This window comes from Rousettus aegyptiacus, unplaced genomic scaffold (assembly GCF_014176215.1).
Source record: "Rousettus aegyptiacus isolate mRouAeg1 unplaced genomic scaffold, mRouAeg1.p scaffold_m13_p_2, whole genome shotgun sequence".
NCBI lineage: Eukaryota > Metazoa > Chordata > Mammalia > Chiroptera > Pteropodidae > Rousettus > Rousettus aegyptiacus.
This window is the reverse complement of record NW_023416295.1, coordinates 97,698,788-97,770,876: the sequence shown is the minus strand read 5'-3', so window position 1 is coordinate 97,770,876 and position 72,089 is coordinate 97,698,788. Positions and strand designations below refer to the sequence as shown.

Below are 72,089 nucleotides of genomic sequence, written 5' to 3'. Positions count from 1 at the left end.
GCTCTCCGGGCACGCCTCTCCCCTTCACACGTTCATATTCACGGCCCGCTCAAGGAGCACCAGTACCCTCATACCACACCCCCTCCTCCCCCGCAATCGGCTTCTCTCCTGTCGGTTCACAGAGTTGACCTGCGCACTGCTTTTCATCGGTACGAAAACACCACCACCACGCAGCACAAAGCACTGTACCTCCACGCATCCAAAATTTTAATGAAAAAAATCACATCATGTTTACAAAGACTCATTTGCCAGCTTCTCCAAACTCCACTGGGAGGGGAAAAGAAAAGTAGAGGAAGCATTTTTGAGATGTCTCGAGAGCTTCCAATTTAAATTGTACTCCAGTGTAAGTCCCCAGAGAACCCCATACCTCCCTTTGCGAACCCGGGAGGGTAAGGCTGCAAGTCTCCTAGAGCTGCAAAGTAGTAGGAAGTCTCCCATTGCCTTTCCCACCAAAAGTTTTCCACAGGAGTCCTGGGAACTTAGGCAGCAGCCCTAGTGAAGAAAGAACCAGCAGATGGTGGCATCTCAGAGGTATCATAATCTAAGGAAGTGTAGCCTGAAATTCATTTGCTCCCAGCCTCCCTGGGAAGGCATGGGGGAATATCTGCTTATTGTGCAGACATGAAAAGAGAAGGGAGTGGAAAGGGTATGCAAGAGTGTTGATAAAAAATAATAGCTATGTTTGCTGAGCACCTATTTTGTACCAGCCACAATCCAGGTGCCTTACCTGTACTCTCTCCCTCAGTCCTCACAACCCTATGAGAAAGACTGGACATGGCTCTAGGTCATGTTACAAGAAGACCCACCTGGCTGTATTTGGGTACCAACCAAAGTTTGTTGTTAAAGATCCTTTCCCTAACTCCTGGAGGGAGGTGATAAGAATGGTTTTTCATCCATTTCTGCCAGAGGCCATGTAGTCTTTTGTCGCTAGATCAGATAGGTTTAGGGTCTTGTTGGGGAGAGTTGGTCTGATCTTTTCAAATTGTCACTTCCAGGTAAGGTTGACACTTGCATCTCTGTGCCTCAGTTTCACCCCTTAGGGGTGTCTATAGCCACTCCAACTACAAGATGTTTTTGTGTCATTTCTTCCGTATATTAGATCATTAGTAAGGCTTCATTGATGATAATGATGGGAAAGATACGTAAACATACTCTCAAACCACAAGATACACGTAAGAGTTCCTAGCATGCAGAGAGTGTTTTAAAACCATAGTGTCCCGTTCTCAGAGGAGTGGAGGAGTAGGGAGCTAAGGCAACTGGATATGCAGGGAAGAGGTCAGGTGGTCCTGCGTAAGGGAGAGACTGGCATCTCACTGCATCTTCATTCTCTAGCCTTGTCTGTTACCAGGCCTGCCAGGCAATAGTCTCTGATTCCCTTCTGTGTTTGCACTGTTAGTTTCCACTCCCTCCTCTCACCTTGCATGTTTCAATGAAGGGGGTGGGGGAGGGGAGGGGAGCGCGCTAGTTCCAAGTCACCCAGTTGATAGTTTTCCTATTTATAGGCTATGTAATTAAGCAATTTAGACTTCATGAAAGTAAGTTGCTCCATTCAAAAATGATTTTTAAAGGCAAGAAAAGGAAACCAACAACAAATACAGCATAGAAGACACTCTTTTACCATTGTCCAATTATCAGTAATTATTTTCTGGGTTGTAAATGGGTTACTTATGATTCTTTTTGACTCTGTTTTCAAAATTTATAATAATATATACATTTGCATGTTTGTTTTCATTGTTGCCATTTTTATCGACAAGTTTATCAACTAGACCAGTAACTCTTCAAAACAAATTTTGGGGAAGTATGAGAATGAACCCACATTCTGCCAGAAGGGCGTGCAGTCTAATACGGTGGTGAGAACCACTATGTGAGTACCCCTTGGGTTCAACCTGCCAGGCAGAGCTGATGTTCCATGGTTACCTTCACATCAGGCATAAGGTTGTGCCCAAGAGAGGTTTCACAGTGCATAGGAGGTTCCCCTAGAGGGAAAAGCCATTAGCAAATTCATGAATCAGAATTCTGTTTTTAGTTCTTTTGTTAAAGAGACTCGCTTCTTAATTTTAGAAAAGCCCTGTGCCTAGGTCATTCCTTCTAGCATATATTAAGGGTGAGTAAAATCACACCTTCAGAAGTGCCAATTGCAGGTGAAGGAAGACAAGAGGCACAACCCCATCTATAGATGGCAACATTTCCCCAGCACTCACTGAGCACTGATTGCCTGACAGCACAGATTTTTCTTGTTGTATCTAAATTCAGATATTTGCAATGTTGGTAGGGGGTTATTCACTCATTTAACAAGCATTAATTGAAAAGCTACTGGATGCCATCATGGTGCCAGGTGCTAGGGATTTAGTAATGATCTAAATAAAATACTCGCTCTTATGAGTTTACATTTTCATGCAATAAATACATTATATTCTAGGCAGAAAATTTTAACAACAAACAATAAATAAGATATTCACGTATTGAAGTAAATGCTTTGGAGAAAATGGGTTGCAATGTCAGAAATGACCCTTTGAAAAGGGTAGTGTGGAAAGTTCTCTCAGAAAAGATATTTCAACTGAGAATTCAAAGATGAATGAGCCAGCCATGCTAAAAGCAAGGGAAGAGAATTCTGGGCAGACAAGCGCCAAATTCCTGAGCCAGAAAGGTCTTGAGCATTCAAGGATGATAAAGAAGCCCATAGAGTGGGTATGGACAATGGTGAGGGATGTACAAGTGAGGCTCAAGAAGAAGCAAGGGGTACATTCTTGCTGGGTGAGGTGCTCAAGTTGTACTTTAAGGTAATAGAAGTGAAGTCAATGATGGTTCTCAAGCAGAGGAGAGACATGGTATCACTTACATAGAGGCTGTCAGGAGAATGAATTACAAAGGGGCAAAAGAAGAAATAGAAAGACGAGGAAATTGCAGTAGTGTGGGGAAGAGATGATGGTGACTTGGACTAGGGTAAAGGTAGGGTGAGTAGAGGTAAAGTGGGGAGGAGGCCTGGTGGGGTGGAGAGGTGTTTAGGAGACAGAATTAGCAGAAACTGGTGATGAATAAGGCATTAGAAATAACCAGTGAATGCCAGGTTTTGTTTTGAGCAACTAGGTAGATTGGTTGTGCCATTTATTGAGAAAGGGAAGAAAAAGGGTTAAATAAGTTGGGATCAATCAAGACCTTGATCTTAGACATATTAAACTGAAGAAGCAAATTAGATATGCAAATGAAGACATCACGAAGATGATTGCTTATTCAGGTCTGGAATATGACAGAGAAATTTATGATTTATGAATTAAAGATATTTAGAAATATTTAGACCTATACCACTAAAGTCTTCTAGGGAGACAGAACATGAACCTTGAATAGAAACATAAGCAAGACCAAGTCCCTCACAAGACTCAACAATTTACAGCTCAAGTTCAGGAGGAATGGGAGCTGGCAAAGGAAACCAAGGGGTTGTCATGAGGTAGGAGGAAAACCAAGAGAAGGGGGTGTCGGAAATCGAGGACGGGGACCAGACCCAGGACTCCCATCCCCCCAGGCTCATGTGCTGACCTTACAGCTTAACACAAACTGCATTAAATCAGGAGTACAATGGTGGCAAGAAAAAGTTGCCAGTCAGGAGGAATTGTCTAAAAGTGGGTGTATGCACCAACCAAGATGAGCATATATAATGTGCTTTTATATATTCTTCTCTCTTCCCTGGACAATAAATGTGCTTATTCCAGGTATATAAATGGTAGTTTTACTCTATTATTCAGGCTTCTTTTATTACATTTCTTACTTTGCTCTGTGCACACTTGTCACTACTCCAGCAGTGAGATCCTTTTAGTTCTCCTGTAGAGAGAGAGGATGGTGGTCATAAACTTAGCCTCATTTGTCTGAATAATTTCTGGAAATCATTCTTTTCACTGTCCATATGGAAAGAAACAGTGGTAAGTGGCCAACTCCCTCAGTTCCTACTGAGTAAACACTTGTGCACAAGTATACACACACCCTCTCTAAGAAGAATCACCCCTCTCTTTAGCTTTCCACTGTAGAAAGCAAACCACACAGTGACAGTTGCAGACAGGGGTGATGAGTCAGACACTGCCCCTCATCTTACTGTCTCACCCATTAGGCAAGGCTCACTGCCCTAGTCCTTCTGTTCTTCAGGATGGTCAAAGTTCCTGTGGAAGTTCCTCTGACGAAAAGACAGTGTCTCTCATGCCCCAGCCCCGCTCTTCCTGGGTCATTTTTACTCCTTCTCTTAATCTTTTCTTTTCTTCTCTGCTAGGGAAGAAAGCTTTGAATCCTGGGGAAAATAAGAGAATAATGAGTAATTCTATACTTTGCACATAATTTTTTCTGTTTTCCTTTTGTTCCCCTACATCTACACACACACACACACACACACACGCACGCACGCACACACCCACACATTTGGTCATCTAAGAATTACATTAAAAATAAATCAATATCTTGAACACCTAGGGTTAATTTCCTGCCGATAGTATCCACTGGTTCTGCAAACTAATTGCCCTCCACTGCCCACACTTGATAGGATAACTCTTACACCTGAAGTCCTTTCTATTTAGTCTTTGGAAGCACCATTACCATTTTCTTCCGTCTAGGCATTTCCTGTTACCAAAGTGGACAAAGAGAAGGACAAATGCAAATATATATCCTGTTGATAAGCATCATTTATAATTAGCTGCTTAACCAAAGTTTTTGATGATGATGATGATGATGATGATGATGATGATGATGATATCAACTACAAAGTGGTAATGGTGATGATATTGCTCCAGGATTCATTGGAGAAAAATCTAACAACTTACACCTGAGTGAAGCTATATATTGAGAAAATAATGCATTAGATATCTGTGCCGTGCAAATCAACAGCTCTAGGAAATGACCAATCATGCCAAGAAACTCCTTCACCTTTCAGGGAGGATCCCAATGAGCTTCTTAGTATCACAAATTTGCAGTCTGCTTCTTTATCTCATTCCCCTACTGTAGTAGTCATCAGTGCTGTTTTCTAAATGTCTCCAGCTCCCTAATTTTCTGGACCATGAGCATTGTACTCTCTAGATTCACTTGTGTTTGGGCCAAGCCCAACGAATTGTAAGCAGAAGTGACATGGGTCACTTCTTGACCAAAACATATAATTACGAATGCTAATGCCTCCGGAGTTTTCTTTACCCTGGCCATCGTGGCCACCATCACTCAAGATGCTGGTGGCTGTTCATCAGAGTGCATAACTTGAAAGAGGTTCAAAAACAAATTGTTAGTATTGTATGGTGGCTACTATTGTCTGTCTCTGACAATGTTACACTAGATATTAATGAGCTCAGAAAATAATTGGCCAGTTAGTTAGCAAGCAGAGATGAAATGGACAAGAGAAAGTCCAAAAATATGGGGATTTTCAGTGTTGACAAAGGAAATTTGCTTCTTATCCCCAATAAGAAACAAACAAAACTTAAACAACCTCTGTACCAAAAAGGCTGATCAGGATTCAGGCTTGCTTCATGGAACAAATTAGCAGATGGTAGTCATACCCACTTCTAATACCTCTGAATGGAATAAGATGTTTTAAAGTGAAACTTAAAGTTGTACAATTATAGCTTCCAGAAAAAAATTATTTAATTTTTAAAGTGGCTTAGGGGAGAAAACATTAAAGGTTTAACCTCCCACAATAAAACTAATTGACTCAAATTATCTACTGTTGGGTTCATCTCAAGAAGGACCATGGTATGGTTATTGTCTGTTGGCACATACGAATACTTCCTGGATAGATAGGAAAAAGCCAAAGAGGATATAAGACAGTCATATTGCAAAAGGAACCATGACCTGAACTAAATCCTTCATGAATGTTCAAGACTTGAAAGAACCGTTAGGCCCCTAAATTTTATGGTCAAGAGGCACATCAAGAAAGCTGCTCAGTCCTCGAGGAGAATGTCATTTGCAATGCCCATCTCAGGCACGATAACGGAACACAGTGGAGGAAAAGGAAAATTCCGGAGGGAGAAGCCAGGGGGCAGAGAACAGTGGACTGGGAGTCCCTCCCAAGCAGTCACATGAGGGCCTAATTCTGTTTGGTGGGTTTTTAGAATCACTACTAACCAGTAATTGTTGCACTTCCTCTATTTTTCCCAATTTTGGATGGAATATTTATTAAAGTTTTCCTATCCCAAATCAACCATTGCTTGTTGTGTTGTGGAAGAAGGAAATATAAATTGTCATTTTGGTTTCCTTCATCTCTGAATTAAGAGGGGCCACACTCATAACTAATGTAGAAACCAGAATACATTACTCCCTAACATAAAGACTGCTTCACACCTAAAAATCCTAGAATTTCAACTTCATACCAGGACTAGATAGGACTTTTGTGTTGTCTCCCTTAGGAAGTGAGTAAGTGTATTTTGTCGGTGGGAGCCAAACATTTTGCAGTCGATGGTAGTCATTGTTGTTATTTTTCAAATATTTCCAGCTTTCCACCTTCTGGGCACATGTCCTTCCTGGTACACAATTGGTTGAGTAGGATCATGTGACTAGTTCCAGCTGATCACTTGTGACATCTGGCCTGCAATACTCAAATACCAGAGCTCTTTTCCTCTGCTGTAATGATCCACAGCACTTGAGAGGTAGCTCTTCTACCAGACTATGACCCAGATTGAAAGACATAAAGCAGAGCTCCACGAACATTAGTCATGGATATGTGCAGTTAAGTCCTTATTCAAGGTCTGAAACAATGTATAACAAGAACAATTTACCTCGGACTGATTGATATAAACAAAAGTTAATTTCCTACTGCACCTCATCAGCTTTATAATGAAACAATGTTATTCAGGGAGCTGCGATAGTCTGAGCAATAAACAATCCTTTAATATAACCCATTGAGATTTATGGGATGTTTGTTACTACAGCATAACCTAGTATCTCCTGACCAATATACCTACTCGCTTTCCTGCTTAGAAGATATACACAACACAGAAGTCATTTTCCATGGCCACGAGAAGAAAATTAAACATGGATCGTGAAATTCATTTGAAAAGCTTAACTTTGGCCAATTTTTTTGTTCTTATTTTTGCTTACTTCTCCCTCTGCTATATCATTTTGTAAAGATTTTCTCATGTGTTTATGTTGAATTAGTCCGAATCATTGTTCTTCCTTGTCCATTTTCTGACCCAGCTCTGTACCAGTAAGGTAACAAAAACCTGTTGTCCAATTCTGGTGTCCTAGCTGATACATCCAACTCTCGTAGCTACATCTTCATGATAAAACGTAAGTACCTTTTGTTTATTAACTTCTGAGAAATATTAACTAAATATGGTAATAGCTAATTATAAGCACTTAATGAATGCTTACTGTTTCCAATTACTTTTCTAAGAGTTGTGAGGTAATAGTTTTCCCTAACCTCTTTATAAAAATGAGTAAACTGAAATACAGAGAAGTTAAATAACTTCTGATATTGCAGAACTAATGCATACTAGGGCAGGCTTCAAATGTAAGAAGCCCTGATATCAGAACTAGTGTTGTAGGCACTCTGTTCCTCATTCCCAAACTGTGTTCTACACAATTCTTATTTTACATCATGTTAATAGACATTTACACACACACACTCACACCCTCCTCAATTAAATGAGTTTGGGAATCTGATATTCTGACTCAGAGGTTTACAATAGACATTAAAATAAAGGCTTTTAAACAAAGCTCTGATGCATTATATAACCCAATGTTTCCCCATAGATTTAACTATGGAATTCTATTTTTCACCAAACCTTGAATTTTGAAAGATTTGTGTTCCATAGAACGTAACTTGAGAAAATTAAATCATAAAAGCCACGCATTAGAAGTGATGGTGAACATCACCACATCACCTTACTCAACTGCATTATTTTGCTGGTGCCAGTATAGGGCTTTAGAATGAGTAATGAATTTTCCATGGTCTAGTCTATAGTGATTGGAATCTAGCTCACTTACTTCCTGTTCAGCATGATTTCTCTACCTCAGGGTTTATAAATAGCAAACTCTTCTAGGTGAGTGACAGATCAGAAAGAAGCACAATTTCCTACAGATTCCAGTTGTTATGAGGACAAGGATCCTGTCTGTTATATCTGGCCTAGCACAATAGCCTTCACATAACAGGAGCTCATCATGTTAGTTAATGAGCAACAATGAAAAACGGGAAGAGGATAGAGTAACCAGGAAGAAGAGATGAAGAGAGTACATGGCCTATGTAGAGAGAGTCGGTTACTAATTTGGTAATATAAGGAATACTGCAAGATCCAAAAAAATATCTCTCTTCACCTACAAAAATACCATCTTATTAAAGATACTGATAGAGTTAAAACAAATCCTGTATACCTGCATATGTGAACCTGAATGAGAGAGAGAGAAAGAGAGACAGAGAGATAGAGAGATAGAAACAGAGAGAGACAGAAAGACAGAGACAGAGAGAGAGAGAGACAGAGACAGAGACAGAGAGACAGAGACAGAGAGACAGAGGCAGAGAGAGAGACAGAGACAAGAGAGAGAGAGCGTGCAAGCAGGAGGAAGAGGTTGAGTAGTGGAAGGAAGGAGAGCTGGACAGGACACAGAAAACCACATCTAAGTGAAGATTGCCCAAAATAAGAGGCATGAAGTGAAGGGGGTGCCAAAGTCAGTCCAGTGACGGAAGAACAAAAAGAGCCATGACTTTCAGAGTGTGTTCTAAAAGAAGAAGAAAACATTTTCCTGACTCTTCTGTCACTGGAATGATGTGGAAGTTCTTTAAATATGATCACTAAGAGATAGATCTGGAACCTTTGACACAGTTTTAAAAATTGTAGTTTCAAAGTTTAGATCTATTGTTGATTTTGTTAAGTGTAGAATTCACAGAGTACTAAGTTCTTTCAGTTCTGAAAACAAAGTAAAGGACTTTATGGTTAAGAATCGTAAAGCCCAGGATATGGTTTGTAAAGGAGAGCTTTAACACAAACAAAAAATTGAATCGCTTTGCATCAAAAGTAAAATGATTTTTATTTTTCCCCAGGGACAGGAATTTGGGGAAGCCTAAAGTTGGAAAGGCCATCTGTTGAGTAGGACAAGCCCTCCAAATCAGGTGGGGCAAGGTCTCAAAGACGTTCTCTGTAAGGCACGGTGTCGGTTGGGATGCAGAGATTGGAACAGGGGTGTCTGATATCCACGTTTAGGCTGTTTTCTCTTCCAAACTTGAGTTCCCTTCCCAGCTTTGGGAAATGAAGGGGTTGTTCTGGAGGAAAGGAGGGGGATGTAAGAGAAGATCTCAACAGAAAGAAGAGACTTCACTAGAATTACTCACTCCCCTCCCCACCTTTAATGCAAATAAATGGGACAGTAAGGGGAAGCTGGGACAGCTGGTTGCCTGTTTCTATCCAAAGCACTTAGTCACCCTCTACCCAAGCACACTCCAGGCAGAGAGCCACTGTCCCTTGCCCAGTGAGCCTAAATCGGCCCTCTGACATACTGCTTCTCTTCCCGAGGAGCAAAGGGTGTGATTTTAATGTTCTGGTTCTGATGTAATGAAATAGCTGGACCTAAATAATGCAAAGCTTCTGGTCTACTGATGGTAACTTCTCTCTTTTTTTAACTACAGATTCGAATTCACTCCAAGTAACAAATTATATTTTATGGCCTTTTATAAAATATTCATTTCTCCTCTCAGTGCTCTCAGTAGTTCAGGAAGCCCGGAATGGTCTGGTGCAAGGAGGACATCTTTTCTTCCCATTTATAGAGGCCGGCCAGGCTCTGACTGCAGAGGGGCAACAATGCTGGGCTGGGCTAAGGGGCAGAGTTCTGGCATTCTGCTCCCCATAGCTGGACTTTCAGGCACCTGGAGACTGGGGATCAGGTGTGATGTAAGAAATTCTGCTGCACTTCTTCAGAGTCCTCACTCTTCATCCATTTCTTCTGAACAGGTCATGCCTTGCCAAGCACCCTTCCTTCCTATACTTGTTTCCCCTCTGCCCTTTCTTTTCTGAAATGTTTGTGTTGTTTCTACCAAGGCCTAGATCCAGGACAACAGCGAGGGGCCAGAGACCAGTGTGTAGAGAGGGTGGTTGGAGGGGGTGCAGGGGAGAAGAGGGTGAAGTGATCACTGCTATGGACAGAGGGGAGGTTCTCAAATGTACTCGCATTTCTTCTCCACTTAAGCTTCCCATCCAAGCAACCAAAGAACACGTGATCCTAATAACATTAATAAAAACTTTACTTTTTTGTGCTCCTTTTCAGTTTATAAAGGATGGTCACGTCCAGAGCCTTGAACACTAAAGTTAGAGTCAGGGAGCCAGACTTTCCGGCCTGGCACGCTCACTGTTCAGCCCGTGTCGCTGCACTTCCCTGGGCCACAGTGTCCTCTCTTGCACAGAGAAAAGTTTATAGGCAAGAACTCTGGGATCTTAGGCAAATTATAGTCCTAGTTTTATAACTCTCAGATTCTGGATACCGTTTCAAAGAGTCTCTGGGCGTCTTCAAGGAAGAAGGGAGAGGGTAGGAAAATCCAATTGGCATAAAGAACTACATTTTTCCCCCAAGAGCAACAGTGGCAGCGACTTCATGATGGGGGAGCCTTCCACTTCTGGTCTTACACTGCAACCTCAGATGTCACCCACCTGAATGAGGAGTGGGCTCTGTGCACCTCTCCCAACAGGCCTGGGACTGAATTTTTGGAGGCTGTGCTGAGGACATGTGATACCAGCTACAGCATGCACAGCCTCAGAGGCAGAGAAACAGAGAGAAAGACAGAGACAGAGACAGGGAGACAGAGAGGGGGAGACAGAGGATGCAAACGCACTCATCACCCAGGTAGCATTTCCCCTCTGTTCAAAAGCATCCCTGTACCATTCTCTACTGGAAAGTGCTCATCTAAGGATATGAAGAATGGCAGAAGCCGAAAGATCTCACACTAACAGCCAAAACATGGGAAGGTAAAGATTACAGTAGAGGGTATTTCCAAATGATTTGTCATCTAAAAATCTCGAAGTACCCTGTGTCTTCTATTTACACCCAGAATTTATTAATCTGAAAAGCCCAATTTAATTATTGCAAGCATTTTATATTTTTCTAAGCAATAGTACATGTAAGATATATGTGAGCCCTAAACTCCTCAAGGTGTATTAACTACAAAATAAATAAAATTCTCCACTCATTTCAGGGTGAATTGAATAGTATTTATAGATGCATGAGTAGAGAACAAAAAAAGGTTCCTTGAGAGGGCTGTCTCCATACACTCACTATTTCTTGTTGTCGTTGCCTGCTGTCTTTTGCCCATGCATATCGGAGACTTGAAAGGAATTCATTTATTTATTCAACAAATAATTACTGGGCATCTTTTGTGTACCTGGTACTGTGTTAGGTGTTAGATATATAATGTTGAACAAAACAGTCATGGCCCCTGAACCCAAAGACCGTCTATTTAATAAGGGGCAAAGAATACACACACACACACACACACACACACACACACACACACACACACACATGCACACACACATACATTCATACAGACACACCTGGGCATTGTCTTTCACTATCTCAACACCAGAAATGAATGTTACAGGGAAAGAGTATGCGTGCCCTTAGGGAGAAAGTTTAGCTAATCCCAAAGTCAGCAGACCTCCGAATGCCAGATCTGGCTGATGTAAGCCATGCTCTAGCCATGCTCTGCAGCTCAGAGGAACCAGACATAAGGTTCCAATTTGAATTTCATTTCCATGAAAAAAAAAAAAACTTCCACCCCATTCCTCTGGTTCCCAAAGCCAGGAAGGGGCCCTGCTCTGGGAAAGTGCCCTGCATCCTCACACAACACAAACATAAGCAAACATTACAAACCAAGGCCTTCCCCACCCACCCTGGAAAGCTGGTTTATCGCCATTCTACTCACTCCAACCCTCCTGTAGATGATTCTCTACCCACAATCAGAAGCATTTAAAAATGTGAATCCACATGGATCATTTTCTTGCTCCAATCATTTCCCATCACAAAGTCTGAACTCCCAACCTCGATCCTCATGATCCTGTGTGCCTACCTCTGGGACTTGTTCCTAACAATCCCCCACTCCGTTTTCAGCTTCTACTACACCACTCTTCTCACAGCTCCTGGATTCCGAAAGCTCTCCGTGGCTTCGGGCCTTGCACTCATTTATTAGGGCATACCACCCTAATAAATCTGCAAAGCTCACCCTCTCACTTCTCTCTTGTCTCCACTTACATGTCGTCTCTTGGAGAGGCCCTCTATCTAAACAGCATGCCCCACCTATCCTGGCTGCTGCTCTATTCTTCTTCATAGGACGTATCACCACCCAACATAATATACATTTGTTTTTTTGTAAGAGTTTTTATTGACCTGTAATTCACAAATCATGCAACTCTTCCATTTAAAGTACACAATTCAATGATTTTTAGTATATGCAGAGTTATGTGACCATCGCCACAATCAATTTTAGAATATTTTCATTATCTCCAAAAGAAACCCTATTAGCTATCACCTCTAAAGCCTCTCACAGAGCCCCCCTCCATTTTCCACCAGCCCCTGGCAACCACTAACCTACTTTCTGTCTCTATGGATTTGCCTATTCTGGACATTTCACATAAACGGAATCATATAATATGTGGTCTTTTATGACTTGTTTCTTTCACTTAGCATATTTTGAAGGTTCATTTATGTTGTGGCATAGCATGTATCAGGATTCATTCCTTTTTGTGGCCAAATAATGTTTCGTCACAAGGACATATCACACTTTGTTTATTCTTTCATCAATTGATGAAAAATTGTTTTCTTCTATCTTTTAGCTATGATGAATAATGCTGCTATGAGCATATGTGAACATTTTCTCATGTCTTTTGGGTACATACCTATAAATTTCTCTAGCTCCTGGGCTAATCCCTAAACTTTCATCCTCCCACTCACCCAAGACCAGGTCCTCTTCATTTTCATGCTCTCACTCTGAAGAAGAAGCCTGCAGCCTTTTCCCCCCAAGCAGAGCAAGAATAGCTTGTGGCTGAATAAAAGCTCTGAGTTCTGAGCCACATTCATTATTTCACTATAACTTGTCATCTTTTTTCTTTCAAATGACCCTTATTTATCACTCTCTGCAGCCTGCCTCTAAGCCCTCTCTTCTAATGACCCGTTCTTGGACATCTTCAGTGAGGGACTTGCTTTCTAAGCCACCATTAGAGCCCCCTCTTAGCCAGCCCCCAGCCTTCAGATCACAGAGTTCATTACCGAGCCTACTGCAGCTCTCAACAACTGGACACCTAATGGAGATGTATCTGTCCCCTGGGATAGCTCTAAAAGCAGCATACATCAGTTAATAGTTTCTTCCTGATGTTTTTTTCCAAGGTAGGGCTTGAATTGATGAAAGGGAAAAGAAATAATCTTCTTATTATGTCTTTAAAAAAAACAACAACAATCTCATTCTAATAAAATTATTATCCCAGAAATATGCAGGAAGGAAAGGTAGAATTTCTTTCATTCTTAATTCAGATCCCATCATTGGGTAGGGGGAGAGGGACAGGCAACTCAAAGTGGATTGACAAGACATAAGGGCCCTAACATGTGGGGTAAACAAAGTCTTACTTCATTACAAAACATTTACATTTGTATTCTCTCTACTCAATGTTCAATTGATTTGCATATTCAGTTGCATATGCTTGAATTAGTCTGGACACTTCTTTTAAGCCAAATTCCACTTAATTCTCCTTTGGATGACCTATGTTGCCTTCTTTATCCCTCTAAATTATCTTGTCTGATTTAATCCGCCCCTTCCCCATTATCACTCTTGATTCAGCTGCCATTGTAACCCTCAATGAGGGGAATTTGTGCATGTGAGTTAGGGATGGTGGTGGGGAGAGGGGTACAATTAGCTGGAAGAGAGGCAACAAAGGAAGATGGAGAAGTCCAGGGGCACTGGTAGCAGAGCTAGAAAGCAGCTATCCCTCTGTCAGACTAAGAGCTCTTTTCTAAGAGTGCCGGGGCTAATGGATTATTTTATATTGAAATATTTACCAATACTAATGAACTATTTCTTACTGCATATTGTATCCCAATACACTCTAAAAGAAAGCATGCAGGAGAATTGCTCTCACAACCCACAATTTACATTTCCTTCCTGAATTATTTGTTGCTCTAAGGCACTCTTTGCAATGTAAAAACCACATTCAAAACTTACCACGTACAAGACACTGCTGTCAGCACTACTACTTACTTATCTAATTTAATTCTAGAAACAATTTTGTCTGTACAGTCAGATGGTTGGAAGGACTGACCAGGTATTTTGTAAACCACTTCCTTTTGGTCTTGGACACACAGCTGGACTGTTTTCCCAGCTTCCTTTGCAATTAATTTGGTGCAGCCATGTGACTGAGTTTTGCCCAATGGACACAGTGCCCAATGGAATGTGGGTGAAAGGGATGTGGGTCATTTCCTGTCCTGCCCATAAAACTACACAAACCTTAACAATCCCTCTCCTATCCTCAACTTTTGGACCTATAGGGAGGACTCTGAGGACTGTGGGGTTGAGGAAGCCACAAGGCAGAGGGATCCTGAGTGTCTGAGTCACAAGTTGGAGGAGAGCTATTCAGAAGAGCCATTGGACCAGGAACACCTGTGTTGGACAGTTGCATAAATAAGACATAAACTTTTGTTGTGTTAAACTACTAAAATTTTAGTTACAGAAGTTAACCTACCTTGACTAATATATCCTCCATTCTATAGATTATGAAATTGAGACTCAACAAATTTATATGAGTTTCTCAGTTTCAAATGGCTATCAAATGGTAGGGCTAGGATTAACAGACAGATTTTTCTGACTAAAACCAGTGCTTTAGCCACTATGCCACAGCTGCTTATAATTGCTTCTTCTACTTTCTTCAAAGTAGCAGCAAATCCGCTGAGCCAAAAAATTATTTTTATACAAATGAATTTATAGTTCATGGATGTTGTCCTAATTAGGATCTTAATTAAGATGACACTGGAAAAAAATGAGACTGAAAGCTGGGGAGGTCACCGAGGCCAGGTCTTGGATAAAATAAGGAAAGAGATGCTGCCAAGTCACCCTTGAGAAACTGAAAACAGCCTTAGTCAACAGGAGGCAACAGGGTTAGCCTAGAGAGGTCAGCAACAAGAGTAGAAAATAGCTACTCTATGTACATGCTAGAAAAAGGTAGACTATATATTCTTCTACACTCTTGGAAATCCAAGTTGTAGTCCTCATGCAGCCATTTACCAGTTGAGTGACCGTAAACTGGTAAATTAATCTCTGAGACCCTCAGTTTCCTCATCTGTAAAGTGTGGACGATAACACCTATTTTGTCAGAGTGTTAGGTGGATGACAAATAGTATTGGCACAGTTCCCAATGCCCAAAAATTAGTAGATGCTCAATAAATGGCACCTTAGTGAGCATCCTCCTAGTGGGAGTACTTCTCTATACTCAGCTGGGAAGCACTGACCCTATCATTACGGAACAGCTTCGGCCCTTTGGGCTCCCTCCCACCACACCCTGTGAGAACAGATCTCTTTTTTCTGACATGCCTCCTTCTGCCACCTTCTTTCTCAGAACAGCAGCTCCCTGTGCTGGGCTGGTAATGCTCTGCTCCACCCAAAACCTGTGCCTGAAAGAGACTCACCAGCACCATTGTACTACAGAGTTATTTTCCAAAGCCCGTACTAGAAACTTCTTTATTTTGGCAGATGACTCTCAAACCTCATAGATGACAGACTAGTAAAAGATGCTAGCTTTCTGTATAAAACATTAAATTAAAAAAATTAAGCTACAACTTAAAAATATGAGAAGGAAGTCAAAAGAAATTTATAATATGACTTCAAAATGGTAAGATCATGCATATTGTTTGCTTGTTTGCTTATTATTTATTCATTCTTCTCTTTATGTGCTTCGGAAATTTTTATAGTGAAAGTCGAATGTAGGTATTACTTGTTCATTTCCTTTTCTACACATTCCTTAGGGAGGTAGCATTGTGGAAGGCATTTTTGTGGGCCGCTGTGTTCCTTATAGGCCCAACACTATCTCTCTCCCAGGGCTTGCCCTCACCTCTTCCTTGCCCTTTCATTCCATCCAAACAAATTTATTTTTGACTCTCTTTGCTCCTAGTTCTATATCTCTGTTCACTTGTAGCCATGTCAATGGGACAGTCTCAAGGCCTCTGGAGCGGGGGAGGATGGAAGGGTGGCGCATCTCCTCGCTCACCTCCTCAAGCCCGACTTTTGTCAGGAGGCCTTCTAAGCTTGAGATGTGAACTGAGAAACTTATCCACATCCCTGACCACTCCCATCCCCGATTCCCAGTGGTCCTTCTTCCCTTTCTGCATCATCCAAGTTGATTCGACTGTGTCAGATGAGTAGAAATAAAAGATAGGACTGAAGGTGGGAAAGGTGAAATATAGATGAAAACCATACAACTGGAAAGGCTGTTTCCGTAACTTGGTATATTTAGGCCATGCATCCAACAGTTATGAAGTCTTAAAAGGCAACAGCAGAAAAGGCTTCAAATGGTCCTTTTTCTCTTTTCTATGACCCCTGTAGGAGGAAGCAAGAGAAGGTGTCTAGAAGAGAGGAAACAGTGTGTCCCTTCTATGAGGACACACACTCCCCAAAGAAAAACACTGTATTATAAGGTTCCCTGCAGACCAAATAGGATAGGCCCCGTCTCAAGGGAAGCTGAGCTGTGTCCCTAGAGCCACCCCCTGCGGGGAGCTTATTTACTTGGAATTTTTTATTCTCTGACTCATGGATTTAACTAATTCTCTGTCTGTCTGTCTGTTTTTCTCCCTGTGTGTGTGTGTGTGTCTGTCTGTCTGTCTGTCTGTCTGTCTCTCTGTCTTTGCATACACCATGTTTTTAAAAGTGGAAACGGTGGCTTTAGAACTGACTTGCAACCCCAGTCTACAGGCCCATTTAGAATCACGAATAGCAGCAGTATGGTGACAGGCTGAAGGTGTTTGTTATTTATTAAAAAAAAACATAAGAGAATCCCTGATTCACTTCAAAGTTTTCTTTTTTAAAAATGGGTTATTTGTCTCTCTTTTTGCTGTTATTTCAGGGAAAAGAACTGCCAAATGGAGTTTTTCCATATTTGACTTGAAAGGGGGCAGGGCAGGGGTAGAAGTTGATCCTTGTTATAACATTGGTGCCAACAGTTGGCCTGGAATAAGTGTTCACAGCCAGGTTTTCAAATTCCAGTAACTAGGAGCACAAAATGAAAAGACTCTTACAAATGTCTCTTTCTGAGGCCTCTGGCCAAGAAGAGCAGGAACCTTTAATCTCGTCTGGAGCCAAAAGGACCTAAGGATGTGTGGAGACAGACAAGAGTTCTGGCAAAGAACTCAGCTGGGTGCACTTATTAAAAGCATGTCTGAGATGAAGTCTGTCCACTACTGGATTTGCCAGACTGCTCCAGCCTAGGGCCAGGGCGAACCTGATTTCAGAACAGTTGCCTGTTTATTCTACCATATTGCATTCAAGGAGTGACTGGCCAGCTGGTCTATTTGCCCAAAGAAGCCCAACCTAACCACAGCCATCCTCCCCCAGGTCCTTGGCTGCTCTCTTAAGAACCTTCCTTCTTTGCCTTCTGTGTGGAACTGCTCCTGGACTGCTTTTATTTTCCCAAAGCCCTCTGTACATAAATAGGATGTTTGGAAAAGCACAAGATGGCCAGGGGTCTGCCATTGATTCCCACTTGGAAAGATTTCTGGGCAACATCAAAGGAACTGCTCCTGCCCAGGCTCTGGATATGGATATTGCCCAGAACTGTTGGGTCTCTCTCTCTCTCTCTCTCTCTCTCTCTCTCTCCCTCAGAACTTGGCTACAGGGAGTTTATACTAGTAGGAACAAAGTAGAAGAGATGCCTTCACTTTCTACGAGTGTTTCCCATTAGGGTCTAACGAAATATTTTCTGCTCCCAAAGGCTTTAAGGGAGAAAGCTGAGTTGCGTCTCATAAGTAGGGACCTTACTCTGTTAACAGAGCTCTTCTCAAGATCCTAATGGTTGAGGTAGGGCCCCAAGGAATAATCCTCTATAGAAATCAGCCTGTCCATGATTAAAGGTCCATTGGGCTAAAAGGTTTACGAGTAAGATCCCCTATTGCTCCCTCCTGACTGAACGGAGTGATGCACAAGAGCAGGTTAGCCCAATGATCAACAGCAACCAGTGCCTACTCCACTGGAGCTGAATTAATCCTAGATGCAAAGGTCCTAATATCTTGGGAAAGAGAGAAAAAAACCAGCAGGCACCATGAGGAAAACAGAGCCCTCCTTCCGGAAGCAGAGTAAGAGCAGTGGCAGCCTCTTCTCCTGGCTTTTTTTCATAGCCATTCCCTTCTGACCCATCCCAAGCTTAGCTATCACCATTTCCAACCTGAGCCACTACCTGCCATCACCAGAGTTCCCTGAGAGCCACCCAGCAGCACTGGGGTTTCCTGCAGCAGCTACTGGAGGCAAGAATGGGTCAGGCTCACCCCACCCCCTCCATCACACTACAAGATCTACAGTACCACTGACCGTGTCCCAAGGATGTGGGTTCCACTGCTGGCACCTCTGGTACCCATACAGACATACTAATCTCGCAGTATCTTCCATCGTCCAAACTAGCTCTATAGTTGCCACCCCTGTCACCCCCAAGCCAATGCTCCCTTAAGTCTATCTCCCCTGTTCCCTAAGCCATGCTGGGCAACTCAAGAGCACAGTGTTCCAGCCCAGAGAAGCAAAGCAAGGCCTGGCAGGTAGCTAGTCCCTTGACCAGCAGCCTTGAGCAGGACCCAGCATCCAGTTCTGACTGGGAAAGAGAAGTCATCATCGGTGTCAAAACCCAAGCCTTAGAAAGCAAAGGCTCAAAGTGCCTAGAGCTTCTGTACCACCAAATGTGACACACCTCCCCTGCACCCTCTACTAACCTGTGAGTAAAGATTCCAGCACCAGTGTAAGGGTTCCGTGATGGGGCTAGAGCAGGACTTCTGGAAGAAAAGTGTTCCGCAAGTTACGGTGCTAGAGCTTTGTGCTACTCATGGACTTATTTTGTTGCCATTGTTATGGTAACCCATATTCCTAGATTTTTCCCTTTCCCCCATGGATCAAAGGACTTTGGGAAATTTCATTTTATTCCACTCCTCCTCAGTTAGCTTCATCTACAGCAGAACTCTCCTGCCCTGGAGAGAAACTTATGGAGATTAAAAGTCACTGGGAACTAATCGTTGAAGATTGTTACACTCTTGAGAACCACTACGCCCAGAGGAGCCCACAGACATTATGTCCGGGCTGCTGTCCTCCCAGCCATGGCTCTCACGGCCACCCACAGTACATGTACACGCAGGCATGAGAAGACAAGACTACCGGGAAACTACCTTTTAACAAGGGTATTTAAAAACACATAGGAGGAGAAGAAGGAGGAAAACATTCTTTAAAACGATGGCAAAATGATCAATAAATGAATAAATTTCAAAAATGAAAATGTGGCAAATTTGCAACAACATAGATGGACCTGGAAGACTGTATGCATGCTAAGTGAAATAAACCAGACATATATGATCTCGTTTATATGTGGAATCTAAAAATAGTCAAACTATAGAGGCAGAGAGTAGAATGGTGGTTGTCAGGGGTCAGGGAGGGGAAAACAAAGAGATGATGGTCTAAGGGTACAAAGTTTTAGTTATGCAAGATGATTAAGTTCTGGGGATCTACTATATACTGTCGTGCCCATAGCTAAAACTATTGTATTGTATACCTAAGATTATTCTAAGAGAATAAATCTTACCACACACATACACACACAAATAAACAATAATAAAGGGGGCAAGAGGAGACCTCGGAAGGTAATAGGCTTGTCAATGGCCTTTATGGTGCAGATGGTTTCATGGGTGTATACTTATCCTCAAACTCTCAGATTGTATACGTTAAATATGCTCAGATTTTCCATATCAAACGTACTTCAATAAAGCTGTTTAAAAAACACTTGGCAAAAAATATAGAAAAAGGACAAAAATTTTATAAAGGAAATCTGTTTGGTTGTTCATTGGAGAACGCAGCGCAATAAATTGAGGGAGACCACCTAATAGATTTCATCAATGTTAATATAGTTATATTCTTTACTCATTATTATGGATATCTAAAATTTTGTTTAATAAATAAGTACTAAGTTTAGTAATGTTCACAAAAGCTATAGTCTATAGCAAATATTCAAATACTAGAAAACACTAGCAACATTACTATGTAATATTCAAATAAGGTAGCATTCAGTTCTCCTGGTAAGAAGTTAACTAGGTTAGCAGCACTAGTCAGAATCATATGTTGAAATTGCCAATTTTGGGACATATTTTTCTTTCAAAACTTGTTATTTCTCGAAACAATATTCATAACATATGTATCGAGTACATTACACATAAAAACTTGTTAACATGTATCTTTTATGTGCAACAATTATTCACTAGGAGAGGCAGGTAGGTCATAAACACACAGTTACGAGAACTGATTCTTTTTTTTTCCTCTGCATGCTCCCGTTCTGCTTTCCAAAAATATCTCCCTCAACCTGGGATTCTGAGTATCAGTGCCTGCTCTCAAGGTCCATTGGACTTCAATGAATTCCTTCAAACCAGTACCATCTCTATGTTACCCGTAAAACTTTAATTCTTGCAGGACAATTTTAGAGCTCTTTTCCATTTTCCTGATTTTTCAATGAATTTTTTAGAATTTGGAATTTGGAAAAACACAGAACTTTCCAGAGCAATGCTGGGAAAGAAACTTCAAATGGAAATACTAGATGTGCTGCAGGTCCAGTGAAGAAGGCCCAACACCAGGCTCCCTGGAAAGGGAAGTAGGGAGCTTGATGAAGCGGGAGTAGCTGGGACTTGGAGACTGCAGCCGGTCAGAGGACAACTTACCTGCGGGAACAGAAAAGCATAAGCCCATCCTCTTCAATTTAGCCTTGGCTAGAAAAAGTGTTAGAAGCAGAAGCCACCAAACTCATTTAGTAGTTAATGAAGTACCTCGAAAGGATAGAAGATTGACAAGGTGCTTGTAAAAGACCAAGTCCTGACCTAGCCATTATGACTTCTTAAAAAGAGAAGGAAATTAAAACTATACCTATTTCTTATCTTATTGTAATAAAGTTGAGTTTCCGCTCAAGTCTTTTTGTTAAGGAGGTCAATCAGCTTTCTGACAATATTGAGTAATTTGGTTTTTATCATTCCGAAGATAATCTTGAGACAAGTTTTATCCTTGAAACTACATTTGTCAAAATGTCTGAGGCAGGAAATCATGCTTCTTAAAATTAAAACTTAACAATTTAAAGTCATGAGAAGTTGATTTTATCCACCAATTCTTGTGATAATGACTCATTGTAACATTACTACTCTAACTCTATTTTATTTAATCTCTATAAAAAGACTTTAAAACTTCCTTAAAATTAGGAAATTAGCTAAAAGCACATTTTCTATTGTAAAAATGGATTACAAGTAAAATAAAGGGACCCTATAAGACATTAACTTTAAAATGGCTGAATCTCTATTTGTTATGATATAGCCTTTGGCTCTTTATCCCTTAGGTTTTGCACAAACGAGGAGGTTGCTCACCCTAAAGAAAGTATTATGTTACTCAAGCCTAGTGTGGAGGATGCTTGGGGCCTGGAGAAAAGGGACAACCAGGTCATGATGGCATGACTGCAGTCTCCAGGCCCATCTCCCTTTGGAAAAGGGCCAGAATGCTAAAGAAGCAGCAGCTGCAATGAGGAGAGGAGCAAATCCAAGCTGTATCTCTGTGGTTTCTGTGGGAACTTGAGGGGACCAAGTACAGCTGCTTTATACCTTTAGCTTTGAACAGATGGCATGAAAACTACTTTTCATGACTGCCACTTTAGGGTTGAGAGGAGCATTTTGTAATAGTGAAATGTGTTTCCTTCATGGTGCCTGTAGGCATGGGTTCTCCCCATGTCCCCATAAGGGGTCAATCAGGAACAGCCATCAAGAAACCCAGAGGCAATGTGGCATGGGAAGAGGAATGGACATTGTGAGACACCCTGGGACTATCATTGTCTTAGCAGAGGAAGGAAACTGCAGGACCGTGGTTCCATGGTTCCCTTCTTACTCATGGGGCAAACACAGAATTACTTCCCTGTCAGGGTTTCATGATGCCTTGTAATCCAAGGTCATCAATCTGTCATATTTCTGTTGTTTATAAAGTAACTTAAACTTATAGAAGAGGTCCAAGATTCCCAAAAATCAGAGAGAGAGGAAACAGTGAAAAATTAACTTGGGTACCAAGGAAACAGTCTCATGACTAAAGACAGTCACTGAGATGACCTTCATAATGTCCTGACCAATGAAGGCAGGATTTCATGTAGAATTTTGGTTTCTACATGAAGCAAATCAAGACTATCCTTGTCTTAACTAAGAGGCTGCCCCACACATCAGAGCAGCTGGAGGAAGCTGAACACCTCCAAGAAAGTGGGGGGACCTGGGATTCTTCCTGTCATCCTAACTGTGGGTATGACAGAATTACAGATTTGCTTTAGAGAATAAGGAACACCAGCTCTCAGGCTACAGGACACCTAGATGCCCCAAGCCTGAGGCAAATGCCCCCAGGATAGCCTGGGTGTGGTGTGGGGCTCAGTTGTCCCCATCTTTCATCCCATCTATAAATAAAGCTGTTGGTTTAACTCAAAAAGAAAAAAAAAGGAACAACAAAGTTAGATTAAGCAGCATTGCTTATGGTTCCAGTTTAGCAGGAAGAAATATTTAATGTATATATAGACAGTCATTTTTTGTATGTGTGTTTTAAATCTTTTTATTTTGAAATAATTTTGGACTTACAGAAAAGTTGCAAACAGTACAAAGAATTCTTGTATACCTTTTACCTTTCATCAAGATTCGCTTTACTATATTTGTTTTATTACTGTCTGCTCCATCTGTTTGTCCATCTATCCACCCACTGCTCTATCTACCTATCTATCATCTATCTATCATCTATCTATCTGTCTCTATCTATCTATCTATCTATCTATCTATCTATCTATCTACCTACCTATCTATATCATCTATCATCTATCATCTATCTAATCTATACACACATATATATATAAAATCCTAGAGATAATGCTCCTCACCCTCCAATCCATCATCCAGTGACAATTTTATAAAATCAAGAACATTCTCTTACATAGCCAAAGTACCATAATTAAAATCAGGAAAATAACATTAAAAAAGTACTATTGTCTAATAAACAGGTCTCATTTAAATTTCATCAGTTGCCCACTGCTGTCCTTTATAACCAAAGGAAAAATAATTTTCTCTCAGGCCCAGATTCCAATCCAGGATCACACATTACAATTACTTGTGATGTCTCTTTAGTCTCCTTTATTCTGAGCCAGTTAGTCAGTCTTTCATTCTCTCTTATGACTTTGACATTTTTGAAGACACAACTATTTATTTTGAAGAATGTCTCTCAATTTGGGCTTAATTAATGTTTCCTCATGATTATAGGTCTAGGTTCTGTATTTTGGTCATGAATGCCATAGAAATAATGTGGTATTCTTCTGGGTGCGTGATATCAGGAGATGTATGCTCTCCGTTTGTTCAGTAACTAGCAATATTAACATTGATCACTTAGTTAAGATGGTGTCCACCCGATTTCTCCACCATGAATTACTATTTTCTCTTTGTGGTTAATAAATATCTTTTGGGGATTTACTCTGATACTGTGCATGTATCTTGCTTCTCATCACCCATTAATGATTCTTGCCTGAAACAATTTTAACCATGCAGGTTGCCAAATAATTTTCTAATTCCAAAATTCTTCCTACAACATTTAGTTGGCATTCTACCATAAAGAAGAGCTTTTTTTTCTCCCTGTTCATCCATCCATCCATCCATGCATGTATTAATTTGTATAAACTCATGGATTCTTATTTTAGTCTATGGCTTACAATCTACTTATTAAACTCATTATTTATTTTAATGCTGAAATTGTCCAAGATTTGGCCAATGTGAACCCCCTAAACCTGGCTACTGTAGATTGTGATGTGTCCCCATCATTCTTTGAGCAGTTTCTCATTTTCTAACATAGGAAAATGTCCCAGCCACCCAACCCTAAAATCAGCTGTTTCTCCAGGGAGCCCTAATTCTTTTTACTGAAAAATATTTGAAAACCAAGATCCAGATGCTGGATGCCGAGAGTGCCTAGAGTGAGTGTGCATTCACTTAAACTAGAAAAAAAATAGGTACACTTGTTTTTGTCTGTATTCCATTTTGGTCTTCCCTCTATCTTTGTTGGTTTTATGTATTTACATTTGAGCATATGAAATACAACATGGTTCTAAAAGTCTAAATTATAAGGAAAAATGTATATTTTTAAGACATGTCTCCCTCGCCACACACACACACACACACACACACACACACACACACACACATCCCTTCTGTCCTGTTCCCATCTCAAGTCCTTTTCACCTTTTCCCAACCACCACCACCCATCAGTAACAAATCTCATTCATTTCTGGTTTACACTCATGTTTCATTTTGCAGAAATAAACAGATACCATGTACATTTTCCCCTTATTTCTTTCCTAAAAGGTACATATTATAGATGCCATTTTCCTTTTTCACACTGGATATCATTCCATATCAGTTCAAAGATATGTTCCTAATTCTTTTTTTATAGCTGCACAGTACTCTGTTGTGGTGATGTCTTCAACCACTCTCTCATGTTTGAGCATATACTTTGTTTCCAGCATTTTACAATTACAATCAATGCTATAAGCAATTAATCTATATGTAAGCATTTTCTTATTTTTTGGAGGTATAAATTCCTCAAGGTAGAATTACTAGAACAAATGAAAATGCACATATAATCTTTTTAAATATTGCCAAGTACCTCTCCAAAAAGATTGTACCAATTTTCATCGATACCATCAAAATAAGATTGCCTGTTTCCCACAATCTTGCCAACATAATGTGCTGTCATACTTTTTAATTTTCGCCAATGTAAATAAAAAATGATCTCAGTACAGTTTTAATTTGCATTTCTCTAACTATGAGTGAGCTTAAACATCTTTTCATATGTTTAAAAATATTGTGACTTTTGTCCATTTTTCTATTGGATACATCCTTTAAAAAAATAAAAACTTTGCTTGAATTGCATTTTTCTTTCAATATGCTAGGCCAAAGCTAAAAGTTATACATTTGCTCAACATATATCCTGTTCCTTAATTTTTTCATGATAAAATTTTATCTTTGGTAATGATTTGGTTCTTGATATAGATGGTGTGTGCTATGAAATTTTATCAAGCTGTACCTTGTGACTTGTGCACCTCTAAAATCTTATTTTAAAAACTCATAGCCAATTTAATTCTGTGTTAACAGGGTCTTGCTTGCCAAATGCATAATGGAAGCTTAGTGGTTTCCAGATCCATACCCAAGTAGACCTGATGTGAGACTAGGAGGAAAATGTGATCCTCTGAAGAAGGAGCCCTGTGAGCTCATACTTGAAAGGTGAGCCCACAACACAACATACACACAGGGTCATTCTCCCTCCCCTCCCAAGTGGTGCCCACTCCCAATCCCCAAGAGCTGCCCTAGACATGTCTTCCCACTTCACCAGCTAGGGGAAGGATTTACCCAGTAGACAGCAGTAAGAACCCCTGGTTTTGAGTTTTTCCTACAACCCCTTCTCTATGTCCCAATAAGGGATGCTCCTCTATCTCAATACTCATTTTCTCCATAATTTGCAGGGATAGTAGAAGGAAATGGGTAATCAAGTCTATTAAATGTTATAAGCTACTTAGAGAAAGATTCAGATGGCCTGGACTTTTCTACCATTCTCTCTGCACTGTGCAGAGCTGAGTAGTTGAGGTGTGTTCTCTCCTACCCTCAGCCTGAAGCCTATTTGATATGGGAGAGATTGTATAATCTAAATAAAACCGTTATGGAGGGGTGAAGGGAGAATTTTTAAGATTACTTGTCTGTTTATTGTATCTTTCAGGAGAGCCAAAAAAAAAAAAAGAGAGCAGGAGCATGTCTTCAGAGAATCGGAGCCACCTGAATAGCTGTCATGCTGCTGGCCTGATGATCACCTGGCCTCTCCAGTGGAGCAGCCTTAAGGCAATGGGGAATCTCTGAGCAGAGAGGCCTCAGGAGCAGATGTGAGGCAGATGCTGACAGTAGTCATCAGGAATGAACACTAAACAACATTGGCCTAAATCAAAGATAAACTTCTCTCCTCCTGGTTCTCTCCCCCGCATGAATCCCAGATGATGAAGGTTATTTCAAGGAATTTCTAGGAATAGCATTTGATATACATCGTGACCTTCCAAGGAAAGCTGGGGGCGAGGCATTGTAGTTTCCTCACCCCTCCCCAGCCAGGATACCCTGACACATGCAGAGACCACACACACACACACACACACACACACACACACACACACACACACTTTCTCTCACTTTCTCCCACTCTGAGTAGCATTCCAGTGGCAATAACCGGTGACCCAAATCCAGGCTCCCTGAGGATCACAGGATGTTAGTTGGACCCCCAGTTTTGGACAATATGCTCAATTGTCCATACTTGTGTCATACAGTTCTGAAGCACAGGCATAAAGAGACCAGAAGTGTCCTCCTTTATCTCCAGACATCGTTTGGTGTCTCTATTAATGACAGCTCTTCCCTGGATGGGAAGAGAGACAGAATCGAGGTATTGCAATGCCTTAGTAGTGTGTCGCCATCCCTGCTCCTATTCCCCTTGCTGTGCTCAGAGACATGCTTGAGGGATCCCTCAATCTTCTGCAAGTCATCCAGAGGACAAGTGAAGCAAAATTTAGAGTTAGGTCACCCAGTGCTTTCTCTAATAGCCCTGTGACAAACTAACCATAGATCTGGGAGTGAGACATGCAGTGCTGGGTTCCAATGTTATCATCTGCCTTTCCTGAGATTGCGGTATTGGGTCGGCATAACTGGCAAGACATGGCACAAACTGGTGAGCCATGGCCCCTCTGTTCGACCTTCCTTTTCATGTCTTCATCTCTGAGTCCATGAAACCCACGGGGATTCTCCCTTTCTCCTCAGTGAGGCTCTGTGATGGGACTGGAACAAAAGCTATGTTTAGGAATCTCAAACTATTTTCTCCACCACTCTGGGGGGCAGTCCTTACTCCTCCTATTGTGGGGGCTTCACCAGGGAACATTATGGGCTTTAGAGCTAAAGAGTTTGGGTTAAATCTCTACTCCGCCAAATACAAACAGCAGTCTTTGACAAATTAACTTAATCCACCTAAGTCTCTACTTCTTCGTCCATAAAGTGGGTTAGAATCAACATTAGGGTTAATATTTATTGAGCATCTGGTGTCTGACATTAAAGATGTGCAATAAATGTTAGTTCATCTCTGCTTCTCCCCATTCTAATGGGGGAAAAGAAAAGAGGAATCATCCTTTTCTTTGTTCCTGTGTGTCAATCCCCCTGAGCTTCAATGGCTCAACAGTTGACAAGCACATCATTGTCCTGGTCCTGTCCTCTTCTCCCAGCCTTCCCAACTCCCTACACCCCTTTACCCTTTTTTGCAGGAATAACTCCCATAATTTTAGTGTGAGGGTGAATTTGTTTCCCTCTCCTATTATCCTCAGAGTTAACAGCCTCCATTTGTCTAGTGAGAAACCCTGACCTCGCTTTCCACCTTGGGTTACCTACCCCCAAGTATTTTAACACCAAGCAGGCTGCTGGCTCTATGTCCAAATCCCTCTCCCTCTTTAAACACTGCCTCCCTACCTCTTATGTCTTCTAACCACGAACTGCCCCCACAATCCTGCTCCCACAAATTCTCCTGCTCTGGCCACACCAGACTCCCTCTGCCCACCTCCGCCAACTCCCCTGGATGCATTCACCCAGGGTCATCATTCAGGGTGGCTCTTCCAGTTCTTGAACTCCTTATGTCACTCCCACATCTTCTTTTTCTTGGCCCCAGCTTCCAGACCACACAGAGCTCCTGGAGAGGGGCCACCACCTGAGTGGGCCTGGCCCACAAATGTGCCTACAGCGGTCTGGCCTCAGCACTTGGCTTACTCCTTAGGGTTATTCCTCCTCAGGATTATTCCTCCTCAGCATACTCTATCCCTTGATGTTCACTTTCACTAAATGACTTCAGTTTTCACTTTGTCAAGAATATCACACTTCCAATCAATCTAGCCCCTTACCTGGATGTCATGAGCAATCCTTGGGATGCTGCTCATAGATTCTCTCAAAGGAGTTGCCCTGCTTACTGCCAGCAGCCCCATGTGTTCTGAGCCCAGCCATCTTTGGTATATATAAAGAGAAACACTCCTGCTGTCTAACATCTTTCTTTTATCTCTCCCTCTTGGTAGCTTCCTTTTCTACTGACTTTAAATATATCCAAATGTTTCAATATTAGAAGCAGAAAAAAAAAGACTCTTAACTCTATTTTCCTTTTGCCAACATTTTGTGTGTTTCTCCCTTTCAGAGTCAAACTTCTTAAGCAGCGAGGCAATAACAAACAGTAGGTAAGATTCTGTGTTTGAATCCTGGACATTTACTATGCTGTGTGAACTTGGGAATATTATTTGACTTCTCTGTGCTTTAGTTACTTCATAGATGAAGTAAAGCTAATGATAATACTTCTCTTATAAAATTTATGTGAAAACTAAATTACATCAATTTTAACCCAGTGCCTGGTACATAATACATACTCAATTAAACTTGGCTATCATAATTAATTGTGAACTTTAAGATAGGGTTAGTGGGGTTTTTTTCTATTTTCTCATCACTTCCAAGTGACATGTGCTTTTCCAGCATTCCTTACATCCTCTTCAGCCTCTTTTACATTGTGTTCATCTGGATTTTATAAATTTTTGCTTTGGTTTTTATTCTCAGGGTGTTGCCTGTCAGTTTTTAAAGGATTTTTCTTTTTGTTTCCTTTTCACTTTTTAAAAAAGAAATATGTGCTTATTTTTTAACTTTGAAAATCTATTTTTAAATTAGAAGCACTCATAATGGGATAACATTGTCTATATCGTTTTTATATCCTGCTCTTTAAATTTAACATTACATCATGTATGTTTTCTGATTTCATTAATTTTTTGAAAACACTTTTGAGAACAATTTTAATGGCTACATAATAGTTCAAGGGATGAACAGAAATCTTACCTATGGTTGGACATTTAAGTTTTCCTAATATTTTGTTATAATAAATGTTAAGGTATTTTCTATATGAATATTGACCTACATTTTATATTATTCAATGTCAGGGTTCTTTCTATAGGGAAATAAATTGTTTCTTAGAACTAGGCCCCAACTACTCGGGAGAGTACTGCCTTAGAGGTCTCTTCCTCTTCCTGAGTTCTGACTACAAGTAGTGTCTTCCCTTCTCACCAACTCGCATGGAGATTCTCTGTGTCCTGAGCTGTCATTCCACCTTGAAGACTTCTGAATGATGATGACCTTCACTCAAATTCTCCCTAATTTCAGCTCTGTCTCTCCTCTCAACTCTGCTCCTCATCTCAAAGTCCAGATATCTCAACCACACCTCATCTCTTCAAACTGGGTCTCTTCTCAGTCACTGGCACTATCTATCTTGTGATCTTTGAAGGTCATAACCACCTCTGGTTGACTCAAAATGTTAATCATGAAATCGGAAGAAAACAAAGGGATTATCTAGTCTTACCTCCTTCTCAACTCTAGAAGATATCTTTGGTAACTTTTTAGTAGAATAAATGTAAGTCGTGTCTACAAAGTAAACAGAGCACAAAAGTATCCCAACATTCAATCAAATATCACGTTCATATCTGAAAGAATTGTATTCCTAAGGAGATAGATAAGATAGATATGAGAGGGTTAGATAGAATAAACTGACTTAAAACTGACTTAAAATCAAGAAACACCATGAGAGACATGATTGCCTCCTCACTTAACTTTTGGAGTTCTCAACATAGTAACCATAAAAAAAGATCCAGCCTGGTCATCAGAGTCGTAGGCAGAATCTCCCTGGATGTCCTGAAGCACCAGGTCTCACCTAGCCACAATATGTATTCTATCAGCAACTTCAGCCACCTGAGAGAATGGTCTTCCAAAATTATCTTGAAAGACAACTTCAAAATGTTTGGGGTATCATAATTGTTCCATTAGCATATGTAATATCTTTAATTTCCAGATTTAAAATAAAGTATAGCTATTAAGAGAATCAAACACGTAGTATTTGTTGAAGATTCTATGTACATTACTATTTTTAAGTACTTGCTATGTTTAATAAAAATTGTCTTACAGATTAATCTCATGATGCCAATTTAAAAATATGTAATCGAATAAATAAATTTGTGATTTCATGTGAAATTTTACTGGATTGCAAACACTTCCGAACATTTAAGAAAACTTAATAATTATTTAATTTTAAGTCAGATAATTAAAATTCTTAAGTCGGATAAATAAAATGTAATATATTAAATTTATAAATACTGTTAAAACTTGCTAGGTTATAGATAAAGTAAAATTAAAGATAAAGTAAAATTTGTAAGCTGAACAGAAAAAGCTTAAAGAAAAACTAGAGTTCTTTAGTCTATAACTTTAATAAGTCAAATATTAATTTTTAAACCAAAGTAAACTGTAATTGTATTTTCTGCACACAAAAGATACCATTAAGAATGCCAAACACTCAAATTAACTACACTATGCTTGCTAGATGCTCAAACATTACTTGCTTGTTTTGGCTACCACTGGCAGAGAGCTCATCACTGTGCTGGGCAGCCCATTCTTTTCTAAGACAGCTTACCATCCGACTGTTAGAAAGTCCTCCCCCTGTCCCTTAATATAAGTCAAACTTCTTGATCTCCAATCACTGGTCTTAGTTCTGCCCTCCTGTAGACATTGAACAAGTTCACTTCCTCTTTCTCATGAACACAGCATCATTTTTTCTCTAGATTCACTTCTCCAAGGCAGTAGTTCCAGGCCTGCCAATCCTTTATTTGCTCCGCAACCATATCTGGAGTGCCTGCAATGTTCCAGACACTGTGCTAGATGCTAGAGAGAAAACAACAAACAAAACCCAGGCCCTGTTCTCCAGCCCAAGTTTAGTGATGAAAAAAAACAAGCAAGCTGGCAATTAGAAGAGATCATGAGACAAGGCCTATAAGACGAGTACTGAGAACACACAGAAGAATCCCCCATCCTGGTTCTGTGGAATCACAGGTGGCTTCTTAAGACAATGTGTAAGGCCAGGGGAACACTTTGCAGTTGGTCTGATAAAGCGGTGGGAGGAGAAAGAACAACATCTATAAAAGTGCTTGAGATAAGAGGGAGCATAGCCTTCCATAGAATGACATGTAGCCCTATTTAGTAAAAGCTTAGAGCAGGCTAACAGGACTTACTCTCCTCTCCTTCTCACTGATATTCTCTAGTTAAGAGAGACCTAATCTAGGAGCCAAAAGATCTCTGAAACTAAGTAAAATTCTGCATGTAGGTGCTTACATATGTTTTCTTGGAAAGAGTACATAGTGTGCAGTAGATTCTCAAAGGGGTTATTAGCTTTAAGTTAGGAATTACTGAGTTAAATTGTCCATGTCCTTTAATATGTGCCTTCTGGACCCCATACAGTACTAACACGTTCAGAGGTATGTTCACAGACAAAGCATTACCTCCCTCTATCAGGACATCACATTCTTGCCAATGTGGCTTAATGCAGCCTTATCACACATCAAATTCACATATAGACTGTGGTCAATCAAGTCATTCCACCCTGTTCTTGGTCAATTGATGTTGAAGTTAAAGTCAGGGCTTTTACATTAGTTTCTGTCAAATTTCAGCCCAGTGCTCCAGACTCTGATTATCATTCACAATAAAAGTGAATACAATGGCTAATATCTATTGAATACTTTCTATGAACCAGACACTATGCTAAATCTTTTACACACATTATCTCATTTAATCCTCCCAGCAGGCTCATAAAGTAGACATTATCATCTCCATTTTATAGATGAGAAAACAGTTTCAGAGAGGGTAACACAATTGCTAAAGGTAACTGAATTAGGCGTTGAACTCCATATTAAAGGACATGGACGATTTAACTCACTTGTTAAGCTATAAGAGATTCCAACATCTCCTCCCCTTAGCAACCCACCTTAGTCAACAGACTCAGCGTTTCACTCCCAGTTCCCTTTTTCCAGTGTTTTCCCTATGCGCTGCCACAAAATGAATCTTCCTAAAACACTACCAAACCAAATCTGAACCTTTCAGATTATATGTAAATATATCCTTTAAAAAACATGTGACTCACTGGTTTAAAATCCCAATATATGTGCAGTCTATTTTGGCTGCCTTGGAACATGGCTCTAAAGTGGACTTCATCCCAGTGCCAGGGTCTGTCAGGCAGTGATCATCAGCATCTGCCTCTGCAGTCAGTGATCCCACGTAGAATTCCCCAGTTAGGTGGTAGTAGACATTCTAAAAGAGAACAAAAGATCTGCCATGGACACTGTCAATGGAAAGGCTGTTAATCATGCAGAGGGAGGGCATAAAGACTACTCTTGGGTTACCACTGGAGCACTGAATTTTCCTGGGTAACAAGAAGTACCCTCTGCTTCTTTCTTTCTACCCCCCCGCCCCAGTAAATTCTAAAAGGAAGACCAGGGATGAGGAGAGAGCACTAGCCTGCTTCCTTCCATACAAGGATAAGGAAGCTTATCTTTAAACACACACACACACACACACACACACACACACACACACACACGCACACATGCACACACGCACACACAACTGAATTTCATAAGGTGGCATTATAAGCCTCACCCAGGAGCTTGTTTTCAGGAAACCTTTCAAATTTTCAATCTGACACTGCCTTGCTCAGTGAACTTGGACAAGTTGTTTTTGTGTCGTGATTTTTTTTTCATCTGTCAAGTGGAAATGTTATCTATCTTGCACCCCTCAAAATGTTGCTGTGAGAGCAACATGCAAGGTAACATGATAGATTTGAGTAGTCTCAGTGGAGAAAGTCTCCTGACTGCACCTTCCACTTGGTGCCAGATCTCTTCTATTTCCTGGAGGGACTTCCATTCAGCCTCTTTCTTCTCTAGCCTTCTGTTTCCTTCTCTACAGAAGAAGTCACGGGTAGCATCAGCTGTCCACCTTCCAGGGCATACAAAGAGCACCGGGAGGATGGAGGAAAACAGTGTGAGGGGAGAGAAAAGGGGATTGAAGGTTATTGTCAGTGAAAATATTACTATGGAGAATGAAATAGAACTGTCTTGCCATGACTTTGTGAATGAACTTGGAAGTGCTTAGTTACAAGTACAGGTTTGGGTTTCACCATTACTCATTTTCCAAGATGCTCAGCTCCAGCTTCCCCATCATCTAATACTGAGTCAAAATCTGGCAAAGACTGCTAAGGCTGAGTCTCGACAGACTTACCCTGTTGGGGCAAAGAAGGTTATGGAAGATACCTGTGTACTGTATTCATGACAGTAATACATGATGGGGGGTGTTGCCTGGAATAGGTCCCTGATCCAGGTAGACATTTCCATCCAATGGGTTTTTCATCTGAAGGTGCAAAACACATGACAACACTGTTGAAAAGAGGCAGAGAAAGAGAGCCTTCGAGATTCCCCAAGTCCTGCATTTTCCCAGCCACTCTAAGGGTACCCGAAATCACCAGCCAACAGGGAGTAGGGATTTGGGATCCTGGCAGCCATTTCCTAAGCACTAGACAAATGCCGAAGTGAGGCAGTCCTGTGATGTCCACTTCCTGAGAACACCCACCCCCCTTGGACCATCAAAGCATATATAGAGAAGGGGAATCTCTGCCTGTGTTCAGGTGGGCAAGGCCAAACACTCTGACTGGCAGAGAAACTTGGAGGATCAAAGCTAGGGCTGCTATTTGCAAAGTAAGGAAGCAGAAGCAGAGAGAACAAAAAGAGATGGGAACTAGGGAGCAAGAAATGAAAGGAAGCAGAGGGTCTAAGGGTAAAAAGCCAAGGAAAGAGTTGGGGGTAAGAAGGAAATTGAGCAAGATGTGTTTAGGAAACCCTTTTCTGGCAGTCAGGAAATTCAAGTTTTCTTGTCTTCTACAGTCAAACATTTAAAATCTGAAATTCAATTTCATAATACATACTCTTCCGTAGCCCACAATGTTGCAGATTGGCTTCAGGGCTGGATAAACATTTTGCAGATACCAGTCAAAAGTTTTACGTTTCAGTTTCTCCCGGAGTGCCATCCTGGAAGAAATGTCTCCATAATCGATTCCAGAGTTCTGTAAATAAAATAGAGTGTTCCTGTATAACATGCTCGACTCCATCAAAGGGTATAGGGATACCTGGGGGAACTGGATATTTTTCTAATGGCCTGCAAGGTAACCTTGATAATTTATAGTGTTCCAGGGAAGATGGTAAAGATTGAACCCCAGGAATCTCTGTTGGTTTTAAAGGCACTTGCAAGGCCTGTGTAGTGCGATTACCCAAGTTTGTTACTCATCCTTAGCAAGCTGATGAAGACTGCTTCTGTCTGAGATAGTTACATCAACGAGGCACAAAATACTTCTTACGATGGCCAGAAAAGGTTTTCAAAAGGAATATCCTGGCAGAAAAATTTGGAGGTTAAAAGACATTTTCTAAAAGTGATATCTGTGGAGAATCAAAATGAAAGAATGCTTGAGCCCAGAGCCAGAGCTCAGGAAAAGAAGACAAATCATGCCAACCTTAGATGTCAAGGGCAAATGATGTGCATATAGCTAGGAAGGTCATCTTCATTCATGTGCATCCAACAGGATTACAGTTCCTACTCCCACCATCCCACATCCTGCCTGCCATGTTATGTACTCTTAACACAGTGAATTCCTTATATCCAAACATGTCCCACAAGTATTCCACCATTGCAGATGATGGATGAAGAACATGGAATCTAGAAGACTCCTTGGTTTGAATCTTGTCTGCTGCTTACTACCTTAGCACTTTAAACATGTTTCTTTCAACTCTCTGTGCTTCACTTTCTTCATCTGTAAACTTAGAATAACAAAAATAAAACCTAACCAAGGTAAATGCTGTATTCATCTCATTCCACAACTATATCAAAATTACAACTAAATTATAGAACGATCATCTGAAGATTAGCTGAACAGAACTCCTATAATAAAGGATATAAAGAAGAAGTCATGTCAAGACTGGTAAGAGGGGTGGAGACAAGAAATGAGCTGATCCCACATTCAAAAGTGGTGATTAAAAATTGGGAGAGATATCTCAGCTGTGGAGGAACCTCTGAGGAATGAGGGATCCCAGGCCCATACCAGACTACCTAACCTGGAGCACCAATGCCAGAAAGAGAAATCCCCACGATATCTGGCTGTGAAAATCAGTGGGAATTCCATCCAGGTGAGACAGAGAAATACTGTAGACCAAAGTGTTCTCTTAAAGGTCTCAAGAACAGATTCACTCACTCACGAACACTTGCCTTGGGTGTAAGCAAATGAAGAGCAACTTGAAAAGCACCAGAGACATACAGGGAGGAACTGAATTAACTGGCTCCAGGGCAACAGTTGGAAGGGCAGCTCTCTCTCAGACAGAAGTTCTGCAAAGTACCATTGTTCCTTTGTTTTGAGCCCTCGCAACACACAGCTGGCAAGTCCAGGTGGGCATCATATCTGTGTCTCCATGTATGTGGCGAATGCTGCTCGTACAACCTTGGTGATTCCCTGAGACCCTGTCCCACCCAACTTGCTCACAAGAACAAATCTCTTTCAGTGGCTATCCCTCACAAGTAGCTGATTTCGGCCCATGCTTTGAACTTTTCTAAAATCCCTCAAAGATCCACAAACCCCAAATAGGCAGTGGCTGGCTTCAGCATGCCCTGCACCTCTTCCTAAGTGGCCCTGAGCCAGGCACTAGTGGTAGTCAGCCTCAGTTCTCAAAATAGTACCCCCAGGCACCTCCAAACCCAGTAAGGCAGCTACAAACTAGAGATCACTCTGTTACTTTTATCAGGTGGCCAAGGGTGAGGCAAAGCCAAAGGAAGACCTTGGCCTGCACTAAAGGCCCTCTCAAGAGGCCCCGGAACCAATAAACCCAGCAGCAAGCTTCAGACCACACCAGAGCACTACCCAATCAGTCCCACAAACAACACGCCAAAAGGGTAGACTTAGCAAGCACCAGAGCCCCACTGAAGTAAATCCCACTGTGGGGTCAGTGTCTATAAAACAACCCATCCACTGTAGTAACAGCCAGCCCTCAGCCAATGAGCCCGAGGGTCAATCCCACCCACTGACATGCTAACAGCTATCAAGACTCAACTACAACAGGAGAGCACACATAACACAAAGGGACACACCTGCAGCACCTGCCTCAGGTGATCAGGGATACTGGGCTCCATAGGATGCCTACTACATAAGGTCACCCTGCCAAGACTGGGAGACATAGAAGACCTACATAATACATAGAAACACAAGGAGGAAGCCAAAATGAAGAGACAAAGAAACCTGTCTCAAGTGAAAGAATAGGACAAAATTCCAGAAAAAGAACTAAACAAAGTGGAAGTAAGCAATCCAACAGTTACTGAGTTCAAAACACTGGTTATAGAGATGCTCAATGAACTGAGGGGAGAATGGATGAATTTATTGAGAACTCTCACAAAGAGATAGAAAGCATTTAAAAAACAGTCTGAAATGAAGAATACATTAACTAAAATGAAGAATATGGAATCAAGAGCAGATTAGATGAAGTGGAGAACTGAATAAGCAATTTGGAAGACAAGGTAGTAAAAAATGTCCAATTGGAACAGCAAAAAAGAAAAAGGAATCCTTCTCAAAATGCGACAGTTTAAGGGACCGCTGATACAGCATCAACTGTAACAACATTTGAATCATAAGGGTACCAGAAAAAGAGAGAGGGAAGGGGTTAAAAACTTATTTGAAGAAATCATGACTGAAAACTTTCCTAACTCGGCAAAGGAAATAAACATACAGGACCAAAAAGTGAAGAGAGTCCCAAACGAGATGAACTCAAACAGGCCCACATCAACACATATCTTAATTAAAATGCCAGAGATTAAAAACAAAGAAAAAATCTTAAAAGCAGCGAGAAAAGCAGTTAATCACCTATAAGAAAGCTCCCATGAGACTGTCAGCTGATTTCACAAAAGGAACTTTGCAGACCAGTTAGGATTGTCACAAAATATTCAAAGTGATGAAAAACTAGGACCTCCATCCAAAACTACTCTACCCAACAAGGCTATCACTTAAAATTAAAGGAGAGATAAAGAGCTTCCCAGACAAGAAAAAGCTAAAGAAGTTCATCACCACCAAACTAATATGAAAAGAAATGTTGAAGGTACTTCTGGAAGAAAGGAGGAGAGGAGGAGGAGGAGGAGGAGGAGGAGGAGGAGGAGGAGGAGGAGGAGGAGGAGGAGGAGGAGAAGGAGGAGAGGAAGAGGAGGGAGGAGGAGGAGGAGGCGAAGAAGAAGAAGAAGAAGAAGAAAAGAAGATAGAAGAAGACACAGAACGAAGAAGAAGAACGAAGCAAGAAGAGAAGACAGTAGAACTAAGAAAGCAAAGAACGAAGAAGAAGAAGAAAAGTATCAATAATAAAATAGCAATAACTACATACCTGTCAATAATTTCTTTAAATGTAAACGGATTAAATGCTCCAATCAAAAGACATAGGGTGGCTGAATAGATAAGAAAACAAGACCCATATATATGTTGCCTACGAGAGACCCACTTGAGCTCTAAAGACACACACAGACTGAAAGTAAAGGGATGGGAAAAGATATTTCATGCACATGGAAACAATAAAAAAGCTGGGGTAGCAATACTTATATAAGAAAAACATAGACTTTAAAACAAAGGCTATATAACAAGAGACAAGGAAGAACATTTCATAATGATATAGGGATCAATCCAACATAAGAATATAGCCCTTGTAAACACTGACAGACCCAACGTAGGAGCACCTAAATATATAAAGAAAATATTGAAGGACATAAAGGGAGAGATTGACAGTAATACAGTCATAAGGACCGGGGACTTTAATATTTTACTGATATTAACGAATAGATCATCCAGATATAAAATCAACAGGGAAACAGTGAATTTAAATGATACATTCAACCAGATGGATTTAATTGATATTTTTAGAAAATTTCACTCAAAAGCAGCAGAACATACTTTTTTTTTCAAGTGCACATGAAACACTTTCCAGGATAGACCACATGTTAGGCCACAAAACAAGTTCCAATAAATTTAAGAAGATTGAAATTATACCAAGCAGATTCTCTGATCACAATGCTATAAAACTAAAAATTGATTACAAGAAGAAAACTGAAAACACACTAACATGTGGAGACTAAATTACACGCTACCAAATGAAAAAATAATTAATTCAAGACAATGACTTAAACAGTAGAATTTCTCTTAGTAAATGTGGTAATGAGTCTTACTTTTCAACCTTCAAAATATAGAACCAAAATAACCTCAACACATTGTTGGCTTTAAAATTTGAATCTAATTGCTGTAAAATCCCAGTACTAATCAATACAGAGTATTCAGTTCTTTCACAACAAGAATCTCACTTAGATAAATAGACTCCACTGTGAACTAAAATAATACCAATTGCAAAAAAATTATTACTACTTTGCAGAGAAGTCAACTCAAGTTCATAAATTAAGTAACCTGTGTAAAGCCTATAATTCATAAGTAATAAAGTTGGGATTAAATTTAAGTCAATTCGCTTAAAAATGAGATAGATTGGGTCGTATTTGGGAGAGGGGAAGCGACAACTGACACCACAGAAACTCAAAGGATTATGAGAAAATACTGTGAACAAATATATGCCAACGAATAGGACAATGTGGAAGAAATGGATGAATTCCTAAAAATGTATAATCTTCCAAGACAGAGTCAAGGAGAAACAGAAAATCTAAACAGACCAATAACTACTAATAAAATTGAATCAGTAATCAAAAGGCTCTCAAGAAACACAAGTCCTGGAGTGGAGGGCTTCACTGGTGAATTTTACCAAACATTCAAAGAAAAACTAACACACATCTTTCTTAAACTATTCCAAAAACCTCAAGAAGCAGGAAGGCTCCTGAACAAATCTTAAAATGCCAGCATTATTCTCATTCTAAAACCAGACAAAGACACTACAAAAAAAGAAAATTATAGGCCAAAATATCTGGTGAATATAGATGTAAAAATCCTCAATAATATACTAGCAAACTGAATTCAGCAAGGCATTAAAAAAAAACATAAGCCATGATATAAAGTGAGATTTATTCCTGGGATGCAAGTTTGGTTCAATATCTGCATATCAGTTAACATGGTACACCACATAAACAAAATGAAGGATAAAAATCATACGGTCATATTAATAGAAGCAGAAAAAGCATTTGATAAATCCCAGCATTCAATTATCATAAAAACTCTCAACAAAGTGGGAATAGAAGAAACGTGCCTCAAAGTAATAAAGCTATATATGGCAGACCCACAGCTAACATACTTAACAGGGAAAACCTAAAAGCATTTTCCTTAAGATCAGAAACAAGACAAAGATGTCTACTTTCACCACTTTTATTAAGCATAGTATTGGAAGTCCTAGCCACAACAATCAGACAAGAAAAAGCAAAAAATGTCATCCAGATTTTAAAGGAAGAAGTAAAACTGTCATTATCTACAGATGACATGATACTATATAGAGAGAGGAACCCTAAAGATTTCACCAAAAATAACTACTAGAGCTGATAAGTGAATTCAGTAATGTAGCAGGATACAAAATTAATATTCAGATATCAGTTGCATTTTGATACACCAGTAATGAACTAGGAGAAAGAGAAATTAAGAAAATAATTCCTTTTACAATTGGACCAAAAGAAAAATAAAATACCTAGGAATAAATTTAACCAAGGAGGTAAAAGACCTGTTTTTTGGGAAATCATGGCAATGAAGAAAAAATTTGAAGAAGATGCAAATAAATGGAAGCATATACCATGCTAATTGTTAGCAGAAATTAATGTCATTAGAATGCCTTTACTACCCCAAACAACCTATAGATTCAATTCAATCCATATCGAAATACCAATGGCATTTTTCACAGAACTAGAACAAATAATCCTAATATTTACATGGAACCACAAAAGACCCCAAATAGCCAAAGCAATCTCGAAAAAGAAGAACAGAGAGCACAGAAATAAATCCACATCTATGCTCATTTAATCCATGACAAAGGAGGCAAGAATATACAATGGGATAAAGACAGTCTATTCAATAAATGGTGTTGGGAAAAGTGGACAGATAAATGCAAAAGAAAGAAAGAAAGAAAGAAAGAAAGAAAGAAAGAAAGAAAGAAAGAAAGAAAGAGAGAGAGAGAGAGAGACAGAAAGAAAGAAAGAAAGAAAGAAAGAAAGAAAGAAAGAAAGAAAGAAAGAAAGAAAGAAAGAAAACTAGACCATTTTCTTACACCATATACAAGAATAAACTCAAAATGGATTAAAGACTTAAATGTAACAATTGAAACCATAAAACTCCTAGAAGAGAACATAGGCAGTAAACTCTGACATTGTTCTTAGTAATAATTTTTCTGATGTATCTTCTTGGGCAAGGGAAACAAAAGAAAAAATAAACAAAAGAGACTACATCAAACTAGAAAGCCTTTGCACAGAGAACGAAACCATCAACAAAACAAGAAGACAATCTACTGAATGGGAGAAGATATTTACCAGTGATACATCTGATAAGGGTAACCCCTTATCCAAAATTTATAAAGAACTCGTACAACTCAACACCAAAAAAACAATCCAATTAAAAAATGAGCAGAAGACATGAAGAGGTATTTTTCCAAAGAGGACATACAGATGACCAGTTGACATATGAAAAGATGCTCATGGTCACTAATTATCAAAAAATGCAAATTAAAATCACAATGAGATATCATCTCATACTTGTTAGAATAGCTATCATCAATAAATCAACAAACAAGTGCTGGAGAGAATGTGGTGAAAAGCTAATCCTGATGCACTGTTGGTAAAATTGTAAATTGGTGTAGCCACTCTGGAAAACAGTATGGAGTTTCCTCAACAAGTTAAAAATATGACTCAGCAATCCCACTTCTGATATTTATCTGAAGAAATCCAAAACACTAATTTGAAAATACATATGTTCATTGCAGCATTATTTACAATAGTCAAAATATGGAAGCAGCCTAAGCGATAAAGAGATGTGGTACATATATATTACATGGTCATAAAAAAGGATGAAATCTTACCATTCATGACACCATGGATGGACCTAGATGATATCAGGCTAAGTGAAGTAAGTCAAAAGGACAAAGACAACTACCATACGAGCTCACTTATATGTGGAATCTAAAAACAAAATAAATGAACAAACAAAAAGAAACAAACTCATAGATACAGAGAACAAACTGATGATTGCCAAATGAGATGGGGTTGGAGGACTGGGTGAAAAAAAGGACGGGATTAAGAAATACAAACTGCCAATTATAAAAATAATCATAGTGATGTTAAGTAGAGCATAGGGAATACAATCGATAATATTGTAATAACTATGTATGGTGCCAGGTGGATACTAGATTTATCGGGAGGATCACTTTGCAAGTTATATAAATGTCTAACCACTATGCTATACACCTGAAACTAATATAATATTGAATGTCAACTGTAATCGAGAAAAAAATTTTTTAATTAAAAAAAGATAAAAAAATCAATTTGTATTTTATTTAAACCTCTGTTATTTTGGCCTCTGCCTCAGAAGCCAAAGATTCTAATTAATATTTTTATAAATAATTTCAAATTATTTTTTGATTAAATAAAAAATAAAACCTACCCCATAGGTATTGTTGTGATGATTAATGAGTGCGTGGAACATGGTATTGCTATACAAATGTTAAGTGTCATTATCATCACACTATTGGGACTTTACCTTTATTCTTTAGGGAGGGATGTCACTTTTGCTCTATCTCTTCCCATTTCCCACCACTCCCACCACCTCCTCCTCCTTTATCTGTCCCTCTTCTGTCCAATTCCATGACAAACCTGGAGAGGTATGTTCCAGGCCAAGTAGACCATGTCTTTATACTCATCTATCCAGATTTCGGCCACTCTCAGAGCATTGCACTTCAAGGCACAAGGCAGATCCAAGGCATAGGGCTTGTGGTGTCTCTCTAGGTGAGCAATCCGGGACCAGGGCAAGGCCTCTATTCTCCCTCCACACTGCCATACCTGCAAGAGAAGGAAAAAAAAATCATCTGAGCAGATTGGGCCCCATGGCTGATAAATGGCATAGCTTGTAGACCCAAAGAGACCACATTTAGGGACATTTTTTAATCTATGTAAATTTAGTCCTCACACTCCCATCTCTATGTTGCCTCTCAACCTACTTACCTAAAACAACCTTCCTTAGAAGTCTCCGAAACATCTTCTCTCCCATAATTCAGACAGCTCCAGAAATTTTACCTCCTTCAGGAAGTCTTTTTAAACAGACCAAAGGAAGGGATGCCTCTGTTCATTTACCCCTAAGGAAAGTGCTAAAGTCCTGAGCGGCGCTTCACCCTTAGCTCATCCCACTGGACTTAGCTTCCCATGACCCCTCTCAATCCTACATGCCAATTATAATGCAATGTGCTGGACAGACTCTCAGGTGGCCCCCATGATCCCTGCCTCCTGGTCTTCACGCCCTTCCCTACTCCCTTCTCCTTAAGTGTGAACTTGTAATCGATTATAGTATCCTTCTTGCTAGGAGACACACTTTCTTGCTGGCTTTGAAGAAGCAGGCCACTATGCTGTAAACCACCATATGGAGAGTACAAGAAAATAAGGATGGCTTCCAAATAACAGTCAGCAAAAACCTAAATGCCTCCTCAGTCTGGAACTGAATGCTGCCAACAACATGAGCTTTAGAAGCAGATCCTTTCCCAGTGAGTCCTAGATGAGAACCCAGCCCTGGCCAGCACTTTGACTGCAATTTTGCAGAGGGCTCGGCTAAGCCAGGCATGGACTCCTGACCAACATTAATTGAGAGATAATAAATGTATCTTACTTTAAGCCACTAAGTTTGTGATAATGTTGTTACATAGCAATAGATAACTAATACGGGTAATTCTTGACCAAGAGATACCATGACTTGTGATATCATTATAAATATTTTCCCTTGTCATCCTGATGGGTACAAACATATTTGTCAGATCACACATTCTAATATTCGGCTTAAAAATATGGTCTTCTTTCTTGTAGATAATAGAACTATCTAATGTTATGAGATTAATATAATGGCTCCAGAGTCTTCTCTTCATGGTTGCCCAAATGAGTTGCAGTTTCTGAAAGATAATTAGCCTATCTGGCAGAAGTTAGCAACCTACTGCACTCATGTCTGTGGGAGTCTCTGCTCCCACAGGCATGAGCAATTAAGTCCTGCTGGTTCAGTTAACCACCTGAGGGGCCAATCCCCTTAACTGATTTAATTTTTTTTCCTTCCTCCACTTCTGTACCCACAGACTCCTTTCTGTTGCCTCCCTTACAACCCAGAATAGAGGAGTGAAAGCAAAAAAAAGCAAAGCTTTGAAGTCAGGCTGACCTATATTCAAATCCATCACTGCACACCTAATAACTAGGGGGCAAAATGCCCCCACCCCTCATTCAATGATTCTCAGCTGGTTCATCACAAGAGCATACCCAACATCTGGGTTGTCAGGTGGACTAATTGACATAATAAGTACTCAGGGAACAGCAGCATCTATGATTACTAACTTAAAGCATATATTTCCATCCATTATTCTCCATTTCTTCTCATTAGTTCCCAGAACCAAGTGGAGGTTATAGCTTATTTGTTTTCAGATTTTATTTTCTGGAACCAAACATTTAAAAATCCAAAAACATTACTTCAATTTTTCTAGTTGAAGGACTTTTCCAAACTATAGGATTTTAAGAGAGAAAAATTAATGGTTGGCATAAGAAAACTTAAGTTCAAGTGAAAAATTAAAGTTAGAATTGTAATTTAGGAAGTAATGTTAACTATTACCCTTGACCAACACTTTCCAATCCAATTTTACTCTCTCAATTTATTCCACTTAACAAACAATGCGCTCGCTTGCGCTCTCTCTCTCTCTCTCTCTCTCTCATTCTCTCTCTCTCTCTCTCTCTCTCTCTCTCTCTCTCTCTCTCTCTCTCTCCATCCCTCCCTCCCTCTCTGACACACAGAGACATGAAGTTTCTGCTTAAAATAGCAATGGCTATTACTACCCCAATATTTTTCATGAATTTAACCTTTACCATGTAGGTATAATTATTATCTCCCCTTCTCCCCTTAGTAAATGACAGAGCTCGATTCTGAACCCAGGACATCCACGTGTTAAGCTCTGGCGCAGTGTCAGGAACGTAAGTGCCAAGTGCTTGACAAATGCTGATTTTCCTTTCTAAGCCATCAATCCCATCGTTTCATCTCCATTTATACACATCCATGCATGCCATTCACAATGGTGGCCTCTAGATGTCAGAATAAGACACTCCATGCAGCTCTGGTGTTTGCTAAGGTCTGTTACTGAGAAAAGATCTTAACAAGTGCTTAGAGGTTTTAAAAGGCAACCAAGAAAACTGGATAAGGGTAAACTGTTGTATCTAAGAAAGAATTACCCTTCCCTGATGTGTCCTACTTTTTGCAGCAAAATTTAAAAGATAAGAGGACTTCTTGTAGAAAATGAAATGGCAAAGTTTGGCATGGGGAACAGAGGAATGGAAATAGAGGGACACAGCCTAGATGCAGAAAGGGAGAGCAGAGAAAAGGACAAGGAACTCAGAAATGGTAAGAAAGGCTTTGGGTCCTATGCTGGGGAATTGGGTTTCCAGCCAAATTCATAGGAAGGTCTGGTAGGTAGGAAAACCTCAACTGCAATGTAGCTAGGGTCACCTTTAGGAGTTTGCTAAGTACCATACATAAAATAATTATTTCTACATTTACATATTTTTTTGTCCTAGAAACTAATTGTACTCCCAATATCTATTCCCCTCTGCATCAACAGTTATAAAGGGACTAATTGGGCACATGACTAGCTAGCTGAAATCTACATTTCCCGGACTCTTTTACACATAAGTGTGGCCATATGATAAGTAGTGGCCAATAAAATACAGTGTCCACAGCTTGCAGATAGTGCCCTTAAAAAAGGATGAGAAAGCTCTCTTTCCCCTACTTTTTCTCTTCCTATTAACTAGAATATGGATGTGGTGTTGAGTGTGTCAAAACCACAAGATGGGAGAGACTTGGTCCCCATCACCCTGGAGCTAACGTTTCATTCCTGAACTGCTTATGTCCAAATAGTAATATAAGAAAGAAATTAATTTCTATCTTATTTAAACCTCTGTTATTTTGGTCTCTGTCCCAGAAGCCAAACAAGGATTCTAATTAATATCTCTATAAGTCATTTCAAATTATTTATTATGTTTTAACTGCACCATCATCTATATGAAATAGTTAAAACAATGATGCTTTTCATTTCAAAAATGGGAAAAATGATCAACACCACACATGAAAAATTTGTTCTCTCTGCCAAAGAATGACTGTGGCGTGATGGATAATCCAGACAGGGACTCAAAGTTTATTTGTTAACATGTAAATGTGGGCTTCTGGTTGGGTTCTAAGTGGGTACATTATGTGGTCATTAGTCTCAATTGAAAAGAAGTTAAAGCGTATAGGCCTGAATAAGCTTTAGACAAGAAATTATCTTGTTCCTCCAGATTCCACAATAGACCAGAGGTCACCTGGTCTCAGGCATAAAATTTTGGAGCTGGGAGAGGTAAAAAAAAAAAAAAAAAGAAAAAACCATTTGACAGAAGCTCAGTCCACAGAGAGTTAGCAAAGCCAGAATTAGAACCAAAGTCCAGCATTTTTTACAATGCCACCCTTATTACTGACATCCTTATTACTGTTATTTTTATCATTAGCCACTTATTGAATGTAAGCCATGTGTCATTCATCATGCTAGGTTCTTGATGTAGCAGGTATGGCTTAGAGGACAACACAAACTTTCTGGTGGAAGAGTAGAATTTGAATTTAATATCTAGATTCCAATACCTGTGTAACTTTCACTACATTATGCGACATCTTTTAATAGTTTGGCCTTAGGCTGGAAGATGAAAGAAAGATCAACCAATAAGTACAGTCACAAACCTAAGGGTCATGGCCTTTTAATGAAGGCCTGTAGATTATACAGAAGAGGAAAAGGATACTATACAAGGGATATTTTACACATGAAACCTGTTCCAAACTGATCATGATGGGTTTAATTCATTGGCCCCAGTTCTTCAAATCTCTCTTCATGGTTCCATTGTAGACAGAAGATACTCCCACTCCTTTGACTTTGGGCTTGACTATGACGAATGGGATAGGGCAGAAAAACATAATGTGCTGATTCCAAACCGAGGCCTTAAGAGCTACCCCATCCAAGCCCTGCAGATCTGTGAGAATAAATTACTGTTGTTTTAAGTCACTGAGTTTGGGGTGGTTGGTTACATAGCATTTTTATGCCAATAGCTAACTGATACACTAATGTAATATGAACTTGCACTTGGAATTTCTCCAGTTGTCTAGTTTGTACCCTGAATTTCCTTATAAAGCACAAAAACATCTGGATGTTTATTTGACCTAAGGCAACACGAGAAATATGAGAAGCTGTCAGGGGCAGAGAAGAGGCATCATTGCTGAAGTGTGAAGCCAGTGTTGTTCCTCCAGATACCGGTGTTATTCCTGGTACATGGGTAGTTGGTCAGAACTACAACTGGTTTGAGGATTTTATTGCCGTACAAACTGGCTATTTGTCTAGACTGGCCTACATCTCAGCATGAACTTGTGTCATCATTTCAGCTGCTCTAGCTGTCTATACAGGAGCAGGCTGGCTGCCCACACATCTATATCCCTTGTCCCTCTTCCCAGTTTCTATTTGACTGGTCTTGCAGAGAGCTGTCTGCCACAAAGTTGTTTTGTCCTAAGAGATGCTTGAGAATGCCTGGATTCCTCAAGGGAAATAGGGACACCATCTTCTGAGCCTCAATTCTACCCCTTCTCACCCATATCTCCCAGATTATATATACCTACACCAGAAAGCTCCACCCTCTCCTCCATAGACCAGCATACCACCATCCAGAGATCCGATTTTTCCCAAGAAGGGCCTGTTGGCAGCCAGGATGCCCATGATGGAAGGACTTCTGTAAGTATACAGCAAACGAGTTACTAAGCCCTTGATGATTGAATGGGTTAGGATGGAGGTGAAGGGTAGAGAGTCCAGTGATGGTTTGGCCTTCAAAACTCTGCCTAAGCTTCTTCTTATTTTGTAGCCTTTCCTTAACCTCTCAGGCTAGATTGAGTACATGTAGCCTTCTCTCGCCTCCTGTGCTGTCATACCCCTTCCCAAAGTCCATTGCAAGTACATCTTTTTCATCTTTGTATCCCTATTTCATAGCCTGGAAAATACTTACAATGGCCCAAATGTTTTCTAAAATGTTATATACTTGGCTTTATTTTACTTGAAATCCCTCAAATAGCCCAAAGTGTCTCTAATTTTTTGTTTGGGATCGTCTTTTTTTTCCCTATCCCCTGTTCTTCACTCTCCCCACCTCACCTTCATTACTATCACCAAATATAAACAAAACCCACATCTTCACTTTCTGACTTCCCAAGTGCTATCCAAGTTCCCTCAGCCCAGTCAGACTTACTTCACTGGAGCGGTGACATCATTCAGGTCAGTCCAGGCCTTTGGCAGTGGATTGTAGCAGCACCAAAGTTTCCAGTTAAACCCATCAACTGCCAATTCATGCTTATCCAGTTCGAAGGTGTCAAAATGAATCTTATCAAACACAGGAGACACAATCACGGTGTGATCTTCCTGAATCTGAGTCAGGATGGCCTAGAAGAAGAGTGTGTAACAAACCCAGGTTGGATATGAAAGTAAGCAGAAGCAGCAAGCAGACAAAGCTGCTCTTAGCAGCTGCCCCGACATGGAGTGCCTTCTTCATTGAGGTTGTGCTCGGTGGTGAGCAAAACTAGGCAGAGTCCAGAAAATCTCTGCAACTTTCAGGATAGCTGGGGATTCTAGCAGCTGACTATGCAAAATCATATTTGAAATTAGTACCCAAATACCACCCCCAAGCCATTGTGAACCAGGACCATCAGTATTCCGTCTGAATGTAAATGATCTCTTGGGTATCCCTTTTTCCAAAATGATGTCTGTTTACTATCTGATTCTTTACCTTCTCCAAAACACAGCTTTCTTTGTATCATATAATTCCAGGGTTGGGGAAAACCTTAGGAGTTACCAAAAGATAATCTCTTCATTTTGCAGAAAAGGACATGAATGTCTAGTTAGGTGACATGATTTATTCAAACTTACAAAGTATTTGGTAAAGTCAGGGTTGAAATCAGTAGTCAATACTTGAAGCTCATTATTTCTTTCTCTAGCACTAGATTACTATCCTTAGCCAATCAAAATCCCTGAGTAAAAGCATCTTGTCTGTGGAGCATCCCTTTGTTTAAGGTCTTTTGTTAACTTTTTCCTGTTTCCACACTATCCCATCTTTTATTCAGTACATGCACAGTATCTCCTTTCTCCCCTTTTCCAGAAGAAGAAAGCTCCTGATGCCTTACCACCCAGCATTTACTTCAACATGAGCATCCAAGATGGCAACCACATCAGCCGTAGCCACTTCTCTGCCAGTGTTGCGTGCTTGAGCAAGACCTTTTCTCTTGGTATTCCATACTATTTTCGATAGTCCTGGATACTTCTGGTTGTAAAGCTTTATCTTCTCATTCAAGTTTGCCTTTAGTTCTCCTGTCAACCCAATGCACACCCATGGAAATTCCGAGTGCCATAATCAATTCAGTACAGAAATACTATGATATATACTATTATATAGAGAGAGTACCTTGGCTTAAGATGAGCAATTTTACAGCCTTGACTAAGAAAATAATCAGTGTTTTCCCTGCACCTACCTCTCCTCTCCCTTTCATTCTCGGGCTCAATATTGCCATTCCTGACCTCCTTTCTCTCAAAGTTAAACTATCTTAGAATAATAATATTGCTAACTATGTGACAGACACTGTTATACAAGCTTTATGTATATCGAGAAATCTAGCAAGAATGAAGACAGACTGGATTGAACTAAGGAACAAATGCTGATGAACAGACATTGCAGAGAGAGCTTGCAGCATCTTCTCCATAGCTAAACATGCAAAACTTTCTAGAGAATACATAAACAACTAAAATTGTTTTGTGCTGTGTTAGCTATTTCTACTTGGCCTACTCAAGGACCAATGGGAACAGAATGCCCAGACTAATTTTTTCCAGCTCTTAGCCAATCAGTTTACCCCATAATTATGCAAAAGAGTTTTACTATTCCAAGATTGTTTATAGTTTTTTCTTCCCTCTCCCCCCTCACTTTTATAAAGCCTACCTAGGCATTTGTCCTTTGACTCAGCATACCAGTTGATGTCCTCATGTGTAATAAAAACAACTTGCATGAAAATCACTAAGCAGTGTTTAAGGTATCTGACCAAATGACTCTGAGTTATTCATTGATAATATTAATTTATTAATTCTTAAAGAATTAATATGAAGTAACACTTCAGTATCCCCACTTTACAGATCAAAAAAAACTGAGGCACAGAGAGGTTAAGAAACTTATTAAGTCACACATTTAGTAAGTGGCACAACTGGATGTCAACTCATGTTGTATTTAAACACCATGCCATGCTGCCTCAAGAATTATGTATGTACTCGATTGGGTTTATCAAGATTTTCCTCCATCACTCTTTCTCATCTCCCCATCCCCATTTCCCAGAGATGAGATTATTTCTGGTTCCTTTCTCAGAAGAGGAGATTTGTGAGTCCTGGAGTGGTCAGGAGCTGGAATCAATACCTACATGACTATGGTACTAAAATTTGCCCCATTTCAGAACTTTCCCAGTTCCACTCCAGGGTGACTGACTCAAGAGTTGTAATTGTTAAAGAGAGCCGATGGATCTGAAGGCTGTTTGCTCCTACTAAAAGAAACAAAAGGTGGAAAGTCCTTGCGTTCACCCCGTCACTACATTTAGAAAATAATCAGAATGGGCTGGTATATTTTTTTCTGCCTCTGCTGCCACCATGGCACCCATGAAATGACCAATTCTTTTGGTGAAACAGGCCAAAAAAAAAAAATTAAAGTGAATAGAAAAGCTGAGACTATTGGTGGAGGGGTTATAACTATTGAAAGGAACAAAAGCAAGATTACCACAATTTCTGATGTTTCTTTTTCCAAAAGGTATTTGAAATATTTCACTAAAAACTATTTAAAGAATAATTTATGTGATTGTTTGCATGTAGTTGCTAAGAGCAAAGAGAGTTAGGAATGATGTTACCTCTAGATTAACCAGGATGAGAAAGAGGACGATGAGGATCAAACTTCATTTATCTGAAATATTTTGTATGAGTTCTTGAATAAAACGAGAACCAAAATAGTGGGGGGCGGGGGAAACAGATAAAAGGAAAAGAAGTGGTTGCCATAGACTCTGGATGTCTAGATTGTAATTTGGGCTCCCTCACTATCTAATTCTGTCAATTCCCATTTGGGGAATCTCTGTAACCTCAATTTAGAGAAGGCTGGATAATATATCAAGATCCTTTCTAATTCCAAAATTCTATGAGTTGTAGATTTTGAGTCACTCACTCAGAAATAATGCCTGTAGTCCAGCACAATTAAGATCCTTAGTGGATCTTCTAAAATAAATCTATGCTCCCTTCTCAGCCTGGCTCTCTCACTGGTACTCCCTGCCCCGCCCCCACAACAAAAACTTTTATTCCAGACTAGTCAGCTCAGGGCACTTCTGGCTTCTGCATCTTTGCTCACATCATTTTTTTCTCCACTCCCTATCTCTCCCCACCACAACCAGTCTTCCTTTGTCTTCTTTGCCTTTTCAAGTCCTAACAAGCTTTCAAGTCCCAACCCAAGTCCTCCTCCTCCAGGAAGGCTCCGTAGTTCATCCCAACCACGTCTCTGGGCTTTCTTGCACTCACTTTGATACATTACTTTTCATATATTGAGGTGTCTTTCTATAGGTGCCTTGCCTCATTAATTAAAATGGAAACTTCTCAAAATTACTGACATTCTCTTTTATGCACAGTGCATGGCACATGGTAGAAAGTCAGTAAATAGTTGTTAATTGTAGAATTTGCCTAAAATTGGGGAGAAAATACAGGATCCTATCTACATTAATATAATTTTTGAAAACTTTAGATTAGCTCTCTTGACACTTGTAACATTTGACCTAATACAAATGAAGCGGGGGGAAAGAAGGGAGCACAACTCTAATATCAACTTGTGGCATTTCGACAGTACTACAAATAGTACTGAGGAAAACTAGAAGTAACACCACTACCTAACATTTATTGGGAGCAAGCCCTATGCTGAAGATATTACACATATCATTTAATCCCCAGAATGATCCTGTCAGGAAGGCATTATTATTTTTCCCATGTCACAGTCGAGGAAATGGGGTGGAGGGGTATGAAGTAATGGAGTTACTTACCCCTCATAATCACATGAATAGTAAGTTTCTCTTATGGCATGCATAGCAGAGACTTCCAATTACTTTTCTCAGTTTAACACAAAACAGTTTTTTGAGTAAAGTTCAGTTTAGGCCCAATCCAGCTGATGTTACTGTGGTTAATCAAAGAGAAGCTAATTCCTGTTCCAATGACAGCAGTCAAAGAATGACTAACAGATCCTCTTCTGTGACCATCCAAATAAACTATCTCTGTGAAAAACAACTGAGTTCCCAAACCTAGTGAAAGCAATGTGTTATATGACAGGGACATCATTTGTAACAATCCAGCACTTTGTTACATGGCTACTTTATGTTTGTAATCCTGTATCTTTTGATTTCACTATCACTACTATGTCTTTTGATTTCATTGTTCCACAGGAAGAAGACAAATTAACTCTTATCTGCTCCTCATTGAATGTGGAATTATAGGACCATCAATTTTTTTTCCCATAGAAAAAGGTTCAGAGGTCCTCCAGCTCAGCCCCTGCATTTGCCCTATGAAGAAACTAAATCCCAGAGAGATGAGATGACTTGCCTCAGGTCATCTCTCAGAGCCAGGGAGTGGAGCTTGCCCAGAACTTAGGTCTTTCTAATTAAGTTATTTCTTGCTTGAAAACCAGGTATGCAACTTGGTATCACTCACCATGCCCAGAAACAAGTGAAGTCAACCATTTCTTTGTTTTTTGGCAGAATTTTGCTTTGGAATTGTACCTTCTCATTTTTTATGCAGTTATATTGGAAGGACAAGATAGGAAGGTATTTGAAGCATGAAAAAGAAGTGTTCTTAGTCTCTGGAAATCCATAAAAGAAAGTTTAAGAGATCATTTGTCTCTTAACCTCAGGTCAAACTGCCCCTAATTTGAAGCTACAATAACCCATCGAGTACTTAAATATCCTCAGAGAAGAAACAAATTATTCTTTCCACACCCTGTCATTTTACAGCATTTACTATCAGAAATTTCTTCTTTATCGCTAGCCCAAATCTCTGGCTTCATGACTTAATTCTAATTTGTTTTAATTCAAACTATAATTAATTATTTGATTCTAGTTTGTGCCCAAAATTAATAAAACTAAGAACTAGCACTTGCTGAGAGGTTACAACGTGCTAAATGCTGTTGTTCATAATCTGTATATTATATCAGTGAGCACAGTAGTTAGAGCTAGGGCTCTAAACTCTGAAGTTATGGTCAAATCTCAATTCTGTCACTTACCAGCTAAGTGACGTTGAGCAAGTTCCTTGACTTAGTTTTTCACGTCTGTGATTTGGGCCAAAAAAGTGGTTCCTTCTTCATAGAGTTATTGTAATGACTGAAATAGTTAACATGTGTAAAGTGCTTAGAACAAACAATGTTAGCTACCATTATTATCTCATTTAATTCTCACTACAGTCTATGAGATAGTTATTGTTATCATTCATGTTTTGCAGATAAGAAAGCCGAAGCATGGAGAAGTTAAGTTACTCAAGGACATAGAGCTTACAGGGGAAGAACTTGGATTCTGAAACCCCAGAAAGTGAGGACTCAGGTCCACCTACCACCTCCCACTTCCCCACGCATCCTCCTTGGGTGGGTAAAACCAGGGTGGAAGGAGGGGCACGTTGTGAGCAAAGGATATCGTGTCTGTAAAGAGTCTCAGAATGCAAGCTCTCCTCTTCTCTGAGTTTAATTACCTGAAAGATTGGGGTTTTTTACTCACTCACAGGGAATGATTCTGAATCCCTTCTTTGTGTCTGAGGCCCTCCTTCGGACCCTGCTTCATTCCCTCAGGCCTCTCTCATGGTGCCTGGACAGGGTACAGGTGGCTTCGGAGTCACACAGTCCTGGGCCTGATTCAGCTCCACCACTGACTCGCCGTGTCATTTGGGCACACTGTGTTCTCTCTGTCTTTGTTCTCTCCACTGTGTGATGGAGATGATGACCCCCTACCTTGACTTCATGGAGATTAATGTGCCCAGCCCAAATAGGGACTCAATAAAAAAAAAAAATGCCTTTCTTTTTCCTGTATGAGGAGGCCAAAGTGTTATAAATATAAGCTAAAACCCCTTTCCAGCATAGTACAGTCAATAAATGGTCATTTTTACTACTATCCCTTAATCAAGTTGCTCACCATTTGAGCTAAAATTGTCCACCAAGACGATCTCCTTCAAAACTCGAGACAGGGTCCGGTTGATGATACTGGTGATGGCCCTCTGTACAATGGACAGAGCTTCATGAATATGAGAATGACACTAGGGGATGGGAGTTATGGAGAATATATCTTCTGAAGACACCTGTAAGAGACCAATTTTAATAACCATATTACTTTTTCAAATTACTTAAACAATCTGCATCTTCATTATAGACAATGTGTATAGGTGTAGATATAAACAAAAACCATCTCCATCTTTGTGTCCTTTCAAGCTGTGACCTTTGACCAACCTCACTGCCTTCAGTAAGCACATCAAAGCCTTCCAGCTGATGATAACCTGTGCTCCTTAAAATGTAGCCATAGATGTGTTTGTTAGTAACAGCTGGAATGGCATGACAAACAAAATAAATATGAAACTGGCAATAGTATTAATTATAAACAATCATAAGACCATGAGGAGGAATGGCCCCTGGTGCTACTACATTCTTTGTCCCTTTGTCCTGTCAGTCATTAATACACAGAATTATACTATAAAAATGTACTGTAACAGGAGTCTTCCAGCAGAGAATAATCTGCACAGAATCACTGGGTGATGTTTTCTACTCCCACCCAATCTTCCCGTAAGTAACTTACCCTATAATAAATTCTGTTGTATTCTATAGAGTTGCCTTCTTTGTTTATCAGTCTTGAGATACCTTTTCATTCTGGTGGCCATTATATTTTTTCCCCATCAACAGACATGTTGTAATATCAATCAACTCATCAACTCTCTAAGCTCATTAGGAAGGGAAACTCTCACTTGCTTATCACAGTAACAAGATTTTATAGTTGTTTATCCAAAATGTTCCTGTTATGGGGATAAAACGATTTCTTTTCTGTTAATCTTCAGTAGACATTTCTACTTGAAAATTCATTCATGCCCCCAAGGGAATTCCTATTCCTCCTTCCTCCCGAAATTAGCTTCCTTGCCAGAGACCTTCTTTCTGTCATTTCCACCACCCTTTCTCCATGTTCCCAGACCTTTAGTCATTTTTTGACATAACTCTTTACTTAACCACTATAGAGAGGTGGCAAACTGTTCAGAGAGTTGCGTTATTTTTTTAAAATGTCATAACTTCCATTTATTAAATGCTTATCAAATGCCAGACACTTGTTTACTTTTTAAAACATTTTTATTGAGATAACATTTCACATATGATAAGATTTGCCAATTTAAAAGTGTTTTTATAACATTCAGAGTTAACCAACCATCACCACTAATTTTAAAACATTGTATCACACTAAAAAGCAACCCCATACCCATTACTCACCATTTCTCCTCATAATCTACTTTCTATCTCTAGAATTTCATATTCTAGACTTTTCATGTAAATAGAAATGTACAATATGTGATCTTTTGTGACTGGCTTCTTTCACTTAGCAAAATATTTTTAAGGTTCATCAATTTTACAGCAAGTATCAGTACTTCATTCCTTTTTATCGTCAAATAATATTCCACATGTGCCACATGTTTATCCATTTATCAGTTGTTGGACATTTAGGCTGTTTCCACTTTTTGGTTATTGATGTCACTGTGAACATTTTTGAACAAGTTTTTATGTAGGCATATGTTTTCTTTTCACTTACATACACACCCAAGAGTGCAACTATTAAGTTATATGATAACTCTGTTTAACATGTGGACCGTGAGAAGACATATTCACTTGATATGAACCCCAAGAAGGAATTTATCTGATGAGATGGACCCCCCCCCACGGTCAACCAGGGGCCCAAATTTTATAAATAATAAGAGCTTAATGGCTATTTGCCGACTGGCCTTCTCGCTTACTCTGTACACTGGGAAGAAACTCAGACTGAATTCTCAGCTTCTCACACTATGCACTTCTTGTTTACACTGTCTGAGTCAACTTCTGAAGGGAACTAGTGGACTGAAACCTACCTTGTCCAATCAGAAATGCACAATTTTGATACTTCATTTACATAAAATGTACCTAATTGAAGACCTGGGTGGGTGGGAACTTTTTGCTATAAAAGACTTACTCCCCTTTGTCTTGGTGGAACACAATTAAGGTTGCTACCTGAATCTGTGTCTCCCAAGCTGTAGCTCCTCTCAAATAAATGCCTTTTATTCTTTATTACCATCTAAAATTAATTTTGCTTTACGAACAAGTTGATGAATTGTCATACTGTTTTCCAAAGTGGCTGTACCATTTTACATTACCAGCAGTAATGAATGAAGGTTCAAATTTCTCCACATCCTGGACAATGCTTGTCATTTTCTGTCATTTTGATGACAGCCATCCCAGTAGATGTGAAGTATTATCTCACCGTGGTTTTAATTTCCATTCCCCTAATAACTAATGATGTTGAGCATCTTTTCATTGCTTGTTCACCATTTGTATGTTATTCAAAGCAATGTCTAAGTCCTTTGTTCATTTTTAATTTGGTTATTTGTCTTTTTATTATTGAGTTGTAAGAGTATTCTAATTCAAGTACCTTACTGGATATATGATTTGTGAATATTTCTCCCACTCTGTGACTTTTTTCACTTCTTTGGTGATATTATTTGCAGCAAAAGACTTTTCAGTTTTGATAAAGTTTAACTTTTTAATTTTCTCTTTTACCACTTAGATGCTTTTGGTGTCATAACTAAAAAGCGCTGCCCAATCCATGATCTCCGAGATTTATGCTTATGTTTTCTCCTAAGAGTTTTACAGTTTTATCTCTTATATTTGCACATATGACCATTTTCAGTTAATATTTATGTGTGGTGTGGTATAGGGGTCCAACTTTATCTTTTTTGCATGTAAATCCCCAGTTGTCTCAACAACATTTGTTGAAGAGATTATCCTTTCCCCCACAGAATTGTCTTGGCATGTGTTTACCAACCTGGAAGTTCTCCAAACCCTGTATTATTGTGATCTTATGGAGGTTTTCTCATGTAAGCATGATAAATTATTAATGCCATTTCCAGCCCCTCACCCCTCTCAGGAGGATGAGAGAATAAAACTGAAAATTTCAAGCTGCTAGTAAAGGCTTGGTCTCTCTCGTGACCAGCCCTTATCCAGGAGCCCACCCAGAGTATCCTCAATAGAACAAAAGATTCTCACAATCTTATTACTTAGGAATTCACAAGGGTTTCAGGAACTCTATGTCAGGAACCTGGTTATTATGAGGGCCGAGTGCAATAATGTTCTTAAAAGGCTCAGAATAAAAGAAGTATTTAATAGATGTTAGCTGATCTTATTACTACTTTGGTGATTCCTGTTGTTGTTATGATTATTACTTGAACAATGACACCATTCCCTGAACTAGGAATAATGAAAGGAGAAAAAGAAATTGATGCTTTTAAGTTTGGCCACCTTGAGTCTGAAGTGCCTCGAGTCACACCATGAAATCCTTCAGCAGGTTTCAGAATGTATGGTCCCGCAGCTGCAGCTGAACAATGTGGATTGGAGACGTGTGAGATTGAGAGTGTATAAAGCATGAAGAATTGAGGACTTTTGAGATTTTATAAAATGAATTCCATGGGAGACAGTAAATGCCAGTAAAGTCAACTGGCACATAATGGGAATGCCCTCAGGGTGTGGCTGGAATACTCCAAACCACAGAAATGACAGCCAGGACTGTCCCGGATAAGCCCCCATCTGTAAGGGCCAACAAGCATAAGGATCCAACTTTGTAAGGTTCGTATAAAGTGAACATCTTAGACTGATGATGCTCAAGCCTAACCCGGTAGCATCAGGAATGGGTGCACTGAGAGCCGAAAACCTCACCTTCCACCCATCGTAGCCACTGGCTGGGGACCCATGTGCAGCTCTCCATGCCACCAGTCAACAGAGCTCAGAGCTTTCTTTGGAGACACTAAGGATTTTCATCCTGGCATTGTCACATAAAACTCTTACCCCCTCTGTGTGATGTATGGTAACCCGCATGGGTACCTAATTAGTTTATTTCAGAAGGTTCCATTCCAAAAATCTGGCACTGAGGAAAGCCACAAATGCATTTAAGGGTGTTACTTCAATAGCTGCTTTCCTCGTTTGCAACAGTACTTGTCACCATGTAAGTGGTAGTTGGTTGGGAAGACTTGGATAAAATCACTCAAGTTACATGAAGATAAGAGCTTTGAGCTACAGCCTGACAATGATTAATATTTAAAGCTGAAGCAGAGGAGCATGAGAGGGAAACTTTAAATTCTCCATGTCTAGTACAGAGTAGTTATATAAGAAATATGCATTTTAATTGAGGGTAGAATTGATAATTACGCTAAATTGAAAACTAAATTAAACTCTGCTCAGGTTCTTTTTCCTCTAATCCACATAATTTAATCAGCTACCTTCGGATTTTGTTTCTTCCTGTCTCGCACTTCTCTTATGCACACCTCATATTCTCTTCACCACCTTATATTAAGAAAGGCAGGAAGTGTTGCTCCTGCAGTTCCAAAAAGAATGATCTCTCCTTCCCTCTTGTTTCTCAGCACCTGACCTGAAATGTATAGATCAGTTCTATCTAATAAAATCTTCTTCAGTGATAGAAATGTTTTATAACTGGGCTGTCTATTATGATAGCCACTAGCCACATGTGATTATTGAACACTTATAATAATGTGGCTATGTAACAAAAAACCTAACATTTTAATTTAATTCAAGTTTAATTTCCATTTAATTAGACATATGTGACTAGTGGCTACCATATTGGACAGATACTGAAAAATATTTATTGCTTGTATGACAGCTAGAGAAACTGATCTCTAGCAACTCTTTCCAAAACAGAACCACAGTCCTCTCTCACTTCTAACAAGTGGCACAATGGGAGAAATAGATAAGGTGAGTAAGTTCTAGGTACTATTATGCGTATCACAACTTTGCCTGAAACTACTGTTCTACACAATAAATAAATTAATATGTGCACATGCAAACAGGCTTTAAGTATTTGCAAAATATATTCTTATGTTGGGATTTCCTAAGGTAAGTTATGTCATCAATAAGACCAGCTTCCCAGATGTACAACTTGTGCAGTCATACAGGTCCCCACACTTAATCAGTTAACTTGGCTTAATACTTTGCTATCACCACCTTGAAATTCTTAATAGTTTTTCAACAGAGGGATCTACATTTTCATTTTGCACTGGGCCATGAAAATTTTGTCGGTGGTCCTGGCAACAGCATTTTGGTGGACTGCCTATGAGAGATTAACTATCAAAGCTGTGCCTTTACATGTGTGTGTTTGTTGATATTTAATATCTACCTAAACTCAATAAAGTGACTGACTGATTCTCCAGTTCCAAGCAACAACCTCCTGGGTAACCTTTCTCTGGTCTCTGAAAGGTAAAGAGAGGACACAACAACATGAGAACTGCCAGGGCTGGCGTCTTTCTGGTATCAGACAGCTATTCAGAAAGCTGGGGAAACTTAGTAACTACAATCACTTTGGCATCTGGTTTAGCCAGAAAGCTGGACTAAATGGCCTTGGTCTATTCTTATATAATCTAACAATTCAAGGTTCTATATGATAGCTCTGATTCACTAAATTATTTCTCTCTCAGAGAAAGTCAATGGAGTGGTCTTCCTATAGTTCTTCAACCATGATGATTTCCAGAATACTTCAGCTCTGAAATTTACATATGTCTGAAACACACGGATTTTTTTTTTATGGACTGCAGGGAAGAAGAGGATTCATTTGGTTTATAGGTATCATATGTGACTCAGATGGTATTCAAGTATATATTGATAATTTATACACAGTAATAACAAGTATATTTTTGTCCACAGTAATACTTTTTAACAAGCAGTTTCATGAATTAATACCTATGAAATTAAATCTGAATGCTCCAAAATTAAATAAGTATAAGGAAACTTAAGTTGCCAAGTGATCCCAGCATATTCTCCTCATACCTGGAGACAAATTACGCAACCAACCCAGGAGAAAATGTATGATATCCTACTTGCCTCCTGGTATGCAAGTGGCAAATACCGACACACATGCCGCCATTTTCCACTTGCATGATGGCAGGTATCTCTGACAGATCATGGCATGCACGCCTTTGACCACGTGGCTCAAAATCTTCCCACCAGAATACTCCTGGTAGTCATTACCATCTTTTATGAAAAAAGAGATTGCAAAATATATATTTTATAACCTCAAAAGAAATATTCATACTCAAAAACTTCTAGACACATCCAAGAAGCTTAACGAATGCAAAGTATGATCATTGTAAAGATACACATTGAGACACATCATAATCCAAATGCTGAAAGCCAAAAATAAAAAATAAAATCTTGAAAGAAGCAAAAAAAATAACTCACTACTTACAAGAGAACCCCAATAATATTAATAGTTGACATCTCATCAGAAACGATAGAGCCAGAGGCAGTTGAATGACATATTGAAAGTGTTCAAAGAAAAAAAAAAACTATCAACAAGCATCTTTCATATCTTTCAAATATGATGGTAAAATAAAGACACTCACGGATAAACAAACACTGAGAGAATTTGTTGGTAGCAGACCCACCTTACAAGAACTACTAAGTTCTTTAGGCTGAAAGCAAGCAACCCCAGACAGTAATTCAAATACACACATCCACACACAAAACAAAGAGTACCAGTCAATGCAGTTGTGTAATTATGAAAGACATTATTAAGGCTTATTTCTTCTCCTTTCTTCTCTTAACTGATTTTAAAAGTAATCATATTTTTTAAAATATATATAATTGTATTGTTGAGCTTATAACCTCTAATTATTTAATACACTTGACAATAATAGCACGAAAGAGGTGGATGGGAGCAAAGCTGTACTGAAGTAAGGAAATGGCACCAGATGGTAAATTGAATCACGGGAACAAGTACAGAGAATCAGATCTGGTAAAGAAAAAGATGATTATAAAAACTCTATAAATTTACACTTTCCTTTTTCTCATCTTTACCAGGCATAAAATTATATAAAGTAATTATAACAATATATTTTTAAGTTGGTGCCATATATATGAAATACATGTAACGATACCAGCAAAAAGGAGGAAGAGGAAATTGAGTTATATATGAGTAACCTTCCTATCTATCTCATTGGAATAACTCTAAGTAGACTCTGATAAATTAAGACATATGTGATAAGACCTAAAGCAACTATCAAGAAAATAATTATAAAAATATACTGAAAAATTATTAAAAGAATTATACGGTTGCATTAGAAAGTATTCACTTACTGTAAAAAAAAACAAGTGGTAAAGGAGGATTAGAGAAGAGAAAATATGAGACACACACAAAAAAAAACAAAAATAGGATGGCATACATAAATTCAATTAGTTAATAGAAACATTAAATAAAAATGAATTAAACTACCTAATCAAAAGGTAGAGATTGTCAGATTGTATTTTTATTTTATTTTTATCTATCTATCTATCTATCTATCTATTTATTTATTTATTTATTTTTTAGTTATAGTTGACATGCAATATTATATTAGTTTCAGGTGTACAACATAGTTATTAGATATTTATACAACTTATGAAGTGATCAACCTGACAAATCCAGTATCCATCTGACACCGTACATAGTTATTACAATACTGCTGATTATATTCCTCATGCTAAACGTACATCCCCATGACTATTTTATAACTACCAATTTGTATCTCTTAATCCCCTCTCTCTTCACAATTCCCCACCTCCCAATGTGACAACCATCAAAATGTTCTCTGTATTTGTGAGCCTGTTTCTGTTGTTTGTTTGTTTATCCTATTCTCTAGATTCCACATGTGACATTTTCCTTTCTCTGTCTGACTTACTCCACTCAGCACAGTACCCTCTAGGTCCATCCATGTTGATGCAGATGGCAAGATTTCATTCTTTTTTATGGCTGAGTAAATAGTCCATTGTATATACACCACCTCTTCTTTATTCATTCATCCATCGATGGACAGACACCCAGGTTGCCTTCATATCATGGTTACTGTAAGTAATGCTGCAGTAAATATATGGATTCACATGTTCCTTCAAAGTAATGTTTTGAGTTTCTTCAGATAAATACTCAGAAGTGGGATAACTGGGTCCTTCTTTGTCTCTTGTTATAGTCTTTATTTTAACGATTATTTTGTCTGGTGTAAGTATTGCTACCCCAGCTTTTGTTCATTTACGTTTTCATGAAACATTTTTTTATCCCTTTACTTTCAGTCTGTGTTTGTGTTTTGAGAAGTAAGTCTCTTATAGGCAGCATATGTAAGGGTCTTGTTTTCTTATTTATTCAGTCACTCTATCTTTTGATTAGAGCACTTAATCCGTTTACATTCAAAGGTAATTATTGATAAATATGTAGTTAATCCCACTTTATTATTAATACTTTTTACCTTTTTTAAATCTTTTTTCTTCTTCATCTTAAAGAAGTCCCTCTAACATTTCCTGTAATACTGGTTTGGTGATGATGAATTCCCTTAGCTTTTTCTTATCTGTCCCTCATTTCTAAATGATAGCTTATGGGTGGAGTAGTCTTGGTTACAGGTCATCATTTCTAATCACTTTGAATATTTCCTACCAATCCCTTCTGGCCTGGAAAATTTCTGTGGAGAAATCAGCTGACAGTCTTATAGGAGCTCCCGTGGAGGTAACTACTTTTTTCTTGCTGCTTTCAAGATTCTCTCTTTGTCTTTAAACTCTGGCATTTTAATTATGATGTGTCTCAATGTGGGCCTCTTTGGGTTCACCTTGTTTAGTTAGGGCTCTCTGTGCTTCCTGGGCTTGTTTGTCTATTTCTTTCACCAGGTTAGGGAGGTTTTCAGTCATTATTTCTTGAAGTAGGTTTTCAATTCTTTGCTCTCTCTCCTCCTTCTGGTACTCCTACAATAAAAATGTTGATACACTTGATGCTGTCCCAGAGGCCCTTTAAGCTATCCTGATTTTTTTGGATTCTTTTTTTTTTAATGCATTCTGATTGGGTGTTTTCCGCTACTCTGTCTTCTAAATATCTGATTCAATCCTCTGCTTCATCTAATCTACTGTTAATTCCTCCTAAGGTAGTCTTCATTTCATTTATCGTATTCCTCATTTCTGACTGGTTCTTTTTCATGTTTTCTATCTCTACTTTTATGTTTTCTCTCTCTTTTTAAAGCATCCTTATAACAAGTGTTTTGAATTCTGAATCTGGTAGATTGCTTGTCTCCATTTTGTTTAGCTCCTTTTCTGGAGCTTTGTTCTGTTCTTTCATTTGGGACTTGTTTCTGTGTCTTCCCATTTTGGCTACCTACTTGTCTTTGCTTCTACATATTAGGTAGGGCTGCTATGTCTCCCAGTCTTAGTAGAGTAGTAAGTGTGTAGTAGGTGTGCTGTGGGTTGCAGTGACACAGTTTTCCCTGGTCACCTGAGCTGGGTACTCTAGGTATGTCCGTTATATGGGCTGTGTGTGCCCTCCTGATGTAGTTGAGCTTTGTTTGCTCATAAATGAGAGAGACGAACTATCTGACTGATTGGTTGTGATGACTGGCCATGACCAGTGGAGAAGTTTTTCAGGGGCTGACACAGAGCACGGTTCACTTTAACAGGGCTCCGGTGCCTGCCTGTCTGCTCTGGTGTTGTGTCATCCTCAGGTGTGACCCCAGGTGACCATACAGCTCAGATCAAGGCCAGCCACTGGATGTGCAGACCAGGGCCCCTGGGAAGGGCCCTGCCACAGGCCAAGTCCAACTGCAGCCTGTACCCTGCCTGGGGCCACCTGGCATGAGCCACCAAGCAATCCACAGATGGCTACCACCCACACTGGGCTTTTAAGTACCTTGAGAAGCCATGTTGCAAGCTAGGACAGCTGCCACTAGTGCTAGGGTTGGGCCTGCTCAGCAAGAGGTTTAAGGCATGCCAAGGCCAGATGCTGCTTATTTAGATTTTGTAAACCTTTGAGAGATTTTAGGAAAGTCCTCAGCATGAGCCAAGACAGGTCATTTGTATGGATAATCCACTGGAAGCAGTTTGGGTGGGCTCGCAAATTGCGAGGGACAGGATCTCAAGAAGTCACCGGGGTGGGGTGACCTACGTCACCTAGTTGATGGTAGCTGCCTAGATCTGCAACCCTGGTAGGGGAAGGTTCAGCAAAGGAAAAATGGCCTCTGCCAGCACTTCTGTCTTGGAAGAAGCTGCCCCAGCAGCCTTCACCCTGAAGCCAGATAACTCAGTTCTCCATATATTTATGGCACCTTTTGAGCTGCTGCTCCAATGCTGGAGCCCAGAGCAAATGAGTCTGTCGGTAAGTCTGCATGTGGGCCCTTTAAGAGGAACATCTGCAACTGCCACAGACCCTCATCTCACTCAGCCACAATCTCTGCTGGTTTTCACAGCCAGAGGTTGTAAGAACTTCTATTCCCAGCACTAGAACCCTAGGCTGGGGAAGCCCAGTGCAGAGCCAGGACCCTTCACTCTTCCAGAAAAACCTCCATAGCCAAGATATTTCTCACAATTCTCAACCACCTCATACGGGTGTGCGGCCAGCCCATTTCATATCTCTGCCCCTCCTACCAGTGTCAATTGTTGTCCTCTGTGTGCCCCCAGTTGTAGGACTTCTGTTCAGCTAGACTTCAGGCAACTCCCAAGGATGGCTATTCTGTAGTTTAGTTATAATTTTGGTGTGGTTGTGAGAGGAAGCAAGCACAGTGTTTGCCTACTTGCCATCTTGACAAGAAGTCTATTTAAAAAAAAAAATCCAATTATATGCTGTCTTCAGAAAACACAATTTAGATCAAAAAATAAAAATAGGTTTAAATTAAATAATATGTCATGTAAACAGCAAAAGTAAGAAAGCTAGGTAGTTATACTAATATCGGACAAAATAGATATTAAAATAAAAATGTTACTAGTGATAAAAAAGAGATTTTATAGTGATAAAATGACCAATCCATCAGGGTGATAAAACAATTAAAAACATACACACACAGCAACAGGGTTCCAAAGCACATGAAACAAAAATTGACAGAATTGAATAGAGTAATAGACAATTCAACAATAATCTTTAGAGGCTTCAATACCATACTTTTGATAACAGATTCAACAACTAGGCAGAAGATAAACAAGAAAATGAAAGACTTATAGAACACTGCAAACCAATGAATAGACATCTATACAACACTCTACCCAACAGCAGCAGAATTCTTTCAACTGCACAAAAAACATTCTTCAGAAGAGACCATATGCTAAGGCATAAATAAACCTCAATAAATTTTAAAAGATTAAACTTATACGAAGTGTGAAAAACTTCTGTGCATCAAAGAAAGTCATTAAAAAAGTAAAAAGACAACCCACAGGAGAGAAAACATTTGCAAACCATATGTCTGATAGGAACTTGTACCTAGAATATATAAATAACACTTGCAACTCAATAATAAAAAGGCAAATAAGCCAATTTTAAAAAGAAGAAAGTCTCTGAATAGATATTTCTCCAAAGAAGGTATACAAATGGCCAATAAGTCGTGAAAAGACATTTAGCATCATTAGACATCAGGGAAATTTAAATCAAAACCACAACGATATACCACTTTACACCCACTGAGATGGCTATTAACAAAAAAGACAAATCATAACAAATGTTGATGAGGACATAGAAAAATCAGGACTCTCATACACTGAAGGGAATGTAAAATGATACAGTCAGTTTGGAAAACAGTCTCAAAATGTTAAATATAGTTATCATATGACCTAGCAATTCTACTCCTATGGTATAACCAAGAAAAATAAAAACATATGTCCACACAAAAACATGTACATGAATGTTTATAGCAGTATTATTCATAATAGTCAAAAAAGTGGAAACAATCCAAATGTTCATAAAATGGTGAATAAATAAACAAAATGTGGTAAATCTATACAATGGAATATTATTTGACAATAAAGGAATGAAATATTGATACATGCTATAACATAAATGACACTTGAAAACATTATGCTAAGAGAAAAAAAAATCAGTCACCAGAACCCCATTCTATAATTTTATTTATGTGAAGTATCCAGAAGAGGCTAATCCATAGGGACAGAAAGTTGACTAGTGATTGCCTAGGGATGAGAAAATTGTGGGCATATGGGGAGTGGCTGTTAATGGGTATGTGGTGTCTTTTGAAGTGATTAAAATGTTTTAAAATTGATTATGGTGATGGTACACAACTCTTTGAATATATTGAAAACCACTAAATTTTATTTATTTATTTGTTTGTTTGTTTGTTTATTTATTTATTTAACTAAATGGATTATACGGTGTGATGAAGTGTCCCTTCATTCTCCTCTAGAATGGTGGCCTTGTGGGGAACTATAACTTTTATCCTTGCTCTACCCCATGATGTCAGTAAGAGAAGAGTAATGAAGTGGCCCTTCCTCTCGGCCACTTGGTGTCAGCCAGTGGGAATGAGAAACCGGAACTTCTTTCCCCACCCAACAGTAATAAGGTATCCCTCTTTCCCTAAGTGTCAATGGAGGCAAAGTAGGAAACTTGGACTTCCACACCCACCTGGCAGTAACGAGGTGACATTTCCCTTTCCTCACCAGAGCAGTGACAGAAAATCCTGCTAAAACAGAAGATTTAATTAAGATCTGGAGTCTCATAACATAATACTCAGAATGTCCAGCTGCAGCAACAACACAAAAAAATCACTTGACATACTTAGAACCAGGAAAATCTCAACTTGAATGAGAAAAGGCAATCAACTGACACCAACACCAATATGACAAAGATGTTGGAATTGCCTAATAAGGGTTTTAAAGCAGCCATCATAAAAATACAATAAGCAATTATGAATATGCTTGAAACAAATAGGATAAGTAGTCTCAGCAAAGCAATATAAACTCTCAGGAATGAAAGAGAAGACATAAAAAAAAATGAAAATTTTAGAACCAAAAATATAATAAATACAATTTTAAAATCATGGTAACAGAAGAAAATCTAACTTTGAGTGGTGAATACACAATGTAATATACATATTATGTATTATTGAATTGTACACTTGAAACCTACGTAATTTTATTAATCAATGTCGCCCTAATAATTTTAATTTAAAAATAAAATAAAAATTTTAAATCATTGGAAGAGTCTCAATAGCAGAATGAAGAAGATAGAGAAAATAATCAGGAAACTTAATTAAAGACAGATAATACAATAAAAATTACTCAACCTGAATAATGCAGAGAGAACAGACAAAAAAAAAATAACAACAGAACCTCAGGACCCTGAGCATATAACAAAAGATTAAGCGTTTCATCAGCGTCTCAGAAGGCTAAACAAGAATTCAAAAAAAAATAAGGGCCGAAAATTTCCCAAAGTTGGCAAAAGACATAAATCTACAGATTCAAAAAGCTACATGAACCATAAATAAGATAAACTCAAAAAAACTATGCCAAGACAGTATAATTGAACTTCTGAAAATTAAAGACAAAGAAAAAATTTTGAAAACAGCAAGAGAGAAATAATGGCTCACTTGTAGGAAAAAAAAATTAAAAGTATTTGAATGACAGCAGATTTCTGACCAGAAATCATAAAGACCAGAAGGAAGTAAGTATCATTTTCAAATGCTAAAAGAAAAGAATGATCAATCCAGAATCTTAAATCCAAAAAAAAATATCCTGCAGGAATGAAGAAAATTAAGCCATTCTGAGACCAAATAAAATTAAGAGAATTTGTTACAGACTTACTCTGAAAGAAAACATGAAGAATTTTTTCAAAATGAACAAATGAAAAAAAAAATCTTGGAACATCCAGAAGAAAGAAATAACAACAGAAAAAGTAAAAATCTGACTAAATACAAAAGCTTTCCTTCTTTTGAGTTTTCTAAATTATGTCTGACAGTTGACACAAACATTATAATATTGTCTTAGTTCTCAAAGTATGTAGAAGAGATACTTAAGACAATTGCATTATATATAGGAGAGGGTAAAGAAACTGAAAAGCAGATAAGGTTTCTACATTTTACCTGAACTAGTAAAATAATGACACTAGTGGACTGTGATAAGTTATATATGTATAGTGGTGATGGAACAGTGCTAAAGTATTTTGATTGTAGTAGTGGTTGAATGAATCTATATTTGTATCAAAAGGGCACAGAACTATACACACAGTATCAATGTCAAATTTCCAGCTTTGCTATTGTACTGTAGCTGTATAAAATGTATCTATTGGGGGAAACTGGATAAAGGGTACACAGAAGTGCTTTGTACTATTTTTGTACAGTTTTGTGAATCTACAATTATTTCAAAATTAAGTTTTTTTTTTTAAAAAAAAACACATTACCCCTACTCTAAACAAACTGACTGCCGAAGTAAATCACTTTCTGAAATTATAAACTCTTTATTTAAAAAGCACAAAAGAATAGTGGTTATTTGTGGAGGTGATGGGGCTGGGGAACTGAGGGATAGAAGCGGAAAGTAGACTGACTTTACACTGAACAATTTTTTATATTTTTTTATTTGTATCATATTACATGAATTATCTTTTTAAAATAAATAGAATAATTTAATAAAATTTTGCATCATATTCTCAGACATTCACTCAGCTAGAGAGACCAGCAACTATTTCTAGTCTTCACCTGTGCCGAAGAGGCCATGTAAAAGTCTGTGGGAATACTAAGTGCCCTCATGCATCCAATCACTGCTCAGAACACTGGGGCGGTGGATCTCAAATGTTCAAGTTTTAAAAAGTCAGATGGGTGTCTTTGTAAAAACACAGACATTCAGGTCCCAAGCCTATGGATTCTAATTTTATAAGTCTATTATGGGACCTAGGCATCTGCATTTTAACAAATGCCTCATATGAATAAGCTATATCTCTACCCAAGAAAGCTCACAAATCCATGGAAGAGATGGAATGATCTACAATTAGAGTGAAGGTGATTAGAACCCTGTAGGAGGCACCAACATGAGCCAAGGGCCACAAGAGGGCAAGTGACCATTCAGCCTGGGTATGTGGCATCTTGAAAGGTATGCAACTTTCAGTCCCTCTAGCAGAAGAATCAAGTATAAGGAAGGTTATGGGAACAAGAAGGTACAAATTATTTAATTAGGACAAATAGTTCAGGGTGGTCAGAATGTAGAGATGGGGACTGGCATAAAAATAATAGTTTCATTTATAATAGTAAAAAAATAAAAATAAAAATAAAGCTGGCCTAAAAGGCCAAACACAGGGGAATGGTTAAATAACTTATGATATGTTAATGGCTAAATAAATTATGGTACCTCCACTCCATAGAATAGTAGGATATTATGGACAGCAAGCACAGACTGTTGGAGAAAGTATGGATATTAGAGTAAGATAGTGATTCTGTTACTCACTAGCCAGGTAAACTCAGGAAAGTTGTTTCACCTCTCCCAACCTCATATTCCTTATCTGCAAAATGGGAATATATAACACTCTTCTTTGCAGAGTTCTAGTGAAGTTTAAATGAGATAACCTTTGTAAAAGGCCTGACATATTCAACAAACATTATATATTATCATTGCTGTTGTTTTTGTTAGAAAGATTTTGAAAGCCGTATCACAACATGAAAAACTGCTTAAAGAAAATGCTAAGTGGAAAAAAAAACGGCTAGAAAATAGTTTAGGTAGCCTGAGCTTTCTAAATTACAAGAGCCCTAAATAGTGACACAGTACCACTGCCAACCCAAATATATTTGTTACTTACCATGTCTGCCGTTACAGGATTCCAGGACTCTGTAAAAACTCCTTACATATTTCTGAAAGTCCCTTGTGGGGTCTCAGAAGTAGTACAGCTAGGCTCCATGCAGCATCTTGTACTTTTCCTTCTTAATTCCATTAGTGATCTCTCCCCCAAACACAGCAAACTTTTACAGCCCATCTTGCTCCTTCTGTAGAATATCTAAGAGCCTACTTTAGAGTATGTACTCACAGATCCCTTAAAGGTGCCAAAAACTATGAAATATCCTTTGCCGGAAGAAAACAGCTGGGGGTAGGGTGCATCAAAGCTAATCTATCTTGTATTCCATTGCCTCATAAAATTTTTAGAAAAAATAACTCTCCATTTTTACCCACAGATTTTTTCTCCAACGAGAGGAATGAGAGGAATGTTGAGTCAGAGATAATCCAAAGGTCACCCCAATCACACCTAGTCAGAATCACTTCTCCCTCGGATGATGAGGACTTTGCATTTATCCTCATTTGTCTTCCTGACACTTTTCCTGAGCATGGATTCTTTCCCAGGAGGCACCAAGTCCTTAGCAGACTCCTGCTTGCCTACCCTACCACTCTGCCAGATGTGTTCAGAGATGGCTAATCCCAAGCAATGAGCACAGCTAAGAATCTAGGTAGGAACTTCCTCCATATTCCAATATATGATTATGTCAGTATTTGAAAGAAAATCAATACCCAAAGCCCAGATTCCTCAATACAAGGAACCAGTGTAACTTAAAGAAATAGTTGATTCTGAGGCAGGAAAACTGTAAGATGAATCTGAAGCATCTTGTACTACCAGAAGGTAAGGAAATGCACAAAAAGAGGAAAGAAGAAAATGAAAACAAGAAAACCAAACAGAGCTACAAGAAAAAAAGAATGGAAGGAAATATACTGAAATAATAAGAATGGTTGTATTAGTAGCAATACAGGCAGTTAATTTACTTTTCTTTTTAAAATTATTCTCTGATGTTGTCTTATCAGCTTCACAATGGGAAACACTTATAAATTAATGATATTCTAAAGTAGACATGGTAGCCATCTAAAAATAAAGGCTAAGCGGAGAAAAGTGGTGAAGAAGACTATTTCAACAACTGAGTGCTTGGTAGTGTCCATAATTCAGGGAGACAACAAAGAAGGAAAAGTAGATATGGGGGGAAATAATTAGGCCAAGCAGGCACATGTTTCATTTGAAAGGCCTCTGCAAGATCGTATAAGTCCAGTAAGAAAACTGGAATTTTGGCTCTGAAGCCCTGGGGAGAGATCAAAGGCAGAAAATTTTCTCAGAGAAAATGAATAAAGTTTTTGAGAGTAGAAATGTATTGCAATTAAACCTTACAATGGAATATTCAAGTATGGAAATTTTAGTTTTTAGTGTCTTAAATCATATTGAGGAAAAATGGTGATTCAATCATTAATAATGTCTATCTTTCTCTCCCATAGCATAATACCTCTAGCCAGACAGTAAATATTTCAGAATGAATTTCTTATTTGTAGATTGTAAACATGTGTTATAGAGAAAAAGGAAAATAGATGTTTGTAAGCACCTTCTATGGGGCAGCCAGTGTTAGACATTTTATACAGGTAATTTCATTTGGTCTTCATAACCACCTTGTGTTGTTGGAATCATTCCTCATTTCACAGATAAGGAAACTGACCTAGGGGCAGGAGGTCAAGTAATATCTATGCTGGATCAGGCTGTATTCTTTTATTTTCAGTGTTCGAATCATAGTTTTTTATGCTATAGTTTTGGCGGTTAGTACAGGTAACTTCCAGATAGTTTTCTTTTTGCATATAAATATCCACTTCTTGGTATCTTTCTTGATTTCCTAGATTGGTTGCCTATATATTGATCATTGTACTAAAGTCTATACCTAACAAAGATACAAGTGTTCCAAGACAATAGTTTTTCACTCCAGCTGCTGAACCAGGAGTGGGAATATTAGATAGTATGACCCAAGAAGAAATCATAAAGTAAAAATCCTGAGCAAGAAAACTTTGAGGTATAATTCACTTTAAAGATGGAGTTTCCCACCAATAATCAAGAGGCTTAAAGAGATCTCTCCCATCATAGCAACAGAAGAAATACAATCACACTGCAGAATTGACGAGCATCATAAAACCTTATGCATTTGTACATAATTAAGAGTACAAACTAAAAAGAGCCAGTGGTGTAATCAATACAATGGTTAGAGAGTTAACTTTGAGAAATGGCAGAGTAATAAAATCCTTTGCAATTTAATCACCAGCCCTGAGTATGTATAAAAGAATAGAATTAGCCTAAGTAAAGGAATTAGCCTGGAAAATAGACCAATATAGATTGCAGAACAAGGCAACAAAAGAAGAACTAGAACAACAATCAAAAACATGGATTTTTTTTTTTAACCACACCTGGTTGTTTGACCGGTGACCTAAAAAGGAAGTCTTGACCATTACCAAAAGAACTAGAGTTGACAAAATTTTTATATAGCCTACATTTGTCTATGTAATTCACTTTTACAAGGCTTTAAACTCAATTCTTCAAATGTTAACCGATGGATGATGATTTGAAACATTACTTTATTTGCCATCTGCCTCCTGCCAGCCAAGAGGCCAGTTTGCATTTCATTTAAGCATTTGAATGAGACTTTAAATAATTCAAGGTGAAACTATCAGTTTGAAAGAAAATTGTAAGAAGCACTTAGAAAAAGATACTTTGGAATTGTAGGCAAGTAAAAGTTAATTTGATAGGTTTGAGAGAAGGATATCTCTACCCTATAATATTTGCTGAAAAATCAGCTGGTAACAGATGAAATAGCACCCTAATA

The 72,089-nt window shown here is 39.0% G+C and overlaps 1 protein-coding gene across 1 annotated transcript; it reads right to left on the bottom strand.

Annotated features, from left to right (window-relative positions):
• Nucleotides 1-26,491: 26,491 nt before the first annotated feature.
• On the bottom strand, nucleotides 26,492-57,437 carry GALNT8 (polypeptide N-acetylgalactosaminyltransferase 8). The gene is given in 14 exon segments (XM_016150116.2): nucleotides 26,492-26,635; nucleotides 32,240-32,274; nucleotides 32,277-32,406; nucleotides 33,405-33,440; nucleotides 33,442-33,501; nucleotides 34,073-34,210; nucleotides 41,995-42,180; nucleotides 42,267-42,286; nucleotides 47,057-47,151; nucleotides 47,659-47,849; nucleotides 48,595-48,770; nucleotides 53,630-53,734; nucleotides 53,737-53,792; nucleotides 57,427-57,437. Coding segments are annotated over 14 exon segments (1,383 nt in total).
• Between the last annotated feature and the right edge of the window lie 14,652 nt (nucleotides 57,438-72,089).